This window comes from Diabrotica virgifera, chromosome 4 (genome assembly GCF_917563875.1).
Source record: "Diabrotica virgifera virgifera chromosome 4, PGI_DIABVI_V3a".
Classification (NCBI taxonomy): Eukaryota; Metazoa; Arthropoda; class Insecta; order Coleoptera; family Chrysomelidae; genus Diabrotica; species Diabrotica virgifera.
In genome coordinates this window covers 209,538,579-209,610,667 of record NC_065446.1, presented here as the reverse complement: position 1 = coordinate 209,610,667, position 72,089 = coordinate 209,538,579, and positions in this window count along the sequence as shown.

Here is a 72,089-nt window from a genome sequence, read left to right as displayed (position 1 = left end):
ATACTCAATGACTTCTAGATATACTTAGGGGCTTACAAACACAAACAATATTGAAATTTGGTTCCTATATGAGCTCACACGGGATAAGACATTTCTTGCTCCGACTACTAATGAAAGTGTTCACAGATAGCTGAACAACACTTCCTTCATCACGAGTATTACACTTGTGACATGTCAGATACAAAAAGACATACTTCATTCACGGGGGACTTCTACTACTTCACTGGGGGGGAGACTTCAACTACTTCACTTCACGGGCTCTTTTTAACTAACCTCTGGCATCCTTTTGACACCTACAAAGATAGATTAGTCAAAAAAACAAGGGGCAACACAGACAAGGGGGGTTCTTCTAGAATAAGTGGGGGGCCTCTCGACGGTTTCCCTCTTCACTTCTTCATGAATAAGTGGGGGGCCTCTCCACGGTTTCCCTCTTCACTTCTTCATGGGGCCACTTCTCAAGGGGTGACTTCTTGAATAAGTGGGGGGCCTCTCCACGGTTTCCCTCTTCACTTCTTCATGGGGTCACTCCTCAAGGGGATGACTTCTCAAGGGGATGACAAAACTTTCACAAACAATACGGGACTAAGCTCATACACGGACCATACCAACAGCATTACACATCTATTCAAACGACCAAATCAATAAATCACAAAAAACGGTTATTCTGTAAAAAACTGTTGATCTATAGGAATACATGCAAAAAATACAACATACTGTTATACTTCATAAGTGGATTCAATATTCAAAATATTTAACGTTACTTTTTACCAAAATTTTCAAAAAAATTTTACGTTACTTTTTTATTCAACTGTTTGTCTATATATTTCATCAATATTTTCAAAAGATTCAAATCAATGCTTTCATCATGGGTACAATATCAATACAATACAGTTAGTACGCTACAATAACATACAATTCTGTTCTACGATACATACAATACCAGTATACATATGGGGTTACAAGTTAAATACACTATGATGTATGAAATGGTGCATGCTCATACTATCAACAGCATGACCAAATCAACATCACAACAAAATGTGTACATACTTACACCTCTTTGGAAAAATTATTAACATTCTGCAACAAAAACTACAAAAATGGGCTCTTTCATGGGGACTAACAGACTGAAACAGTTTCGGGGGCACTAACAGACATGAAACAGTTTCTGGGGGCAAGACAAGAGGAATCTGGGCTAAACTACATGGGAAGACTGGGGCGATATTTACTCAGGTCAAACTTCAGGGTGTACGTTACAAATGTAACACTAAGTGGGGGGTGGCTAAAGACATTGGGGACTAGTAGATAGGCTAACTACTAGTTGAACATGTCTACAAGCTAGACTTGTAACAATGGGCATACAAAACATGACACGAGTCAAGCTTCCATGTTATCGGAAACACCTGCACCACAAACTGAGATCGGCTGCCCAAGGGGACGGGCACTGCCTAACAGTTGTAGTACAAATGAGACCGAAAGGAGGCTAAAAGGACATGGTAGTGGGAACATGCAAATGGGGTCTGAGGGAGGCCAAAAAAGACATGCCCCACGTTGTCGGGGCCATTTGAAGCATTCAACTGGACAAGACAACTACTGGATACTGAAGGAGGCAGAAAAATGAATCGGCCTCACACGTTGGGCGACATTTGAAGCGTTTTTCATGTCTGCTCATATGGGGACAAGGAAAGAACTAACTATAAAAATATTGGGGGGTAAGAATGGGGCTAAAGAAGAAGAAGCAGACACAAAAAGCCTCGTTGCGGGACGGCAGCTCATTTGTTGTGCGGGAGCTAGGTCGTAGATTCGTTAGGGAAGGGGAGGGGTGTTAAGATGACTAAACTACCATAACCAAATACTAAAGGGTACTTACTCTGACTAGAGGATCTTTCTACTATTTAAAAAAGGACGCCGTTCGAAACAAATCCTCTGGTTCATATTTGGGTACTTACTAAGACTTTTGGGCCATACTTTCGGGTACCAAATGGGGGGACAATCATCATTGATTCCTCTTTGGGGTTAGACTGGGCAACATCTTTTCTTTTACTGGCTTCTATGCCATATTCTTTCTTCTGTACTAAAACTTATACAGTTGCATTAGACATTTGGTTAATAATTTTCTCCAAAGGGTTATATAAGAGAAATAAAATAGGTACACTTTCACAAACATTTATTTAAAACCTCAAACTTATTGACTTTACTACAGGACAAAATGTCCACAAAGCTTTTACATTAATTCCGTACAAAAAATCTTCAATTTTACATTATTTTTCTTGAATACAACAAAATTTAACTTTGTTTAGCAGTGTATTTCAACGATTTCAAAACAAACACAAGATTTGACGTAGCTGTCAAATGTCAAAGTCACTGTCATTTTATTTTTATTACATGATATGCAAATTTATATTCAAACAAAACAATTTTAAACAACTATCATAGCAAAACAGGACTTTTAAATATTATATTACGGGATCTTTAGATATCAAACTAACAACAAACGTTATTACAAGAAACTTTTCCATTTTGAAAGCGACTATTATACTTTTAAACTCTTTACCAATAAACTTTAGTATATTATCCTCTTGAAATTTAGCAAAATTAGCAAATGTATCATACCTTTATTTACTGTCACACGGGGTACACAAACAAAAACAAAACGGGGTCATCGACCTGGGGCAGGGGAGGACATGGCTTCAATCTTCAATTTCAGGACAATGGGGACTTGGAGACTTCATTTCTGGGAACTGGAAACAAAACATCACGGAACAGGAACGACATTTCTTCGATGAAATCGGGGCTTGACCATCATACATAAGACAGGAAACAAGGGGCAACAATGCCGGTTTGTAAAACTGCGTGTTTGACTCTCAAGAGGCTTCGATTTTCCATTAAATCCATCACTATGTGGAAAAAATCCTCTCAGAGCACTCACCACACATTCAGATCTTCACAGCGACCATTCTACATTTTACCGGCGGGGAACAAAGGGACTACGCCCTACTTCGAGCGAGTACCAGCCGAGGAGATGCTATATGCTATCACCTTGGGACGTAAAGCTGGACTAATTTGCGCTTCGCTCTGAAGCTACTACAGGGGAAAAGTATGACGGAAGTACCGAGCGATTTTGATCCTTAGGGATGCTTAGTTGACAAGAACTCAACTTTCAGTTCAACATTTCTTCTAGAAAGTTCTTCTACGCATCAGAACTGTACTTTTGTCAGCACTTCTTACAAATTGTAACACATTTGAAATGTTGTGCAATACTTCATGGCTGTATACAGGGACGGCTTGGGATCTTATAATGATATTGAACTTCACAAAATAAATTTAACAAAATGGACATTCTTTTTGGGAATTGGGATATTAAATTAATGTTGGAGTTTTTTCAAACGCTACAATAGGATGCAATCAATTTTAAAATTTCAAAAAATTCATAGGCATAGTTGAGGCTTTTACAAAACACATCTATTTTTTATAGATCCGTAGTTTCAGTGTACATAACCTCAAAAAAATTTCTTTGGAAAAAAGCGTATAACTTTTTTTGGAGACGGGTGGAGGTCTAATTTTTCTTCTATTTTATGTATTTTATGAAAGACTATGTTTTTAATATTTTTTTCAGATTTTTCGATAAGATCTGCCACCTTCAAAAATCCAAAAAACTGTTTTTTTTTTGGGTTTTTAGGTATTTTTCCTAGTTTATAGACTTCAAAATAGATCAAATCAATGTTTTTTTATAGGCTATATATAAATTGAAATAACTGAGTCCTTAAAGCATTTAAAAATGGGAGAAACACGTTCAAACCCCAAAACTCCCATAAAAATCAGTTTTTTGGATTTTTGAAACTGGCAAACGTTACGAAAAAATCAAAAAAAAAATTAAAGATATAGTGTTTGATAAAATACACAAAATAGAAAAAAGTAAGATTTCCTACCATCTCCAAAATAATTTTTTAGGGGATCTACATTCAATTTACGGATCTATAAAAGATAGACATATTTTGTAAAAGTTTTAACTATACCTATCCATTTTTTCAAAATTTTAAAATTGATTGCATCCCACCTAAAAAGAAATAAAAACGAAAAATGTTCTTTAAAAGTTTTTGATGATGGGGAACGGAAAAGTGGGTGGTGGGTTCAAATTACGCTCAGTCTTACTTTCTAATCACTTAGAACTTAAAACAAATAAAAAAAAATTAATTCTAAGAGTGAAGGAGGGTATCTTTTACTTTATTTATCCCGTCCATAAGTGGAAAGATTGATGCACCACTGTTGACGCATATGCCACTAAAAATTGACGGCACAGTGTTCATACGTTTTCTTTTAGGTTCTACTATATAGTTTCTTATCGTGACTAAAATGGCTAGCAAATTTCACCTACTAGCATACAATGCCATACTCAAGCAAATTTGGACGCACGGAATACAGTTGTGGGGCACTGCTTCAAAATCCAATCTAGCAATCATGGAACGATTTCAAAACAAGGTGGTACGAGCAATAACTGATGCGCCGTGGTTTGTAAGCAACAAATACATCCTACAAGACCTTCAAGTGCCAACTGTGAGTGAAGTGATAGTGTCACAGTGATAAATATTTACAGCGACTAGAAAACCACCCAAATGTGTTAGCCCTAAATTTATTGGACAATAGTCAACAAATTAGACGCCTTAAGCAAAAATTTCCATTAGATTTACCATTCTTAACTTAAGAAACACTAATTGTAAACGTAATTGTAATACTCATGTAGAGTAAATATTTATTGAAATTGCGCGCCATTGTAAATTTCAACAAATGTGTTTATGGTCTGTTTTTCTTTTGACTGATTGCACAGTAAACAAACAAAAAAAATTTCACCTATACCGCCTCCTAGTCTATTATTAGCTTTGAGCTACTTTGAAATGGCTCCATATAAGCCATCTTAAACAGAGAGCATCAGATAATTGATATTTTAAAAACCCACTCATGTTTTGTAAAAAATGATATGCATTCATACAAATTCATTAATAACGTTATAGTCCAGAAAGCCACTGCGCATCCGCTAGGAAAAATATTCTAGTTTGGATTTTTTGCACAATCTTACTCAAAAAGGACCCCTTTTAATAAATTTGCATGTTGCCAGGACCAAAAGTTTGTCAAAAATTTTTTAAACGTTTTTTTTTGTTTTTTTTTTCTAAAATTATTTTTTTTGCATGGAACAAAATTTTTTTAGGTTGTTTGGATCATTCCAAACAGAAAAGGTCTTTAGTGACTTTTCTCTAAAAATGATAGTTTTTGACATATAAGCGATTAAAAATTGAAAAATTGCCAAATCGGCCATTTTTAACCCTCAAAAACTATGTAAAAAACTCAAAATTTGAATGTTGCCAAGGTAAGTAGATATTCTTTAAACATCGATTGATGAAATGCCGAAGAGTTTTTTGTAATACAATATTCAAAACTCCTTTGTTTATTAATTGCTAATCAAGCGTGCGCGACACTCTTTCCACCGTTGCATGTGTATACAGATATGGTGCAAATGAAAGAAATAAATTAGTTATTTCGTAAACCGGCGACTTTAAGGAAAAATCCCGAAACAGGTCGATTTTTATTTTTAAGTTATGATAATGTGGCATGTATGGTATACTAGTGACGTCATCCATCTGGGCGTGATGGCGTAATCGATGATTTGTTTAAATGAGAATAGGGGTCGTGTGCTAGCTCATTTGAAAGGTTCTTCAATTCTCTATTCAGTAATATAAACATTTACACAATTATTTATACAGGGTGTCCAATAATTTAATTTTTTGTCAATTTGTCAAATAATTTAATTTAATAAAAATTTTTTGGACCCCTTGTAGATTTCCTACCATCTCCAAAATAATTTTTTAGGGGATCTACATTCAATTTACGGATCTATAAAAGATAGACTGAATAGAGAATTACATATTACTGAATAGAGAATTAAAAAACCTTTCAAACGAGCTGTCACATGACCCCTATTCTCATTTAAAAAAATTATCGATTACGTCATGACGCCCAGATGGATGACGTCACTAGTATACCATATATGCCACAATATCATAATTTAAAAATAAAAATCGACCTTTTTCGGGATTTTTCTTTAAGTCGCCGGTTTACGAAATAACTTATTTATTTCTTTCATTTGCACCATACTGTATACACATGCAACGGTGGAAAATAGTGTCGCGCACGCCTGATTAGCAATTAAAAAACAAAGAAGTTTTGAGTATTGTATTGCAAAAAACTCTTCGGCATTTCATCAATCGATGTTTAAAGAATATCTACTTACCTTGGCAATATTCAAATTTTCAGTTGTTCACATAGTTTTTGAGGGTTAAACATGGCCGATTTGGCAATTTTTCAATTTTTAATCGCTTATTATGTCAAAAACTATCAACTTTAGAGAAAAGTCACTAAAGACCTTTTCTGTTTGGAATGATCCAAAAAACCTAAAAAAATTTGTTGCATGCAAAAAAATAATGTTAGGAAAACAACAAAAAAAAAGCGTTTAAAAACTTTTTGACCAACTTTTGGTCCTAGCAACATGCAAATTTGTTAAAAGGGGTCCTTTTTGAGTAAGATTGTGCAAAAAATCCGAATTAGAATATTTTTCCTATCGGATGCGCAGTGGCTTTCTGGACTATTTAGATAACTAATTAAATTGAATAGAAATAATATTAAAAGCGATGTTTCAAAATAATATCCGTCTATAAAATTAATTTTAATACATATACATAAATGTGTTATGATTTGATATAAATATTTCAAGTTAATTAAAAAATTGTTAAAATATAAATCAATTGATTAAATTAGAACATATACTATATTAATCTCGTATAATATAGTCCTGTCGCCAGGGGGGGGGTACAACGGCCTCCTGTATTCAGATGGACTTACCCAAGTTTTTATTATGTATTTTGGCCCGTAGAACACGAATTTTTTGGGTAACAGTTGATCCGGATGTCGATAAGATTGTTATAAACAAAGAAGTTGAGGAATTACATAACAGCGATTTCTCGCAAAACAAAACCTGTTTTTGTATTTTTTGGGCCATTCTTACCAAAAAATGTTCCTACAAGTTTTTTCGTAGGATGCATAGTTTTCGAGATAAACGCGGTTGAACTTTCAAAAAATCGAAAAATTGCAATTTTTGAACCCGAATAACTTTTGATTAAAAAACAAACTAGCAATTCTGCTTACCGCATTTGAAAGTTTAAGTCAAATTCTATCGGTTTCGAATATATACATTGCTAAAAATGTATGTGTTTATTGCTAAAAAAAGCTATAAACACATAGTGTTTCCCGTGCCTAATACATGCGTTTACATGCATGCTACGTAGAAATAGCCTCGCTTGCACTTGTACCTACTCTATCTACTCGTTCGATTTTAAATGAGAAATCATTGAAAACATCACTCCAGCACTAGGTGTTTATACTTTTGTTTAACAATAAAATAATAAATTTTTAGCAATGCAAATAACTAAAACCGATATACTTTGACTTGAACTTTCAAATGCGGTAAGCAGAATTGCTAGTTTATTTTTTAATCAAAAGTTATTCGGGTACAAAAATTGCAATTTTTTGATTTTTTGAAAGTTCCACCGCGTTTATCTCGAAAACTATGCATCCTACGAAAAAATTTGTAGGAACACTTTTTGGTTAGAATGGCCCAAAAAATACAAAAACATGTTTTGTTTTGCGAGAAATCGCTGTTATGTAATTCCTCAACTTCTTTGTTTATAACAATCTTATCGACATCCGGATCAACTGTTACCCAAAAAATTCGTGTTCTACGGGTCAAAATACATTAAAAAAAACTTGGGTAAGTCCATCTGAATACCCGTCGTACCCCCCCTGGCGACAGAACTAATAGAGTATTATACGTATTTTTGCATTTCGCAGCCAATAATGGAAAACGACTCATTGGTTAATATCAACACATTGTACAAGTCCTCTCCAGATCTCTTTATTTCTCGCTTCAGGTTTCGCTAACTCTATCCCATTCGTTCATGTTTTTTAGTTTTGGTTTTTCGTCAGCTATTGTCCAATCTTCTGTTTTTTTTTCGTCAGGGCGGTATTCAAGTGCCTTCTTGTCTAATTTTATTTCATCCTGTCTTAGTCCATTTCCTTAGTTCCTAGTCCATTTCCTTTCTTTTAATGATAACTGTTATCTTCTCTTGTTTTGTTCTTTTCGATATTTCTGAATTAAATTTTTTGTCAGACTAGTATATTACTAGAATTTTATTTAGTAGTCTGTCAACAAATCACCTTTTTGTATTCATCTTTCATTTATTTTTAGGTTCATGTTTTGGATGTTGCTCTTGAAAAGTTTTATTTAACGGGTATTTATTTTAAGGACCATTTTCCATGACATAGTCTCCAAAGATTAGGAAACGAGTCGAAGAAAAGACACTTCATGGCTAAACGATGCATTGTATAGATATATCGTCCGTCATTTTTCCGCATGTTTTTCCTAACATGATACTCAGAAAATAATCTAATTGGTTGATATATTACGTTGGTAGACCATACTATTGCAGAGTGTTTCATATGCTTTCCTGACAGTTCTTCCTGACGATTGGAAAACACTGAAGAAGAATGGTTGTACTTTCATATGTTTTCACATGATAATATGTTTTTTTATGATTCCTCTAGTAACTAGTACATCAGATAATATCTTCATTATCAACATTTTTGACTACTTATCGATGTTTTTCATTTTTCCTGGCGGTGGTTTTACTCTTGACCCATATTGATTATGTTCAAAATAAGAGAGCTAAAAGGAACTATAACGTTAACGAGTTTTTTTGTCTCATATGGTCAATGAACCTCTAAGTACTATGAAAAAACCGCTGAGTGCTACCATTTAAATGGGTGCATTTTTGAGAAAGGTGTGAATTGGTCCCTAAGCAAAGGGTGAATTAGGATAAGTTATATGCATTTTGGAATAAAAACGTCTACAGAAAAATTGGTCAAGGTAAAATTTATTATCGAAATATCATTTTTTAAAGTCAAAAATATTTTTTTACAATAATATATTAAAAAAGCAAAAAAAAACACGAAAGAAAGCAATTTTGTTTTCGCCCCATAACTTTTCCCTACAGGTATATACGTCATTGCTTCACAGAAAAAAAAATTCCATCCTTTCTCTTGAAAATGACGTTAAGTTGAAGTACCTAAGATTTATAGTTTTCGAAATATGATTTTTCAAAGTTCACCACTCGCGGCGATTTTGGGTCATTTTCCTTGTAATTTCGCATTGTTCTGTAACTTTTTCCTACACAACTTTCGGTATATTATATTGTATACAATGGTACATGTAATAGGAAGAGAATCAATTACATTTAAAATGGCCTGTAAAATTGTAGAAGGTTGTATGTCTATTTGCAAGATATGGTTTTTCATAATTTTATACTTTTTACGATTTTCGATTCTGTTTGCGATTATTTTTTAAATTTCTATAAACTTCTATAAATTTCTATAAACTTTATTTTTTCAACAAAATTATGAACGCATTCATAATGTTAAAGAAATGGTGGAGGTTCTAATAAAATCCTTTATCAATTGAATTACAAAAAATTTGACTCTATATCCTTTTATTGGTGTATAGAAGCCAGTGGTTTAAGAGTGGAGAAAATATTATTTTTATGTAATAATAATGTTTTATATCCTGTCTTAATTAATAAATAATGATTTTTACGTTAAAGCAATTATTTATTTCTCAGTGTGAAATATCGCTTTATTTTCAAGAAATCTAACTTAATTCCAAATATACAATTATTATATCTGTGAAATATATTTCTTAACATTAAACATACTAAATTAATAATATTAAGAGAACAATATCCCTTATTAAGAAATATTATTGCTCAGAAAGAATAGTTTTGGACTGTCAAGAAAATATATTCTTATGACTAATAACATTAATTTAATATTAATTTTAATTTCTTTCTGATAAATGGGTTTGAGTTTTTCAAGAAAGTCGTAGCTCATTCATGTTTATATTATATCTTATTCTATCTTATATTAATTATATCTTATATATAGATATATTTCTTAGGCAATATACCAAATCGATCTTTCTTAAATATAAATAAAGTTTCTTTATGTCAACAATTTTTTTCACTTGGTGTAGTAATCCAAAAGTCAAATATGGTGTACTACAAAATTATCGTCAATATAGACCACCGATTTATATTATTTAGTAGGAATTTGTTCCGAGCAAATGACGTGGTTATCATCGCCATATAATAATTTATTATTATTCAGTTTTAATCCATCACCCCACGATTGACATAAAGAATAATATTTTTGCGGTGATTTCTTAGTAAAGTATACGTTTTTTACTAAAAAGTACAATCTTATGAAACCAGTCATCATAATCCTTCGACAAACAACGAACTCGCTGTAGACAGAACCAGATTAGAAGTACAGAAGTGACATAATGGCTTAGTGGTTCCCAGAATCCTTCTTTGCGGTCGACCGCCGCACCGCAGCTACCGAAGCCAAACCGGTAGTCAGCTTCTCTCTACACCGACACCACCGGACAATACATGCCTTCATAGTTGCCACTTATTGTCTTCTGCTGCCCTTTCGCGACCCAATAAGGCTGATAAGCGGACCGGACGATGCGGTGGCTGCGGTTAGATTTATGGCGGAAAAACTTGGAATTGAATTAAAGATTACAGAAAAACGCTGTCGCTTGAATTATAATTTTGTCAAGTAGATAATGATACCTTTATTTTCTTTTTAATTTTTTTTATTTTACAGTCATGGACAAAAATATCGAGTGTTTTGAAATTATCATGTGAAGATATATTATGAAAAATTACAGAAAATATTATAATTCGAAATATACAGGGTGATCAACTTCTGTGACAAAGTCCAATATATCTGTTATTATAAAACACATGAAAAAAAGTTGTTAATAAAAGTTATAGACACTTTTAATGTACACATTTTAAAATCAGTAAGAAATATACAGGGTCCTCCATAACACGGTGCCAAACCGAAGTTAGGTTTTTTTTAAATGGAACACCCTGTATTTTATTGAAAATCTGGTTTCTCTAAATTTTTCTGAATAAAAAGATATAACACTTGTCTAGGGTTATACTGAGTGTTTCAAAGTTATGTACACTTTTATCGAAAAATCATACTGGTTTGATCGCCCTGTATGATTCTAACAGTATAATAAACTTATTTTTTTACTGCTGTTGACTGTCAATATTAAAGTAGTTTTAACAACTTACAAATTTTTTATCACTACACAAATTGTAAACAGGGTAAGTCAAAATTCAAAAAAAGTTTTTCTTTATATTTTTAAATGGAACACCCTGTATTTTATATTACCATCAAAAAGTTCTTTCATTATACTTGCATATCTTTTAAATATTCCCTATACCTAAAGTTATTAGTTTTCGAGGTATTTTAGTTATATTGTTGATAACTCATAGATACGTTTATTACAGTAAATGAATTACCCTTAATATTAGAAACCTCCAATGAGTTTGTTAATGATAATTAAAATTAGACTGCATTTAATTTTTTCTCAAGTTTATGGTAAATTCTATACAATAACGACAAATTTATATTTACTAACAAAATGATATTAATTTTCCGCGAAGAAATGGGAACTATAAATTGCTGCAAGTACTTGTTTAAGGTGACTTGGAAATAATTGGTACAAGAACTGTCAGATGTAATATTTTAATTATCTGTACATTTTTATTTTTGTTATTGATTATAATTGTTTGCTATATTGCTATAATTGTTACCTAACCATGAATTTTAGTCGTGAAGAAATGACAGACATGATATGGATTTTAGGAGAGTGTTTCAAAATCTCATTAGTTTCCACAAGAATTCATAAGGAACAAGGAACGGTGTCCATAGCGTCAACAACCAAATAAGAGAGCATTTGACAACTTATTAGACAGGTTTAATCGTACTGGTTCTATTTATGAAGCAAAGAAAAAAACAGAAAAATAAATAGAAACCCCCAGTCTTTATTAAAGATTTGGATTCCTTAAGTAAAAGTAAGCAACTTTTATTCGAGAATTTTTTTCGAATTGTGGATAGATGGCGCTATAATCGGAAAAAACAATTTATCGTGATACCATAGTAGTCAAGAAAGCCACTGCGCATCCGCTCGGGAAAATATTCTAATTCGGATTTTTTGCACAATCTTACTCAAAAAGAACTCCTTTTAACAAATTTGCATGTTGCCAATACCAAAAGGTGGTCAAAAAATTTTTTAAAAGTTTTTTTTGTTTTTTTTTCCTAAAATTATTTTTTTTGCATGGAAAAAAGTTTTTTTAGGTTTTTTGGATCATTCCAGACAGAAAAGGCCTTTAGTGACTTTTCTCTAAAAATGATAGTTTTTGACATAAGCGATTAAAAATTGAAAAATTGTGAAATCGGCCATTTTTAACCCTCAAGAACTATGTGAAAAACTGAAAATTTGAATGTTGCCAAGGTAAGTAGATATTCTTTAAACATCGATTGATGAAATCCCGAAGAGTTTTTTTCAATACAATATTCAAAACTCCTTTGTTTTTTAATTGGTAATCAAGCGTGCGCGACACTATTTTCCACCGACAGTATCGTGCAAATGAAAGGAATAAATTCGCTATTTCGTAAACCGGCGACTTTAAGGAAAAATACCGAAACAGGTCGATTTTTATTTTTAAGTTATGATATTGTGGCGTATATCGTATACTAGTGACGTCATCCGTCTGGGCGTGATGACGTAATCGATGATTTTTTTAAATAAGAATAGGGGTCGTGCGGTAGCTCATTTGAAAGGTTCTTACATTTTCTATTCAGTAATGTAAACATTTACATAATTATTTATACAGGGTGTCCTTGTACTTCTTTTGTTGTCAAATAATTTAAATTAATAAAAATTTTTTGGACAGCGTGTATAAATAATTATGTAAATGTTTATATTACTCAATAGAGAATTGAAAAACCTTTCAAATGAGCTAGCACACGACCCCTATTCTCATTTAAAAAAATCATCGATTACGTCATCACGTCCAGATGGATGACGTCACTAGTATACCATATATGCCACAATATCATAACTTAAAAATAAAAATCGACCTGTTTTGGGATTTTTCCTTTAATTCGCCAGTTTACGAAATAACGAATTTATTCCTTTCATTTGCACCATACTGTCGGTGGAAAATAGTGTCGCGCACGCTTGAGTAGCAATTAAAAAGCAAAGGAGTTTTGAATATTGTATTGCAAAAACTCTTCGGTATTTCATCAATCGATGTTTAAAGAATATCTACCTACCTTGACAACATTCAAATTTTCAGTTTTTCACATAGTTTTTGAGGGTTAAAAAATGGCCGATTTCGCAATTTTTCAATTTTTAATCGCTTATATGTCAAAAACTATAATTTTTAGAGAAAAGTCACAAAAGACCTTTTCTGTTTGGATTGATCCAAAAAAACTAAAAAAACTTTTTTCCATGCAAAAAAAATAATTTTAGGAAAAAAACAAAAGAAAAACGTTTAAAAAAATTTTGACCACCTTTTGGTCCTGGCAACATGCAAATTTGTTAAAAGGAGTCTTTTTTGAGTAAAAATGTGCAAAAAATCCGAATTAGAATATTTTACCTAGCGGATTCGCAGTGGCTTTCTGGACTATAGATAAATTATAGAATCGGTCTAATATATCGAGAAATACACTTACAAATGAAAAACCAAAAATTACGTGTTTAATATTTTTCAGAAACCTATCGAATGATATCAACCACCACCCCCACTCCACATCCTAGAGGAGGGGTGGGGGGTAACTCTAAAATCTTAGATAGCAAGCCTCATTGTTATTGCAAATTTGGATTTGCCATGAAAAATTAAGCAAAATTTATTTGAAACAGTTTTTTAGAATTGTTGATAGATGGCGCTATAATTGGAAAAAGACGATTTATTAGCGCCATCTATCAACAATTCTAAAAAATATTTCGCATAAATGTTGCTTAATTTTTCAGGACAAATCCAAAGCTGCAATAGAAAATGAGGGTTCCTATCTAAGATTTTAGAGTCCCCCCACCCACCTCTATGGTGTGGAGTGGGTTTTTGAATAATATTAAACACGTATTTTTTGATTTTTCATTTGGTAGTGTATTTCTCGATATATTAGAACTTACCTATAGTATCAGGATAATAGGTTTTTTCTGATTATAGCGACATCTATCCACAGTTCAAAAAAAATGTCTCGAATAAAAGTTGCTTACTTTTACGTAAGAAATCCAAATCTGAAATAAAAACTGAGGGTTTCCATTTAAGACTTCAAAGTTACCCCCCACCCCACCTCTAGAGGGTGGAGTGGGGGGGTGGTGTTGGGTGTCGTTCGATAGATTTTTGAAAATTATTGAACACGTATTTTTCAGTTATTCGATACGATGGTTATTTCGAGAAATATTCGACCGTTCCGCTACTTTTGGGACACCCTATACATAAGCGAGTCGAAGGTTGAGATATTAAACATGTTTTATTTCCTGTAATTTTACTTCGATCAAACTGAAATTTTTAGAGAGTATTCTGGAAGTTAGTACTTTTATTTAAAATAATAAAAACTATGGAAATCAATTTTAAGTTTAAAATTAAATTTATTTGACGTTTCGATTTCCACTTCGGAAATAGTTATAAAAATACAAAACATTGATACATAAATTAACTAATTAAATAGATGCTTAATTTTTTAATATTTTGTATTTTGATAACGATTTCCGAAATGGAAATCGAAACGTCAAATACATTTAATTTCAAACTTAAATTGTGGCTTATTTTCTAGTTGAATGTGGACTGCTACGGAATCAATTTGAACTGAAAAATGATTTCTTAGAAGTGGTAATGGAAAATATATCTTAAAAATCTTTGAAACGGTTTTCAATATCTGTCAGCAAATTACAAAGTTTTCTTCATCAGATTTAAACTTATTTTATGGTACATTATTTAATGATTTTAACGAGGGAAATAATTGAACGAATTCTTGCTTTTTTATATGATTAATGAATAGTTTGAATATTATCTTAAAAGTTTCATTTTACTTTCCAAACTTAAAAATTTAGCAAATTTGTCGCAGTTTTTGGTTTCTAAAATAAAGCAATTTCCTACCCTAATTCACAGCATGTTTAAGAACCTTTTCACACTTAACCATCAAATACGATTGTGGTATAAGACATCTGTTCCTATAACTCTTCCGAAAATGCTATGAATGCACGATGATTTAATCCTCTTGAACGAATAGAACTAATAATATTAGTTATACATAATTGAAATGACAGTGTCTTCTTCTGCTTCTTCCTTCTTGTATGTAGGCTTTAAAGCCTGTTTCTTCTTCAATATTATCCTCCTAAATTGTTTAGGTTATCGCACCACCTTTTTCTTGGTCTACCAATACTTCTTCGTCCATTTGGTGACTTATCTCGTGCTATTCGTACTATCCTATCCTCTGCCATTCTACTAATGTGTTCGTTCCACTACTGTTTCCGTTTTGTCACCCATCCATTTATGTCTTCTATATTGCATGATCTTCTTATGTTTTCGCTCCTCTCCCTATCCAACAGACTTTTCCCTGATATTCGTCGGAGTATTTTCATCTCTGTTGTTTCTAGTAATCGTCTCGTTTTAGATGTGTCAGGACTTGTCTCCGCCGTGTATGTTAATATAGGTCTAATTGCTGCTTTATAGATTCTTGCTTTTGTGTCTTGTCTTAAGTGTTTGTTCTTCCAGATTGTGTCATTAAGAGATCCCGCCGCTTTACTTGCTTTTAAGCTTTGTTGTCGTACTTCCTCTTCAACATCTCCGTAACTGGTTCTATCTATTCCCAGATATCTAAACCTTGCTTCCTGCTTTATTATTTTCCCATCAATTTCGATTTTACATCGTAGTGGGTATTTAGATGTTGTCATACATTTGGTTTTTCTGCTGATATCATATTGTATTTCTTGGCTGTTGTATTAAAGATGTGTGTTAATCTTTGTAGATCGTCTTCTGTCTCGGCGATTAATGCGGCGTCGTCTGCATAACACAATACTTTGATTTATTTATTCCCCATTCTGTAACCATGACCTTTACGTACTGCTTCTATTATTTTGTCCATTATTATATTAAAGAGCAGTGGGCTTAATGAGTCACCTTGTCTGACTCCACTTTGTACTGGTATAAACTGCGTTAGTTTTCCATTTATCTTTGCCTGTATTCGACTATGAAAGATGTTTTCGATGGTTTGTATAATATTGATTGGTATGTTTCTTCTATACAGTAAATGTAAGACGTCTTCGACTTGGATGCGATCGAAAGCCCTTGTCAGGTCTATAAAACATAGATATGCTGGTTTATTGTACTCAATGGCCTTTTCTGTGATTTGTCTCAGTACAAATACGGCGTCTACGCAGGATCTTCCGGATCTGAATCCTTGTTGTTCATCTGATAAAGTTGTTAGTTTATTGATTTTGTTGGTTAGGACTTTTGTGGTTAGCTTAAGTGCGGTGTTTAGTAGATTTATACCTCTATAATTATTGTTGGGGTCTTCTTTGTCTCCTATTTTGAACATTGGTATCATTATGCTGTTTCTCCATGCGTCTGGTATCTTGCAGTGCAATATTAGTTTTTGTACAAGTTTTGTCATCTCTAGGGTTATACTTTCTCCTCCGTATTTTAGAAGCTCGTTGGTTATTCCGTCTGGTTCTGGTGACTTCCTATTTTTGAGTGAATTTATGGCTACCCCTACTTCCTGAAAACTGATTTCAATTTCGTGTCTTAATTCAGGTAGGTTATTATTTTGATTATGATTACAAATGACAATGTCTACTTGCAAAACATTTTTGCACAATACCTACTGACGGATTATGCAGTCACAGGGACAAAATAATGAATCATATTCTAGAAATTGTTCATGAACAAAATCTTGCAAGTTTCCTCAACATTACAATATTTGCTCCTCTTAAATTTGGTGCTCCGTCAGTTGTTACACTTACTAGGTGGTTACGGCTTAGTTTAAAATTTTCCAAACAGTTCCTACTTCAAAAAGACTACTTCAAAAATATCGTTTTCATTTGTTGAAATTTCGTGGATTTAATTGAGAGAGTCGACAAAACTCTGTGCCGGAAACATAAAATAATTGTCGCGTTATTTTGAAAATTTGCGGAAAAATCACCCGCTGCGAAAGTGTTAATTAATAGCTGTGTTATCTATATTTAATTATTAATATTAGCAATAATTAAAAAAAATCTTAAAATGAAAATAATTAGCTTCCGCGGGCCGCACGTTGCCCACCCCTGAGCTACAACTTCACTCTCCTCTATTTTTCGTGGCCACCTTGTCGGTTATCGATCCTTCAATTCCCATTTTAAATTTTAGTTAGATAATAGTTTACCGATTATGTGCTTCATTAGTATCTGAATATTGATGAATTCTGTGTTTAAATAAGTATTACTATTTTCCCCTTGTTTACACGAACGCCATTGGTATTATGTACCGTCATGAACAATAACATAGATATTGCCGTTATTCCGGTTCTTTACTGAATAAACTCAAACACCGGTAATAGCCATATTTATGGTTATAAAAAGCAAACAATCGTTCGTAAAAAGGTCGGCGAAAAGCGAAAGAACGAATAGAGATCAACGGGTCTTGTGACTACGAATACAATTCGCAGAATTAATGGCAGCAATTAGATGAATTGATGTTGTTTCCAATAACGAAAAAATATTATTTGTGTATAGAAGCTCGGTGGAATAAATCAACCTTTTATGGGGTTAAAAATTTTAAACGTGGGATCTTGTCTGTCTGTTTACAAAATTGGGAATTCCATAAATGCAATATTGGTTAAAATCAATTTGGAAAAAGTTTATATGTTTATACTTGTATAAAGATGGAAATGTTATATACTTTATACTTGTTTATATAGATGGCGCATTTGGAAATACCTCGATGAAGTCTATACAAAGCGCTCTGCAAAGAGAACATGCAAGTGAATTATTGCAAGTGGATAGTGCCCTAAAGCAGACGATATGCAGACGATACAGTATTGCTGGCAGATAGTGCGCAGGGGCTCCAAAGGATGATGGATAATGTTGTAGAAGCATGTAACAAATAGAGCCTAAAACTAAATTGTAAGGAGACAAAAATAATAATCGTTAGTAAGAACACCAACATAAACGCCCAAATTACCGTAAACAATACAACCCTAGAAAGAATACAGAAAATATTTGGGATGCAACATTAGGGATACTTGGGACTATACCTACGAAATAAAAACTCGTATTGAAAAAGCCAGAAGCTCTTTTAACAGTCTTAGGAAGATTCTCTGCAACGTATCTTTAAGTATCAACATACGCATAAGAATTCTGAGAATCCTAAGATGTTAGGTCTTTAATGTCTTCCTCTACGGAGTAGAAAGCTGAAGTCTTACAGAAGATGCCATAAAATTATTAGAGGCGTTTGCAATGTGGTGCTGCCGACATACGTTGAGGGCCTTATATTACACCACACAACTAACATAACTATTCTCCAGAGGCTAAGAAACACCAAAAAAATAATTAACGCCGTAAAGAACAGAACACTGGCTTACTAAGCATTACTTACATTATGCGTAATAATAAATACCCACTTCTACAGTTAATTCTACAAGGCAAGATTGAGGGCAAGAGAGGCTCTGGACGTAGACGTATATCCTGGCTGGGCAATCTTAGGACGTGGACTGGTTTAACGTCAACTGATCTATTTCATGTATGTGTCCTAGTAAAGTTATCATGAAATCAATTAGTGAAACGAATAACATTACTGATCATGGGCTGCGGAACTCAAGATCCGGCAGGGAAAGGAATACAAAATTAAACCACAGGGCTTCCCAGGTTGCTAGCCAGCGAAATCCCTGTGAGCAAAACATCACCAGACATAAGATGAAAATGAAGAATCCGTATAAAATAGCTACATGGAATGTAACAACTTTATATGAAGCCGGTAAGCTGAGAAATCTACTCTCTGAAATGGACAGACTAAACATTACTATCATGGGGGTATGTGAAAAAAGATGGCCAAATACAGGGAATTTCATAGCACACGGATACGCCGTTTATTTTTCTGGAAATCAAGACCATATGCATCGAAACGGAGTAGCAATAATTATGAAACAGCATATTAGTAAATATGTGACTAACTTCATCCCAATGTCAGACAGAGTAATTTTAATACAGCTGAATGCTAAACCTGTAAATATAAATATCATCCAAGTTTATGCTCCCACTGCAGATGCAGATAAGCAGAAAATGGAAGAATTCTACCATCAAATAGAAGAAGTGCTAAAAACAACAAATAAACACGAAACAACAATAATTATGGGAGACTTTAACGCTAAAGTTGGACAAAAGATGACACAAAACATCACCGGAAAGTTCGGCTTGGGAGAGAGAAATCAAAGAGGTGAGCGTCTAATAGAATTCTGCCAAGAAAATGACTTCGTCATTACAAATACCTGGTTTCAACTTCCAGAAAGGCGTCTCTACACGTGAAAATCCCCTCAAGATGGACATCAAGGTAAAATAGTACGGAATCAAATAGACTACATCCTAATAAACCATCGATTTCGGAACAATATTAAAGATGTAAGAACTTACCCCGGCGCCGACATAAACTCAAACCATAATTTACTCTGCTCCAAAATACAAATTAAATTAAAGAAATTAAGAAAGCCAACTTAGACTAGTAAGATATATCTCGAACCCCTTAAAAACACCCAAACGCGCGAACACATAGCACAGCAGATAAATAGTAAAATGCACAGAATATCAAATATACCAAACGAAAACAGAACTATTAACGAATGTTGGTACGATATTCAAAACTCGATTTTAGAGGACGTAAGGGAATCTTTAAAAACACCTATAATGTTGGCAAAAAATGAATGGACGAACCCAGAAATTCTAGACTTGATGGAAGTTCGACGAAAATACAAAAATAGAAATATTATCAAATACCGTGAAATCAACAAACTCATAAAAAGAAAAATTAAACAGGCCAAAGAATCCTGGCTCGAGAATTCATGTAAAGAAATAGAAGACCTCCAAAAAAAGCATGACAGTTTCAACCTCCACAAGAAACTTAAATATACCTCCGAAATTAGAAAACAGAAAAATGCTCACGTACTTAAAACCGCAGACGGAAAAATTTGTAATCACGAACAACAGTGCAAAGAATGGGAGAGACACATCAATGACCTTTTTGACGATGCTTCTCGAGAAAATGCTCCAAATACTACCTGTGACAACCAATTAGACAGAGGTCCCAGTATACTGAAGTCAGAAGTCATAAAAGAAATACAACAAGCCAAAAACAATAAAGCACCTGGACCAGATCAAATCCCTGTTGAGCTACTTAAACTTTTGGATGAGAAAAACATTACCTACTTGACTACTTTCTTTAACAAAATTTACAACGAAGGAAAAATACAAGATGATTGGTTGGAGTCACTGTTTATAACATTACCAAAGAAAAGCAGGCCCACCAAATGCAGCGATTTTAGACTAATCAGTTTGATGAGTCACACACTTAAGATACTTTTACGTATTATACAAAACCGAGTATTCCTTCTGTGCGAAACTAGAATAGGTAATAAGCAATTTGGACTTAGAAATGGTCTAGGAACTAGAGAAGCACTATTTTGTATGCGCGTTCTATTACAAAAAAGTTGTGAATTCCGAAAGAACGTTTATGTTTGTTTCATCGACTTCGAGAAGGCATTCGACCGAGTACAACATGATACACTTTTCGATTGCCTGCAGGCAGCAGGACTTGACCACTACGATATAAGACTGCTGAAATACTTATAATACAATCAAGTAGCCTCTATCCAAATTGGAGACAGTCGTACTGAAAAACTGCCGATAAAACGTGGAGTAAGACAAGGTTGCGTTTTATCACCCACCCTTTTTAATCTGTACTCTGAACAAATCTTTAGGGAGGCTTTGGATGACAGACAAGAGGGAGTAAGGCTAGGCGGAGAAGTAATCAACAATATTAGATACGCTGACGATACAGCCATTCTTGCTGAAAATTTACAAGATCTTCAGACACTACTAAATCTAGTCAGTGAAGCAAGCTATCGGTGAGGCCTTAAAATCAACATTTCAAAAACAAAGTGGATGGCACTTGGAAAGATTAATATAGATCAAGGTCAGCTTTCTCTTGATGGAGAGGAGTTAGAACGGGTAAATCATTTCAAGTACCTTGGCAGCTGGTTAAATGTAAATTGTGACTCTGATGAAGAGATAATAACTAGGATCGAAATATCACGGAAGGCTTTTATGACCTGGAAACCAGTTTTATGTAATAGAAACCTGTCGATGAATATTCGAAAGGTGTTGAAATGTTATGTGAGGTCTATCCTATTGTATGGTTGTGAGACAAGTACGTTAAAAACCACAATGCTAAACAAAATAGAAGCATTCGAATTGTGGTGCTATCGACGAATCCTAAAGATATCGTGGGTTTCGCACACTTCCAATGAAGATGTTCTTCAAATGATGAATTTGGAACGTCTGCTCATAAGCATCATAAATATAATATAATAATATACAATAATATAATAATACAAGGAAAAGTGGAGGGAAAGAGATGGATTGGTCGAAAGAAACTTTCATGGCTGCGTAATATTAGACAATGGTGTGGCTGCACAGTAGAAGAATTATTTCGCGTAGCAGCCGATAGAGAGAGATTTCAGGAAATTGTAAACATGATGACGGCCAACGTCTGAATACAGACACGGCACCTAAAGAAGAAGAAGATCTATTTCAAGCTGATGTGATTCGAATAAGTTGGGTCAATATGGTCGCCAACATCTCTAAAAGATAGGCACCTATTGAAGAAATGCCCTCAAGGGGGTGAATTCGCAGACGATATTCTAATAGTGACTAGGAGAAAATTTCCCATCACTGTTGCGGATCAGATGCTATATGCCCTTGTAACGTTTACGTTTTCCCAGTGTAGATTTTGGTCTGGTCCCCCTTCATTTCACGCTTTTATCTTAACTGATTAGATCTTAGAGTCCCTATCGGCGTGTTTTTCTTAGAAACACATGTGTCGCTATCGATAGCTGCGTTCTCATGCAAAATGTTAGACTTTAATAGCTTTTTTGTGAAAGATACCGGCGTTGCATCTCATAACTCATTTTAAGTATTGGGGTTGCTAAGCTCTTTACGAGTGGTAAGAAATCTGTTTTTGAATATGTCTCACAGTTTCCCATAATTTTGATTGGTTAAAACCCCACCCCTATCAAACGACGCCAAAGGTCCATAAAAAGCACCAATTCTGAAAATTCAGCGTCATTCTGGCGAGTTGAGTTTTGATACAGTGCAGTCATGTGATTTCGAGTGGCCATTGGTTTGATGGACCCGAGACTCGACTTTTGTTGGTAAGTTAAAAAAAAACAATCTTTTACAAATGCATTAAATACAATTTGCGTTTTTCTATATTTTTTAAAGGGTCCATCCACCCATTATGTTGTCCATCTAAGTTAGCCTTGTTGTCAATATAATTCTTCATGTATGAGCCGTTCTTCTGAGCTAGTAAATAGTCTAGTCTGAAACATGGGCTTTCTCTACCTAAGTTCGCGAGTGAGTGATAAACAGTTACTTTATTTTCATTTTAACATGACATAAGGTCATTGCCTAATTTTTTTATAGATCGCTATGTAGTTTGGTGCATAAAGATATTTTCTTTATGTAAATATGTATTTTTTTGAGTATTATTAAGTATTAGATTTATGAGTTAAGCAAAGAGCTCTTTTCCTTTTATGTTTGTAAGTGAACGGTAATATTTTCAGATTTTATTTAGAATATCGACTTTTTATTTTTTTGAGCACCTAGCTATTTAGTTCATTTTCGTTTGAGTTAATAAGAGTTATATTCGTTCACTTACATTTTGTACTTTTTTGGGTTTTACTGTGTTGGTGAATAAACCAATTTATATACAGTAATAATTACATGTATTTGAAGTTTTATTTTTTTTGGTCAACAATTTTATAGTTATTTGTCGGTATATATTATGTAAATATTGAGTATTACGTTATCGAGAATACATTTTTTAAGTATTTTAATAAATGTTACGTTGAAACGTACGATGTTGCTTTTTATTTAATTTTATTTACAGCTCAAGACTAGGAACAATGTTGTTTTGTCGTAGCATTGTTGCTAATTTTTCTTTTGTATCATTAAGTGGCGTAGTAGAGTTACTAATTTCTTTGTTGCGTTACGTATCGTTAATTGTTCCTTTGTAAATTTAAAACGGTTAAAATTTAATGGCGCCCAATATTTTCGTTTGTATATTCAGTATTTTCGTTTTCTTAGAGTCCAAGTGTCAAACCAACAGTTAATGTTATCTATTTATCTTTTGTCTATCGTCGTTTCATACCATTATTTATTCATTTAACATCTATCATTGTAACAGAAGCCCAACCCAAAGAACCACGCCCACATCTCTTTGCCCACTGAGCAACGTGGCCTTTGTTTCGTCAATGTGAACGAATGGACCTTTCCATCTTCGGTCATTCCTTATTTCATCTAAGGATAATATCGTCCTGATCCTCCTGGTTCAGCCTTCATGACCCCTTGTCCATCCGATCGTTATACCCTTCATTACATAGAGCACTAGTGTCTGATAGGGAACCTCTTCGTGAACCATTCCAAAATTAAATTGGTAGCCTTTAAAGATAAAAGGAAGCTTACTGGTCTGAGAGTTGAAATTATTTGGAAAGGTACTGGAAAGATCCCCAATGAGGTCAAGTATTTAGGGGTAACCCGGGTTACCGAAATGATGAGTGAATATTGCCGTTTAAGAAACCACCTATACAAACTTGGTACCTAACGTCAATGAATCATGGTAGAGAAAGTTCAAAATGGAAGAAGATACTGCCATACACATACACATACTCATGTACTATTACTATGCTATTGCAATGTGCTCAGTGATGTAAGGCAGGAATTCACTGATCAACTGCTGTTTGAACTAGAAGAGATCCTAAAACTACCAATAAAAAAACTGTTAGCTTTCGTTGAGGCCACAGAACTTATTACAGTTTAAGGAAAAAACAAAGTATGGTACGAAGGTCTTACGACCAAATGCAGGAGAAATTATTTAGGAAATGTCTTGCCTGATTTAGGAAAAGAAGAAGAAGATGCAAACAATCGTTCGTAAAAAGGTCCGCGAAAAGCGAAAGAACTAATAGAGATCAACGGGTCTTTTGACTACGAATTCAATTCTCAGAATTAATGGCAGCAATTAGATGAATTGATGTTGTTTCCAATAACGAAAAAATATTATTTGTGTATAGAAGCTCGGTAGAATATATTATGATAAGGGAGCTCAAGCGGGGATTTTTGCAGTTACTCGAGCGCGTCAGATTATCACATGGGGAAAAACCTTGTACCCTGTAAATGTACCCCTACCATATATTGGACCTTAATACAGGAGAGTTCGTTAAGGGGGGTCCGAAAAAATAGAAAAACTCCAAATCGGCAGATTAAGATATGGTAAGTTAAGTAGATTACATGCAGAACAGTGTATATTTTAAAAATATGACGATTTGAGCGGGGGCGTAAGGAAATGGGTGAGTAACAAAGATTCACAAGAAAAAAAGCGAATATTTCGAGAAATAAACGTCAGATCGAAGAATTGAAAAATACGTCTTGTATATTTTTTAAAATTCTATCGAATGACACTAAACACGACCTTCCACGGAGAGAGCTGGGGGTAAATTTAAAATTTAAAAAACTGCAAAATACACGTATTCAATATTATTCAAAAATTTATCAAATGACACCGAACACTACCCCCCACGGAGGTTGGGAAATGGTTTACTTTAAAATATTAACTAGGAGCCCCATTTTTTATTGCAGATTTGGATTCCTTACGTACAAATAAATAAATTTTATTGGAAACTTTTTTTCTAATTATGGAGAGATGGCGTTATAATCGGAAAAAATGATTGTTGGAAATGGAAAATTAAATTGAAAAATGGAGAGTCCCACACTTTATGGAAAACTTATCTTAACTTTTTTTGGTTTTATAATCTAATCTTCACAACCTAATAGGTCACTATATCGCTAGAGTAACTGCACATTTAGCATACTTTCCTCCCCTAATATTACCGTTTCATGGGGTTAACATTTTTAAACGTGGGATTTTGTCTGCCTGTTTTCAAAATTGAGAATTCTATAAATTCAACATTGGTTGCAAAAAATTTGGAAAGAGTGTATCTATTTTAGATATAGAGGTGCATTTGATAATACCTCCATGAAGTCTATCCCATTCGCTGCCGATCGAAGAGGATGGAACTTGGCTAGGAGCCGTTTTGTTGAACGGCACGTAACTTAGGAAACCGTGTCACCAGCTGGCGCATGAACGGCACCTGACTGAAGTAACCACATCACTCGCTGGCGCGTGATCGGCACCGAATTAATCTAATAATACAAAGTGCACTGGTGAGGAAAGAAATTAATAAAACAATATGTAAGTGGATTATTCAGATGCTTCGAAACAGAATAATATCCACATATACGTAGGAAATTGCTATAAATCTCAGGGCAAATAAGGGGTGTCCTCAAGTGGGGATATGTCAACGTCATTATGGAACATAAACATTATTGTAATAGTCTTCTTCTTCTTGATGTGCCTATGTGTGACGAATGTTGGGGATCATCATGGAAATATTCACTTTATCTGCAGCAAAGCGGAAAAGCTGCACATATGTTGTGTTGAACCAAGTTCTGAGGTTCTTTAACTTGATGTTCTTCTTGTTCCTGGACCTCGCTTTCCAAATACCGTTCCTTGCAGGATGGCTTGTAGGAGGGCATATCTGGATTCATTTCGCATAATGTGTCCAAAGTATTCCAACTTTCAAGATTTGATGGTGGTTAGTATCCGGACTGGGACGATTCGCCGTCGCCGTTTCGCCGTCGCCATTTCGCCGTCGCCGTTTCGCCGTCGAGCCACTGCGCCGTCGGCCGTTTCACCGTGGAGCCAGTTCACCGCCGGCCGTTTCGCCATCGCCATCCCGGCATTGGTTAAGTTTACAAGAACGTGATAACATACTAATTTTTTTTATACTAAATATCGCAAGAACGTGACAACATACTAGCCTTTTTTTATACTAAATGCCAGGGTAAATACTTCAGTACAAATCAGTCAGTACAAATTAAGGACAATAAACAAGAGTATAATTAGAATACATCATTAAATAGATAAATATGACTATTATCATATTCCCGGAAATAAACAATATTTAGAAAAGGAATTTCAATTGCTTTTACTGTATCAAAAAAAAACTTCATTATGCAAAAGTGATAGTATATAATCGTTCGAAAACCATTCAAAACTTATATACAAGTAATGATCATCCCGAAATTATAAGTACGAATGCTAACAACGAAATGGCGACGGCGAAATGGCTCGACGGCGAAACGGCGACGGCGAAATGGCTCGACGGCGAAACGGCGACGGCGAAACGGCGACGGCGAAATGGCGACGGCGAAACGGCGACGGCGAAACGGCGACGGCGAAATGTCCTAGACCCGTTAGTATCTACCTCTCGGTTATTCCCCATTCTTCTAAGGACCTCCTCATTTTTGACCCGATCAGTCCATAAGAATTCTCCGATATAGCCACATCCCAATACTTTCAGTTTTCGTCACATATCTTCGTTCAAGGTCCATGATTCAACACCATAAAAAAGGACAGATAAGATATAGCATCTCAGCATTCCTACTTTTAAACCAAGAGAAAGTTTGTGGTTCTAGAAAAAGGCTCCCATACGGTTGAAGGTTGATCTAGCTTTTCCGATTCGCGCTCTTGTCTCTTGGTTGTTGGTCCATTCTTTATTTATTATGATGCCGAGGTAGTTGTAGTGCCTCACTCTTTCTACAGAGGTTTGACACAAAAATCTACACCCAAGAGGGTAGAAGATCTAAAGATTATATTGACACAAAAAGATGAATGTATGACATGTAATTTATTTAATTTTAAATACATTTTACTGCTGTCAGGAAACAGAAAAAAATTAATTTGAAAAATAAAAGTTGATTTTCGCTTAAACGAAATGTTCAAACTGCCAAAAGGCAGGTGGGTCGCAGCTTTAACATTGAATTTAAGCTCACAACAATATTTATTTTATGCCAAAAAATCGCAATTTAAAAATAAAAATCGACCTGTCTCGGGATTTTTTCCTAAAATCTTCGGTGTACGAAATAATCAATTTATACGTTACTTTATGGACGCACTGTATATGGTAGCCACATTGTGGTTAACTTAAAACATTATTTGCAGTAGCAAATAAGGAACTAAAATCCTCAAAAAATAAATTTAGTAATATTTTGTTACTTATATTTCCAGATTTTATTACTACGATTGTTCCAAAAATGGTGGTATGATAAAATACAAGGCAAGATGATTATTACAATACAAAAACGGCAAAGTATATAGGCCAAAAATATCTTGATAGCTATGATCCATGAAATTGTTAAAGGGCAGCTTATTACCTACATCTACTTACATGTCTCAGCATAAAATGAAAATGTCAATGAGAACTCACCTGTAACAAAAATATAATATTAAGAAAAGTATTTTTTCATAAAACATTACTTTTATTTTACTAAAATATTTGTACGATTATCATTGTGTCCTTGTAACTAGATATTTTATATTTTAATTTAGACATACATAGTGGTAGGGGAGCCCAAGCGAGGATTTTTGCAGTTACTCGAGCGCGTCAGATTATAAGATGGGGAGAAACCATGTACCTTGTAAATTTACCTCTACCATATATTGGCTCTTAATACAGGGGTGTTCGTTAAGAGGGGTCCGAAAAAAAAAATCTATCCTTAGAAAACCTCGAAATCGTCAGATTAAGATAAGGCAAGTTAAAAACATGCAAAACGGTGCATATTTCAAAAATCTGACGATTTGAACGGGGTGTAAGAAAATGGGCGAGTCACAAAGTTTCACAAAAAAAGTGAATATTTCGCGAAGTGAACATCAGATCGAAAAACTGAAAAATACACTTATTCAATATTTTTGAGAAATCTATCGAATGACAACAAACACGATCCCTCACGGAGTTGGGGTGGAGGGTTACTTTAAAATCTTAAATAGAAGCGCCCATTTTTTATATTAGATTTGGATTCCGTACGTAAAAATACGTAACTTTTATTCAACCCATTTTTTCGAATTATGGATAGATTGCGCTGTTAACGTAAAAAACGATTGTTGGAAATGAAAAGTTTAATTAAAAAATGGAAAGTCCCCCACTTTATGGAAAACTTAACTTTTATCTGGTTTTAGGACCTACTCTTCACAACCAAATAGGTTTCTATAACGCTCGAGTAACTGCAAATTTAGCATATTTTCCTCCCCTACTATAGGTGGTAAAATAAACAAAACGTGGCTCATAAATATTGATACGAAAATGTACAATGGCAGAGAGAATGGTACATTCTCAATACATCAACTACACAAGGTACACCATGCATTTTGTAGTTATCATTATTTTATTCTGTAAGAAATTTGGCAACTGCGTGACATTTTAGTGATTTTCTAAATTATGTTTGAATTTTTTAATCTGTTAACTTTTGCACGAATTGGTTTTCACGTAATTTGTAATGGGTAATCCTTTCGGGCAACAGATTCAGTAAAAAGCATGTGTATTTAAAATAAAAATATATTCTTTTTATCCCAATACAAAATAAAATAATTTATTATTATAATTGGGAAAGAAGGCACAATTTAACTTAAAAAATGATTTTATTGACGTTTCCACTTCCAACTCGGACGTCGTTATCAAAATACAAACTATTACTAAATAAACAAAAATGTTGTTGCTTAGTAAAAAAAATTCTTATAATTTATTTAATATAATATGACTCATACATATCGGCAATTCTGGCATATATTATATTTTTAAAGTAGAAGACTTTAAAATGATATTGCCAATATTTATGAGTTGCGTTCCTGGGACGACTTTATTGAAAGATTCGATTACATAAATCAACTTTAACTCAAGGATATCCGTCACAAAAAAATTCATAGCATGTGATTTGTTATTAAAAAACCACTACATGCCATGGTGACAGTAAAATTCTCGTGTTAGTGATTCCATAATAATCACGAGGAAAACAAGGAAAACACCTCATGATACTATCCCGATATTGTAAATATTTAGTCTTACATTCAGTGGACTCTCAAAACTAACACCAAACTCTGATCTTAGATGTATAATAATTTAAATTATAACTAATATTAATAATACATAGTATTGTGGATCAATCTATCAATCAAAGATATAATAAAATTTTTAATTTTTTTAATATAACGCGGGCACATAAATTTGACCCACTCTGTACATTGATTTGTAACTATTTATTATAAGTAGTTTTTAAGAAGTGATTTATCGTTAGTAAGCTTTTTCCCTGAAAAATAGAACACATTAGGAAAGAAAGTGATATGAATAGACTAGACCATGATTGTTCAGGGTATTTGGAGATTATAACGGTGTTTTGTTATGCACGATTCCAAAAGCCACATTAATTAGTTCTTAGGAAATTAAGGTAAAGAAAGTTTGGAATTTTACATATGTTTGTTTAATGATAGGAATATTTAGATAATTTCCGGAAGGTCCTAAGTTTGGGTAGGAATATTTTTGAGAGAATGACTGTTTGTTTTCAAATAAAAAAAAAGAAGGTGGGGAGATAAATGTTTCTGATTGGCTAGGCACTTTGGAATGGGAAAAGTTTTGTTTTTAATGTTGAGATAGTTTTGGAAGGACGAACTCATTATGTTATTGGCATCGCTGAAGAGCACTCAACGTTTTCGTGGATAGCTAGATAGCCAGTACCAGTGGGTGTTTTAATAGTGGAGAATAGAGCTGAAAAGTGGAACGAGAGACAGATCAAATTGAGACGAAATACCTCTTTGATTCTGTATTATTGTGAGAAGGAGAGGAGAGAATTTTTTGGAGTTTGTGTTGTTGGAGAATTGGTGCTGGTATGCTGATAGATTTGAAGCTTGAGAACGGAGAGGGCTTTGATGGGTAGCCTAACATAGTCAACGAGGGATAGCTTTTTTAGGTCAAGAGAAGACAGCAGAGTGTGTGAAGCAAAAGGTCAGTCAGTTTATGTGAAAAATATTTTTATATTCGGAAATTAAAATTTTGAGTAAAAGCACATTAATTAAGATTCCAATATTTCAAAAAGTAAATAGGAAGAATAGGTAATTTGCGAATACCTAAATTTGTTTGTTTAGCTTGTTTTATCAAAGTCATCGGGAACAAACCGAAAAATTGTTTTTTTAACTAGAATAAATTTAAGTGGTAAAAATTTCATTCGGACAGCTGTGTCCACAGGTTTTAAATTTGATCGATTTCTAGAGTATTGATTTTGATAATAAAATTCTGTATGCTTATACTATATTTCTATTTAATTCCTTTTCCTAATTTTATTCCCGATTAGAACCAACTAAGAGATACTGAAACCACGAGAGAAGATAAGTATAACATAAGATAATTTAGATATTTTTTTGTATTATAAAAAGGCACCCTGAGATTTTTTATTAATTTTTTTTGTATGATTTGCGACAATTGGATAAGTGATTAAATAATTAATTGAAGTAATCAAATAAAGATTAAGTGATATTAAAGTAAAACAAATTAGATCATAACCATAGATATAAATTAATACTAAAATATAAATTATGTAATATCCTCCATATGTTATTATTGACTTACTAATCTTGGTATTTTCTTTCTATTAACTTCTCCTTTTAGTATGGGTAAAAACAAAGACGACCTACAGTATATAGCAAGAAAACTGAAGGAGGAATATGAACAGTGGGGCTTGGAAATTAATGTGGAAAAAACTAAATACCTACCCATAGGAGCTGAGTTATCCGATATCGAACTAAACGATAATGAACAAATCACATCCTGTAGTGAATACACGTACCTGGGAGTAATCTTCGATAGAACGGGAAAGACTATGAGGAAATAAATAAAAGGGTAACACAAGCTAGAAGAACAATTGGATGCCTAAATGGAATACTTTGGAGCTCCGAAATAGAAATACAGCAAAAATACAACATCTATGAAACACTTATTAAAAGCAGCCTATTTTACGAAGCAGAAACTTGGAGAATAACCGAGAACAACAGGAAAAAATTAGAAGCTGTAGAAATGGATGTGTTTAGAAGATCGTTAGGTATATCCCGTAGGGAAAGAATTCGAAATGAGGAAGTAAGACGACGAATTGGAATTGATAATTACTTAACAATAGACATTGAGAGGAAACAGTTGATTTGGTATGGTCATGTTCAAAGAATGGAAGACACAAGACTGCCCAAAAAGATCTTGAAGTGGGTACCACCAAACCGCAAAAAACGAGGAAGACCCAAAAAGACATGGAAAGAAGGGGTAACCAAAGCAATGAGTACAAGGGATCTTAGAGATGGCCAATGGAAGGATAGAAGGACATGGAAGTTAGGCATCGGACAACGTCGAAAGACGTTCTAAAACCGATACAAACATACAACCACATCCTACTGTATTCTACCGAGGAATTTGCGACACAATGGTTTCATTTAGCATAATTAGAGCCGCTTCTTTGATTTTTCTCTTTTTACTATCTCTCAGGACTATACTTGGATCTTTCCACTGACCTCTATGTTCATTGTCTCATGCATGTTGACATATTTGAGATGTATCAAATTCTTTATTTTTAATATAAGTCTAATGTTCACTTATTCTAACGTTTATTGGTCTTGATGTTTCACCTAAATAAAATTGTTCGCATTTATAAAGTATTTTATAAATACAATTGTTTGTTCGTTCTTGTTCATTTTTAGGTTTAGTTTTATACAAAATAGATCTCAATGTCTTTGTTGTCTTGAATGTTGTTGAAATGTTTAAATTATTTTCTATTGTTTTTCTATTTTCTAAAACAATAGGAAATAAATTCAACATTTCAACAACATTCAAAACAACAAACACATTGAGATCTATTTTATCTAAAACTAAACCTAACAATGAACAAGAAAGAAATTTTCGTGGCTTCTAAAATTTGCAATTCGTTGGATGGTGTTTAGAAGCCACGAATGGTGTAACCAGAAGATTAGTTCTAATAAAGATTTATTTTCAATGGTCTTGATGTTTCACCTAAATAAAATTGTTCGCATTCACAAGGTATTTTATAAATATAATTTTTTGTTCTTTCTTGTTCATTGTTAGGTTTAGTTTTAGACAAAATAGATCTCAATGCGTTTGTTGTCTTGGGTGTTGCTGGAATGTTGAATTTATTTCCTATTGTTTTAAAAAGACTATCTGAGAAATTTAAAACAAGAAAAACAAGAGGAATTAAATTCAACATTTCAACAACATTATATTATATTCCTCGAAAATTAAAGTGTGTTATACCACCAATATTCGACAATTTTGTATATCGTCGATGTTACCCTAGAAGCCATTTGCATTGAACTCAAAATGTAGTCCGCTCTTTTAATTTACCACCAGCAACTGCATCAGAAAGGGAAGGAACATAAAGTCCGAAAACGTAGCGTGTTGGTATTAATGCAGCGATCGTGCCTGTTCATATCATCGCGGGATCAAGGTTTACAAATCGTTTTGTCGTCGCCGACAACTACACAGTCGCTAAAAACATAATTATGTAACATTTGTTTCGCCGTGATCAACATGAAACCACGTTTCGGCTTCGCTGAAAAATGGAGAAATATTGAAATTAGCGGAATACTCGCTTTGTTTCAGTGTCCGCACGAGAAAAAGGATATTCAAATTAAAAATACGAAATAAAAATGAAGAGAGAAAGTATTTAGAGTTTTATAAATACATAGGTACAATAAAATATTGATTTATAAGTTCCACGATAAATTGTTTTAATATATTATAGATACAGATTCGTAGTATAACCTTTAACTACCCACGCATCAAGTTATAACATAAGTACAGTGGCGTACTTTATACACCACAAGATAGTACACTTAAAAACAGCGGTTTTTTTTTATTTTTTTTGTAAAAATACACTTGGTTGTTTGTTATAAACCTTATTCGGCATCAGCGAATGCTTGGAGTTCCTTCTCTGTAAGTCAATTGGGATTTCTAACTAGAGTCTGATCCCTTGAAAAATAAAATTACTAATAAAAAAATGTTTAAATGTGATTTTTTACACGAGAAAAAGTATTCCTTATACAGAAAAATATATTTTGTGCTATAATGGCTAAGAAAACAATTAAAATATGTACTTATATTACAACAATCGTGGCTTAATTTTGTGGGTATCATTGAGTTCACTCCCGTCTTGAGCAGGTAGTTATTTTATTAGTCGAGTTCACTCCCGACACTATTCGAATTCACTCCCGAGCGATTTTACAATAACCGAGTGATTTAAGGATATTATTGTTCTGAAATTTAAACATTGTTGCCAAATAGCACTTTTATCGTAAAGCAATTCGAGAAGTTTTCCAGACACTAAATTTAAAGGATACCTGTTTCACTTGAGTCAAAGTTGGTATAGAAAAATTCAACATTTGGAAGTGTCCCACAAATATCAGTGCAGAAACATATATAACTAAATATATAACTTACCTATTTGGTTTACCATTTCTCAAAGCAGAGGGCGTTGGGGATTGCTTTGCCATAGATCTTGTTACAATTCAACCAGAAGATGAAAGAGTGGTTAAGCTTAGTGACTATTTCTTTGAAACCTATATTGAAGAAACATCAACATTTCCTCCTCACATATGGGCTGAAAATTTTTCGTCTCTACAGAGGACAACAAATGTATGTGAGTCTTTTCATTCTCGCTATAATGCTTCATTATACAACACATCCAAATTTTAACCAGTTTATTTATGTTCTTCAAGATTTTCAATTAGATACTTATATCAAACTTCAAAGTATAGATACCGTTGTGAAAGTGTACGATGGAAAAATGATATTGAGAAAAACGTTAGAGGCTGTATGACACTATGCATTTTCTTGTATCGTTTCTGATATCGTTTCTGATGTGTCAAAAAAATGCATAGTGTCATACACAGATGCAAGAAACGATATCAGAAACGATACAAGAATTTGCGTAGACACAGATTCTTGTACAAGAACTCTGCCAATTTCTTCGCAAAGAGCAAAATCGTAAAACCTGCTGGTAAAACATCTAAATGTCATAATATGGCGGCTGAAATGAAAATGGGATCATAATTATAATATGTCTTGATGAATTTATTTGTGTTTTTGTAGGTATTATTTTATAAATATTTTATTGATACTTCATATACCGTTTTGTATGGACTACTGTTCTAATAACCATATATTTAGCTCCTAGTAAAGTTAAAACTATAACACTGTGCTATAACTTTGGATTTCATGTTGCATAATTTTTTAATAGACGAAAATACAATAGTTCCTAATTTGGATCAAACTGAAGATAATTCTAATGCAAATATTTTAGCACAAATATCAAAACAAAATAAAAACACAAATAATCAACCTCAAATAGTCAACGTAAAATTCTGGTTAACATTAAAATGTTAAATTTATAAGTTTTTCAAAGTTTATAAATTTTATAAAATCCTAAAAATCAGCTGTAGACGCAGTACTACCATACCAATGTAACGTGACACAGGGTGACAAACAAAATTTCGACCAATCACATGCCGAATTTCATACAATTTTCGATACAAGAACTTGCATAGTGTCATACAGGGCACAAATGTACGTACAAGAAATGATACAAGAAAATGTATACAAGAAACGATATCAGAAACGATATTAGAAATGATACAAGAAAATGCATAGTGTCATACAGCCTTAAGATAATAATTTGAAATAACTACAAAATAACGGCCTCACCAATTTTGAATTTATAAATAATATATCAAATATGTTGTAAAAAAAAGTAAGCAGGGGCGTAATGCCATTTTAGGGGGAAGTTTAATTTAAATTTGAATTTATCATAAATTTATCAAAAATATGCATAAAAATAAAAATAATAAGATTTAATAAAGAAAAATATTTCTTTGGCAACAACCGCGTTTTTGCATTTTAAAACAGAGTAACATTTTATAAACAAATTCAATATTTTAAAAAATATTAAATATTTTTGGACCAATATTTTTTTATTATTACTGATAAAAAAGCGCAATTTCTCCTGTAAAATAAGATATTTTATAGTGCTTATTTAAAACGCTAAAAATAATTTTTTTAAAATTTGTTTTTAAAATTTTATGCATGATTATTTAAATAAATAGGGGGTCAAATTTAATTTAGTAAGTCTTATGTGAAAATATTTACCCTTTAACTTTGCAGAAAACAATCCTATAGACCTTTATGAGTAATTGAATGACCTCAGCAGTTAAAAAAGTATTTTGTTTTGCAAAAATGGCCACTTTTTAATTATTTAAACAATGATCCCCTTGTATGATTTGGATACTTTCTTAAAAATATCTTTTGTACCCACCTAAACTTTGATCTAAAATTTGCTTCAACCTGTACGAATTTACACTTTGATTTACATGTAGTGGAATTTTATTTTACTAGACTATTAGAAATTAAAATCAACTTTGTAAAAACTGAGTGTGTATATTATATTACTTAAATATGTAATATTGTACCACCGCTAATAACCTTTTATGGTTGATGCGGGTTATTTCTAATAAAAAAAAATTGGGTTGGGAAGCAATAAAGTTGGTCTTAAAATGAATAAAGACAAGACAAAAATAATGGTGATAAAAATAGTGAGCACTATTCAGCTGAGTTACCACTTGCAATATATTTATAACTTTTTTATTTTCCATTTTACCATAAAAATAAATAGGAATAAAATTGTAGATAATTTTATTTGCTACAAATAATTTCGTATAAAATTTCCAGTAGGGTTACTAGTTTATGAGATGCACTGCCAAAACCCTTTGCACCTCTTTGTCTGTGACAAGGGTGGTGACCCCACAAAAAATAGCATTCCGTCCTCTGAAAAATGCATGCTAGGCCTAAAAATGTATCGTTTCAATGGACTAACTGACCTTGAAACTATTTCAGTCAAAGAATAATACTGATACGTTAAACTACCCCAGATAATTGAAATAATATTGGAAAATAATATTTCAACCAACTACGATAGTCATCGTCTACCCTAGACTAGCTTAATCTTCCAAGTTGTGATTTCATCTTTACACCAGGGAAATAAGGCAAAAATATACCATGTTCGGGACACTTGAGTAGACAGGTTGCAAATGGGTTTTTTGGGTACTATATACCTAATACATTATAAATACAAAAATACCCGTCACAGTTTGGACGAGAAATTTAGTTATTAACAAATAAGAGTCAAAAATGAGAGTTTTTTCGTTTAAATCGCTACAGGTAGAAATAGGGTAATTAAATGTCTTATTTATAATAGTTTCCTTTTAGTAGATGAGCCAAGGTTTAAAATAGCGTTTTTTGAATTTTGGTCCAATTATTTGTTGCTTCGGATATTGAAAAATAAAACTAAAATTTCGAAAATAAAAAAATTGCTATAACTTTTGTCAAAATGAATATAGGACTTTCATGTTGCACGAAAAGTTGAGTCAAGCAGTCCACACAATCCACAAAAAAATTTAAGACGATGCGTCAATTAGTTTAAATTTCATTCAATTTGTTTATCCCAAAGAGCTTTTTTTTCGCAATATTGTTGTTCAGAAAATAATAATGATACAGCAATTCTGTGAAAACAACATGAAAGAAGATTAGTCATTTTTTCAAAGCTTTTAAAAAAATCATTAAAAAGTCATTTTTGTCACTCAGAAAACATTATACTAAAATAGAGTCATTTTTGGCTTATAAACAATTTGAATAACTTTGTTAATATTGACTATGCTAAAACTGCAATGGAATTTGAAAAACTGGTATTTTTATACGAATTTTCAAAAATAACTTTTCGCCTAGGTTAATTACGGTCAAAGTTAGTCACTTTTTTATTTAATTGACGGCTACTTTGTTTATAACAATTAAGCAACATAACTAGAGCCATTTTGAAGTTGAAGATGTATAGGTTATGTATAAGAGTTTGAGTAAACTTTGAATCTCAACAGGGTGGTTATTAAAGCTTTAAAAATGGCGTCCGAACATAATTAATTCGTGGTCGGTGGAGGGGAATTTCTAAAATACGTGCACTCAAAAAATGAAACTGATTCTGTAAACATATGCTGCGATTAATATCGCTGGAACTTGTTGATTGATTTGGATCATATTTTTTTTAATTTGTGTGTACTCGTAGTCTTATAAAGTACGTTATGTACACACAACTCCACCTAACGTTATAAAATGTAGCCCCCCTAAATGAACTCCCCTTATGACTCAGGGATATAAAAAATAGATTAAGACCGATTCTAAGATCTACCGAATATACATATATAATTTCATAAAAATCGGTCAAGCGGTCTCGGAGGAGTATGGAAACTAACACTGTGACAGGAGAATTTTATAGATGTAAATATATAGATGGCTCTTAACAAATAGGGGTTGGTGATAGAAGAGTGAAAATTAAGGGTTGTACGTATTTTTTAATTCTACATCATATAAAATTAAAGTAGATAATTTTGTCCAAAAAAAAATATAAAAAAATGTCAGGGGGCAACTTCCTTATATCTTATGGGTATAGAAAATATATTAAAACCTCTTCAACGTCCTACAGGATAAACGTGTAAAATTTTATAAAAAACGGCCAAGCCGTTTCGGAGTATTATGGTAAGTAACACTGTTACAGGAGAATTTGATATACATATATAGAAGTAACTGCGAATTAAATAATAAAAGTGGCTAACCTAGGAAAGTGGCCTAATTAACCTAGGAAAAGGTTTTTTCTGAAAATTCGTATAAAAATACCAGCTTTTGAAACCCTAAAGTAGATTTACTCTATAGTCAATATTAACAAAGTTATTTAATTTGTTTAGAAGCCAAAAATGTCTCTATTTTAATAAACCTTTTTGGGAGTGATAAAAACGACTTTTTAATGATTTTTTCAACACTTTAAAAATATAACTATTATTCTTACATATGGTTTCCACAGAAATGTTATGTCATTATTATTTTCTGAACAATAACATTGCAAAAAAAAGCTTTTTGCGATAAACAAATTGAATAAAATTTAAACTAATTGACGAATCGTCTTAAAAATTTTTGTGAATTATTCGGAATGTTTAACTCAACTTTTAGTGCAATATGAAAGTCTTAAGGCCATTTTCGTAAAAGTTATAGCACATTTTTTATTTTTGAAATTTAGTCTTATTTTGCACTTTCCGAAACAAAAAAGGATCGGACCAAAATTAAAAAAGTGCCATTTTAAACCTTGGCTCATCTATAAAAAGAAGAATATTATAAATAGGATATTTAATTACACTATTTTTACCTGTAGCGATTTAAACGAAAAAACTGCCATTTTTGACCCGTATTTGTTAATAACTTCTCGTCCGAACTGTGACGGGCATTTTTGTATTTATAATGTATTAGGTATATAGTATCCAAAAAATCCATTTGCAACCTGGCTGCTGAAGTATCCCGACAAAAACGTTATTTCTCTGGACTACTTGTCTTAATCAAAAATATGAACATTGAAAATTCAGAATGGAGCAAATAAAACATTAATTTAAATAATTATGTTTATTTTTCATAAAAGACATAATTAATGTATTAAAAGCTAATATACAAGACGTTGTCGAAACTTAACAGATCAGAGATTATACTTATTCGATGGCACTTGGTATCTGTCTGCGGGTTCTTCGTGTCTTGCTGGTTATTTCTACACGGGCTCTGGAGCTTGTAGATGTTCTGGCCACCAGACCTAAAGGTGTTGGTCGTTTGTTAGGTGTCTAATGTTACTGCAGCATCGCCGGCGACATTGGGGGCTCCAGTTTCAAGGAGTCATCCCACGAGGTGAAGGGTTGTTCTATACTTTTGTTATTTGCCCAGAAAACTAGAATACATAAAACTATATAAAATACCAAGAAAAAATAAAAGATACCTCTGCCATTCTATTCAATAAATAATCCATAAATGTTGCAGAAAGGCAAGGTTAAACAAAATAATAGTAATAATAATTAATAATAGTAGTCAAATAGTGGTGGATTATTACATGCATAGGAAAATAATAGATAATATAAATAATTTTACATAAAAAAGATTACGGATATAGGCTTAGAAAAATGTGTTTAAATACTTATAGTCTAGTATTGATGGTGGTATTATAGGTTTTTTGGGTCGCTGAATCCAATGGAAGTGGTGTGGAAGCCCCAAATGTGGTACCTTTAAATTGTTATTAACAAATCGCGGCTAGCTAAAAGTCCCCACGTGACCCCCTATGTTGCGACTAGGCTATTACCCCAAATAAGATTTTCTGTTTGAAAATGTGGCTACGAGGCCAGACATTGCCTTAAGTAGAATTTAAAATTTAAAAAAATATTATTTCTTTTTGACAAGAGGAAGGGTTTCGCTTGAAATTGACAGACTTCGAGAGTGGGGGCTTAAAACTTGAAACGAGAAACGACAGTGCGATATCACTATCATGAACCACAGATCGATTGCATAGGAATCTTCTATGCTGAGATAGAACACTAATGTTGAGATATGCCTATAGATAACGAAAAAGGGCGCCAACCAAGTTTTAACGGGGAAAACAGGTTAAACAAATAGAAGAAGATTGTTATTAATAAATTAATAAAGAAGATAGAATAAAATAATTATATAAAAATAAAATAGCTAAGATGTGACTTTTATAACGTTACAATACTAGGTACCGAAGAAGACTTCCCTGTATTGAAAAAGAAAAATAATATTTTACCACTTTTTTATCGTTTTTTTTAGCAATAGAAGTTTATAGTTTAGTACAGTTTATGTTTATTATATATTTTTAAAACCACCTGTCAAAGTTTTTACTCGCCCTTTAAGCGCTATTTTCTACCAGTAGGTATATTAAATATCGTCATCATAGTTTGTCGTAATTTAGTTTCAATATATCATCAAATGAGTTTCTCATAAACCCGTTTAATTAAGCGAAACTCATATAAAAATACCTTTTCGCTCAACTGCGTCCTACATTGCTTGGATATTAATTTCGTGAGACGCGCTAATTAGCCAAAAAGACTACCGTCGGAATTATTGTTCTCGCATGATTAAATCGCTGTCCATTTTTCATAAAGGGCCTTTAATAATATTCTCTGTCACTACAAAACACTTTAACAGAACTGTCATACGTACGTACCTGCCTAACGTGTGTTTCGGTCCAACAGACAATTAACAGGAAACATGGTTACATTACACTCCACTAAATGTCTGTTCTCGTGTCCGATTGTTCGTTCGATAGGACTATATAAGGGCCATAGGTGGAGGTGTTGAAGCAGAGGGGGACTAAAATCTTCAAAATTCAATACGGATATACGACATAATACAGCGTTGTATCAAAAAATACTGTTTGATAGAGGATTTCTAAATAAGGTCTAACTTAATTTATTTTTTGATTACTAGTCCAGTCGTCCAGATTATTATTAAATCGTATTCACAACATTTCTTGAACTTCAAAAGTCTTGGACTGTAAATGTGTTGCAAGATTTTTATTTCAAAGGTGATTAATAATCTTTGCTCACTTCTAGAGAACTAGAACTGGATCCCGCGTACCAAAAAAAGTTGATTAATAGCAACCTGAAATTTTTTTAATAACTTAACGGTGTCTAGTCGGACAAACTTTGATGTATGGGAACACTGGGACAGGGAAAGTTTTAATTGTGGGACAGGTTAAAAATTTGGAACGTCAGACTACGAAAACGTTCCATGTATTTTGTCGGACAGAACATCCAATTGATTTGTTACCACTTCATTAAACTCTTATGCAAAAATCAGACTGGTGTTTATCACCAACTGGGCATTTTAATGAGTGGAACACGAAGAACATTGCAAATGACAGGAATCATGTTTGTTAGTAGTAACAGTCTGATTTTTGCATGAGAGTTTAATGAAAGGGTAACAAATCAATTGTATGTTCTGTCCGACAAAATACATGGGAAGTTTTCGTAATATGACGTTCCAAATTTTTAAACTGTTCCACAATTAAAACTTTCCCTGTTCCAGTTTCTAGGCACCGTTAAGCTATTAACACATTTTTAGCTTGCTATTAATCAACTTTTTTGGTACGCGGGATCCAGGCCAAATGTCCAGGTGTCTAAACCATATTTGAGTACCAGTCTTTAAGGATTTGTATATTTGGTTTTGTTTTGTATGTTGCTACGTTATCTGATCATAGATACCTTATTAAGCCATGGTAGAATTTTTGGCAATTAGCATTAGCATCTTCGTTTTCTCTGAAAACGTTGTTATCAGACGTAACTACGGACTCTAAGCATGTAGAGCTTTTTACGCCCTCAACTTTGTATTCTCCTATTACTACATTTTGCAGCAGACTTATTTCTGCGCTTTTACTTGAATGCATAAAATGTATTTTGTTTTGGCCTGATTGATTTTAAGGCCAATACTTTGTGCAGCTAGATCTATTTGATTGATTGCCTATATATTTTTCCTTCTTAACATTGCGATGATTTTAACATCGTCTGCCAATACTGGCTTTGCACACTTTGAATAATTACTATTCCTCAATTTAGATTTATATTTCTTAAGATTAGATAAATCTTAATTCTAGATAAATCTTAATCTTAATTCTTAGATAAATCTTAATAAGATTTACATTTCTTATTATGTCTCTCTCTCTCTCTCTCTCTCTCTCTCTCTCTCTCTCTCTCTCTCTTCTCTCTCTCTTCCTCTCTCTGACGTAGTCCCCATTTCACATATATGGTCATATGCAGAAAATAAATAATAGGTATAAATCTATGATAAGATGATGTGTATCAATGTTATAGTCACGTTTTTTTTTTCGAGGATCTGTGGTAGAACAAATATCTGATCTCTTGTTGACTTCTGTATGCAGAAGCAACATTGGTATTGACTAACTATTTTTTCGTCGAGTCTTTTATACAACACCTTGGACAATATTTGATATGCTACGTTCAACTGTGTATTTCACGTTAGTTTCTACATTCCTATTGGTTTCGTTTTTATGTAATATTACAATAATACCCATAATTAATCCACTCTGCTGGTAACTGTTTGCTCAACGATATCTTTGTTACCAGCTCATGTATTGTTTTTATTTATACCTCTCCTCCACGGTTGGTCTCCGTTCTATCTCCCCGAAGTTTTTCCTTAAAATATTTTGTCCATCTTCTTAGGTTCTGGCTATTTTGTCAATATCTATATATTGCTATACCATCCCCATATCTATACGCCCGTTACGATAGGAGTTATCCATTTGAATCCTTTTCTGGTTTTATTCAGTTTCTGGTAAAACTTTTTTGTCTCTGTTGGCATACTTTTTTCTTGTGCGTCCTTTCTCTCTTCTATCTTGGGCGGATTATGTTTTTTTTCTTTACGCAGTTATTCATATTCTTCCTCTTATTCTTGAATTCTATGTCCCTCTATCATTAGTAAATATGCTCTGTTTTTTATTTCTGTTATAGTCTATTTTGCTTACCATCCGTGCCTAGTAACTCTTCAGCTACTTCTTTTATTATATTTATGCACTGTTCCCACTCCTCATTTGGGTTTTCATGGTTAAGTCTGTTTTCTGGTTTAATTTGTATATTCTCTTTTAAATTTTATGTTTGTTCGTATCTTTGAATCTCACTACATCGCACCGTTCATATTTAGAACCTCTTTCCATCTTTATGTTTGAAATGCTGACCCTTACCTTACCCTACTTTTCGACCAGGTAGTGATCAGAATCCGCATTTGCTCCTCTCCTGACGTGGTCACTTAGTATATTCGATTGATGTCTTGAGTCTACAATAACAATAACTATCATATTTACAGTAAGTCCATCTAGTGATTTCCAGGTGCATTTGTGTATGTTTTAATGTTTTCGATCTAATATGTGCTGGAAATCACCATGTTATGTGATCTTGTAAGGTTTATTAACCTGAGGTGTTTTTTTTCGATTATCTTTGTAACCGTTAACTAGAAACAATGAAAGATAGATGCAATTATTCCCTCAACTGAGTAATTTCTTTTGGCACGTATCTTCAACTTGTATGACGATTATGTTTATTTTATTTACAATTATAGTTAGTTTGGAGTTTTAACGAGAGATATTTATTTTCTCGCTTAACCTTTACCACTAACATGCGGTATGCCATATCGTGCTGAAAATATATTTTGTTGTAAAACGTGTTTTTTAATTGAACCTGCTCCAAACTGCTTAAATTTTAGTATGGTTTAGTCTTTGAGCTACGTTGACGTAAAGTTTTCTTGCAGTATTACTTACCACATGTCAATGTTTACGTTGCTATAGTTAAAATCAGTCCAGTTTATTCTTTCGCTATTAGTATGGCAGCAGGATCATCTAGTTGTTCTACTTACAGGTGCTTTTAACATTATTTTACTTTTTTTGTAGTTATAAATACTCAAGTTTTTTTGTAAATCAGTTTTTACATAGTAGACAAGGCGAAAACGTCGAGTTCGTAAGAAAAAAATATTTCCATGAGATTTTTTTGCATAATCGCATTCATGAGACATCCCAGAATAAGGTTCAAGAAGTCGCCCACGTCAAAAGTGGTCCAAATTTTTTTTAACAATTTTTTTTAATCAAATTGCAGCAATCAATATTTTTGGTCCGTACAAATTTTTGTTAGGTTTTTTGGACCATTCTGGACAAAAAAGGTCTGTAGTAATTTTTCTCTAAAGTTAATCGTTTTCGAGTTATAAAAAATTTAAAATTGAAAAAACGAAAAATGGCGATTTTCAAGGCTTAATAAATTGGTTTAAAGTTATTATTAAGAAAGTCAGAAGGTGACTAAATCAAAGTTTAAAGCCCCGCTACAAGATCCTGAAGAAATTTTTGTCATTATTTTATTACTAAGCTGTTATTTTTAAGTAAAAATAATGAGCGCCAGCACGTATTAGGCGGCCGTCTATGGTGAGTGCGAGAGAGATACATTCCGGCAGTCCAATGGGGCATCTTACTCGCACTCACATTTACAGCCGCGTCAATACGATCTTACGGCTTATTGTTAATAATTAAAAATAACAGCTTAGTAATAAATGAATGACAAAAATTTCTTCAGGATCATGTAGGGGGGCTTTAAACTTTGATTTAGTCACTTTCTGACTTTTATAATAATAATTTTTAAACGAGTTATTAAGTCTTAAAAAGGGCCATTTTCGCGTTTATCAAATTTTAAATTGCTTTTAACTCGGAAACCATCAACTCTAGAGAAAAATTACAAGAGACCTTTTTTGTCCAGAATGGTCTAAAAAATCTAAAAAAATTGTCCGCAGCAAAAATAATAATTTTTTCAATTTGATTAAAAAAATTGTTAAAAAATTTTGGACCACTTTTCACGTGGGCGACTTCTTGAACCTTATTCTGGGGTGTATTACAAATGTGATTATGCAAACAAATCTCATTGGAATATTTTTTCCAACGAACCCGCCGTTTTCGCCTTGTCTACAGAGGATTTTGTAAGAACCTTTTGTAAGTTTATTTTATTTGGAGCAGTATTTTATTCTACAGCAATGTAAATAATCATTCAGTAGTTAATGTGAAAGACAAATACAGTGATATAAGACATAGTCATATTGAAAACAAAGAAGAATAGGCAACTGTATTACATACCGCAGGTCAGAATCTACCTCCTTTACGTCACGCCATTCGTTAAGGGTTAACTGTGTCAAAAGCCGTCTTTAGTTTCTTCTTTTTCTTCTACGGCACTACAGCCCAAATTGAGCCTTGACCTCCTTTATTTTTTGCCACCACCCTTGCTTGTCTGTGGTTGCTCTTCTCCATACACGGATTCCTAAAAGGGCTTGTGCGTCGCTGTTTACTGTGTCTTCCCAGCGCTTTCTTGGCTTTCCAACCGGTCTCTTTCCCTGAATTCTAGCATTCAGTGCTCTTTCTGGTAGCCTATCCTCTCCCATTCTTATCACATGTCCAGCCCATTGCAATCTTTGTATTCTAATGAAGTCTGACAGGGGTATTTGCTTATAAAGTTGATAAAGCTCGTTCTTGTATCGGCTTCTTAAGATTCCGTTTTCCCTCATAGGTATTCGTAGTACTTTCCTTTCGAATGTGTCGAGTTTGTTTAGGGATGTTTTTTCAGGATCCATGCTTCGCTGCCATAGCATGCTATTGGTCGATTTAAGGTTTTATTAATTATTATTATTTATATTAATTAGATTCTCATCTTTGGATTTAGGTGGACATTTTTAGACCAACGATATAGGAGAGGGCAAAATAAGCTCTGTTTGCGTTATTCTCTTTCGTATTTCTCCATCTTCTGATCCATCGGCATATAGTTCTACTCCCAGGTATGTAAACTTTCCAACCGTTTCAATGTCATCTGCATGTATACCTACTGTTTTGTGGGACTATATTTCTTCTCGTCTGTACCATTATTTTTGTTTTTTCTGTGTTAATTTCCAGACATAGCCTTTTTGTTTGCGTTTTTAAATCTGCGTATATTTTCTGTGCTCCTATTGATGTTCTACTCATAATATTAATATCATCGGCATAAGCGGCCAGTTAAACCGTTCGGTTGGTCAGTAGGTTTCCTCGTCCAGTTTGCATTTGCCTAACCGCATACTCCAGTGCCAGGTTAAACAAAGTTGGGGCCAGCTCATCTCCCTGCTTTAGTCACCTGCAAAATTTTGAGAAAGTCTGTCTGGTAGTTTTGTATTCGTACACATGCCTGAGTTTCATCCATTTTGGTTTTAATCAGTCTAATTAGCTTGTGTGGTATTGCCAATTCAGCCAATATATTGTAGAGTTTGTTCCTTTTGACTGAGTCGTATGCCTGTTTGAAGTCTACACACACGTTGTGAACATCAATGTCGTGTTTCCATGATTTGCTCAAGATATGTTTGACTGGAAATATTTGATCCAGTTTCGATCTTCTCCGTCGGAAGCCCGTCTGATACTCTCCAATAATATTTTCTGCTAGTGGTTGGAGCCGTTGGTTTATAATACATACACGTGAGGACTTTATATGCTGTATATATTAGTGAAATTCCACGGTAGTTTTTGCACTGGAGTTTGTCTCCTTTTTTATAGATCGGGCATACTACACTTGTCTTCCAGTCGTCGGGTATTTTCTCTTTTTGCCATATGTCTTTAATGAGCGCGTGAATGTGGCATGCTAGGTGGTCGCCATCTACCTTATACAATTCTGTTGGTATTTCGTCAATTCCCGGGATTTATTGTTTTTCTGGGCCTTAATAGCTTCGAGAACTTCCTCTATGGTTGGAGTTTCTACTCCATTCTCTTCTATGTAGTTCGTACCCATTTCATCTTCCATGTCTACTTGTGTCCCAAGTAGGGTCTGAAAATAATGCTTCCAGGATTCTGTGACTTACTGTTGGTCACTGATTATCATTTGCCCACTTTCATCTTTATATAGAGTTGTTTGAGGTTTATACCCACTTTTTATCTTTTTAGGTATTCGTAAGCCCCTCTAATTTCGTTGTTTTTGAAATTTTCTTCCATTTTTTATATTTGTCCATTTTCATAGGCTCTCTTTTTATTTCTACATATCTTGTCTGCTTTCGGTTTTGCGACTTCAAATGATGTTCGTCTTTTCCGTGTTCTTCTTGTTATATACATTTTGTGTGCTTCATTTCTTTCCTATATTGCTTGTCTGCACTCGTCATCAAACCATGCTCATCTTCTCTCCTTTTTCTTGTTTCCCAGGGTGGACGCTGCTGCTGTCAGTACTGCTGTTTTGATATTATTCCATTTGTCCTCTATAGAGTGCAGTTCTAGCGTCGTTAACTCATTGACGACTTCTTCTTCGAACTTTTCTTTACATTCCTGAATCTTCAGTTTTTCCAGGTACAGTTTGTTTGTTTGTTTAGATTCTTAAATACTGATAATATAAGTGCACATTCTAGAAAATGTGTCTTAATTATTTTTGATGCTGAAGTCCTACACTGATAAAGTGGGTCGTAACAGGAGAAAACAGAACAGGGGTTTCTCTACGGGGGCTATTTCTGGTGACGGAGCCGGTGTTTTGTAGCGCGTGCAAGCCGATAATTACCGCTCGGTATCAGCGCCAGCGGTTAAAATTAGGACGGGCACAACGTAATATGCCAGCGTCGTTGTTAAGAATTTAGACAGAATATTCTTGTTTGAAAATTACAACATTAATTCCGGTTTTTAGTCTTCTAAAAAGGGGAGCTTATGTATAGACGCCGCTTTTAATAAAGAAACTAGATCACTTTAATTATCAATAAATTTGAAATATTTTGTACCTATGTAGGTACTGCTATGTCAATATTGACTCGTTTAAAATTGAACCATGGTCGCTTTCCATCTCACTTATATAAAATCGGAATATTTAACTCTCCTGTCTGTAGTTGTGACAATGTATCAATAGGGCTTTTCATTCACAATCATTTGTTTCGAGCTTATGTCATTTGTCGTTGGTTTGTATCACTGGTATAAATATACCAATGACGTATGACGTAGATATATTAATATTAGACGACACATGACAGAAGCTCGAAACAAAAGACAATGGATGAAAAGCCCTATTGGTGATCTAAATCATATATTTCTAGAATGTTCTCTGAACTCTCAATCCTCTTCAATTCTGTATCAAGAACTAATTCAGCATGAGTTTTCATTGCCGCTAAATATTACAGCTCTCCTGTCTTCCTCAGATAAGTCGATACTTGATTCCATCATTAATTTTATCAGAAATTCAAAAATAGTGGTATGGTTTAAAGAAATAGACAGGGATTCTAATAAGCAAAACCCAACAACGAGCAAGGCAACTGATATTAGACAATCAAAGAATTGAACACGTGGATTCGTACACTTACTTAGGAATAACAGTTAAATCGAGTTGGGATCAAGCGAAGGAGATAATATGTGTAAGAATAGAGAAAGTAAGAGCGTCGTTCACTAGCATGAAGCAAATTTTGTGTTCCTGGTTTTGTTATATGGAATGGAGGCTTGGATAATGAGGCAACAATAACGAAGAAAGTAGAAACCGTCGAAATGTGGGTTTACCGACGTATATTACGTATACCGTGGATTGATCTCGTGACCAACTAGGAGGTACTACGCGGTATAGGTAATGAGAGAGAGGTAAGAATAACTTTAAAGTAAAGAAAGTTGGAATACCTACTCGGGTCAAGTTTTGAGGCTCAGTAAATATAGAGTACTTCACATAATTATTTAAGGGACAGCAGAAGAGGCACAGGGAGTAGGAGACACTCATTGCTCCAAAACTTACCCCACGGTAGTGGTTCTAATTGTCATCTGCTGAACTATGTATACCGAATTGAAACTGCAAGGCAAGCATTTATAAAAATTAATACACTGCTTACAAACAAATACCTTCAGTTGCCTCTCAGATTGAGGGCTCTAAGATGCTACATATTTTCTATATTGCTATAAGGAATAGAAGCTTTGACATTAACGAGACAACACATAAGAAAAATAGAAGCGTTCGAAATGTGATGTTATAGAAGAATATTGAAAATTCAGTGGGTTCAAAGGATTACCAATGTTGAAGTTCTGCGACTTTTAAATAAAGAGTTAGAAATGATGAATAGTATAAAAACTAGAAAACTGGAATATTTGGGTCACTTTACCAAAGGAGAAAAATATGAGTTGCTTAGAATTATTATGCAAGGAAGGATCCAAGGAAGAAGAAGCATAGGAAGAAGACGCATCTTCTGGCTGAGGAACCTTAGAGAATGGTTTAGCTGTAGTTCATTACAATTGTTCAGAGCATTAGCCAACAAAGTGACCATAACCATTATGATATCCAACCTCCGATAGGAGAGGGAACTTTAACAAGAAGAAGAAATGGACAAGGCACCTGAAGAAAAAGATATGATGACAGTAGAAAGGACAAATTGTCTGATCATAATCAAACAAGGGAACAGGGAAGGGTGCGTTGGAAAATTTATAAAACGGATAAGGGAAGAACTGGCAGAAACAATTAAGGCCTGTGAGGAAGGGTAGACAGACTTTATTGAAAACAGATTTAAATCATGTTTACAGCAAAACCAGAGGAAGTTTGTAAAGAGGATGGTAAAAGAAGAACATAAACTGGCCGTAAAAATAATCGAAACCATAAAACAGTTACGGAAGGATATAGACCATGTAAGAGTTCTACTGGAAAGCAATCTAGAGAAGATTAAAATGAGGAAAGCCCTAGATTTTGCAGGCAGAAAGGAAAATATTACGTGGGAGCTCCTAGTAAATGGGAGCTTTTAGTAAGGAGCAAGGAAACAGGGGCGACAGGGGAAACTGAAAAGAACCTACTTATTAGAACTGGGTGGATAACCTATTCCGAGGTCATCAAAAATATGAATAATAGGGTAGAAGTGGGTAAATACTCAAGGTGGACCAACTCAAGAAAAATAACGGGGTGGGGGATATACTCGTTAAACTGAAAGGGACAGCCGAGATGCTTAAGCAGTAATTTAGAGACTGGAGAAAAAAATAGACTTGGTAAATCGAATAAAATAGTTATAAAGCAAGAACACCTGGGTGTTCTGAATGGGTGATTTCTGGGGAATGAATTAATCTATTGAGGTGGAGGTTGAAAATCTGTTCTCATTTTTCACACACATTGTTTAGATTATATGATAAACTACAGTTTTTTATATCGCAAATTAATGATTTTAATATGATCATGTTTGTTGATTCCATACATACACCAAAATTTTAGAATTAATTTACTCTTATTAATAGATAATTGAAGAGAGGATCACGTGCCAGTACATCATTAAAATTTGCAATGTCCTGATGACAAATTGGATCGCATCGTATTTCCGTCAGAATTGTAGTTAATAATTAAAAGGCTGCGAAATGCAAAATGTGGAATATCCACATTTGTAGATACAGGATCAACTCCGCATCAAAGGACTGATCAGTTTCAGTTTTCCTGGAATAACTGATAATTCTTTTTGTGTATCTGGATTTGATAAATGTTGGTATTTAAAAATATGGTAAAGTTTTATTAAATAATATACCATGGTACTGGAATATGTCTGAAATAATTTAATGCACATAAATATACACTAACCGGCACAAAATTCCGCCACCCAAAATTTTTGATTAAGTTTGACAATTTATAACTTTATTATTTGTACACCGATTTTCAAGATTATTGCATTAGTTTGGAGGTACATGTATTGATGTTGTTTGTTGTTATTCCGGTAACAAATTTTTTTTGCTTAGATGACATTAAACGGAGTTGAATGGAAGCATTGTATTTTCTCATAACTTTAAAAAATTCTGTGGAAAAATTGGAGAGCCAATTTTGTTACATACTCCTTTTGTATTATTCTGGAGGTATCCCTGAGATTTTTTTTTAATTATCCGAATGTCTTTTTTCTAGTAAAAGCTATAAATAAAATTGCATTTATTTGGAAAATAATGTATAAAATAGCATCGCTTTGAAAATTTATTAATTAACAATATCAAACGCACTAAAATTACCAAAACAAAACAAAATTAACCACAAAACAAAACAATTCAATAGCGGGTGTGTCCACCTCACGCATCAACGACTGCTCGCAATCTGTTTGGCATCGAATAAAGATGTGCTATCCTTGCCTGGAGAACAGACCGATATCGATATTCCTCTACCAGGGCCATAACTGTACCAAATTTTCTGGAGGCCTAGGATGACGGCGAACAGCTATTTTTAATTCATCCCCTAAATGCTCAACAGAATTGAGATCTGGGCTGCAAGCATGCCATTCTAATCAATTTAAAGCATGCCATTCTAATCAATTTAACCTCTATTTAAGATATTTAAGTTTATGAGTCAATCGGTGTTTTTATTAACAAAAAATTGTACAACTCTTACATAAAAAGAGATTTTCAGATAATTCAAAAAACCATCTTAGTGATAGCTCCAGGATAATACAAAAGGAGTATGAAACAAAATCAGCTCTCAAATATTTCCACAGAATTTTTTAAAATTAGCAGAAAATACAACGCTTCCATTCACCCCCGTATAATGCCACCTAAGCCAAAAAATTTTGTTACTGGAATGATAACAAACAACACCAATACATGTACCTACAAAACAAGAATCTTGAAAATCGGATTACAAATAATAATAAAATTATAAATCGTCAAACTTATTCAAAAATTTTGGGTGGCGGAATTTTGTGCCGGTGAGTGTATGTTTTTATGTTGAATTTCTTTTTTAATTATACAAAAACTAGACACACTATGCTTTTTTAGACATATATTCAAAAGTAATGCGTCGCCCAAAATTGTCACTATTATTTATTAACTATTTGCAGAAACTGTATAACCATTATAAAATAATTTAATATAACAAACTAATTCACAGTTGTAATATCGTGTATTTCCACATGTATCGACGCAAGCCTAGATTAGAGATTTAATATTACTAACAAGTCGATTAATCATTTCCTGTTGCAGATTTTCCCATTATTCTATACAGGTAACTATCTATAAGTTTATGATGGGTTCTAGGACGATTCCTTCGAGAATGAACAGCTCCGGAGAGCACACCCAATACATGTTCAATGGGGTTCATGTCTGGAGATTCCATAGGCCACTCCAAACGGCGAATACTTTCTGTATCAAAGTTGTCATTAACCGCTTGAATTCTATGTGAGAAGGAGGCAGGCATTATCATTGATAAATATAATATTCATCCACAGTCCTCATCAGAAGTTCACATGAGGGTCTAAAATCCATGTGATGTACCTTGTCCTTTTAGAATACCGTCAATAACCAAAAATTCCGTGCGTCCAGCTACGGATATCCGCATTTGTAGATACAAGATTAACTTCGCATCAAAGGACTGATCAGTTTTAGTTTTCCTGGAATAAATGATAATTCTTTCTGTGTATCTGGATTTGATAAATGTTGGTGTTTAAAAATATAGCAAAGTTTTAATAAATAATATACCATGGTACTGGAATATGTCTGAAATAATTAAATGCACGTAAATATATATTGTTTCTATGTCGAAAGAAAATTTAAAAAATGATACAAAAACCAGATACATTCTGCTTTCATACACATAGATTCAAAATTTATACATCGCCCAAAATTGTCGCTCTATAGAACTATTTTCAGAAACTATATAACAATTATTAACTGTATAATCCCCAAAACAATAAAATTAAATATCTCAGCATCCAACAAAATGCTGACAGAAAATGACCTAAATAATCAGCTAAAGAAATCAACAAGCGAAAACAATACAGACATATGGAACACAAAAGATCTTACCTTAAATATAATGGAAAAATATACAACAATACTGCACAGGCATAAAACAACAATGGACGACTGATGCAATCCTGGAATTGATGGAGCAGAGAAGAAAACTGAAAACGGTAACAAGACAGAATACAAAAAAGACAGAAACTATTTAAACAAAAATAAAGGTGGCTTAAAAAATCGATGGAGGATAAATGCAAGGAATTAGAACAGTTGAATGAAAAATATGACACATTTAATATGTTTAAAAAAGTTATTAAAAGACATTATCATTTTTGCCTGGTGCGTATACTATAACGAATATCACCACTTCATTTTTATTGCAGCTCATTGATACTAGTCCTGTCGCCAGGGGGGGTACAACGGCCTCGTTAATTCAGATGGACTTACCCAAGTTTTTTTTATGTATTTTGACCCGTAGAACCCGAATTTTTTGGGTAACAGTTGATCCGGATGTCGATAAGATTGTTATAGACCAAGAACTTGAGGAATCAAATAACAGCGATTTTTGGCAAAACAAAACAATATTTTGTATTTTTTGGGTCATTTTAAGCAAAAAATATTTCTACAAGTTTTTTAGTAGGATGCACAGTTTTCGAGATAAACGCGGTTGAACTTTCAAAAAATCGAAAAACTGCAATTTTTAAACCCGAATAACTTTTGATTAAAAAATAAAATAGCAATTCTGCTTAGCGCCTTTGAAAGTTCAAGTCAAATTATGTCGGTTTTGATTATTTGCATTGCTAAAAATTTATTGTGTTATTGTTAAACAAAGCTACAAACAACTAGTGCGTGAGTGATGTTTCTATGATTTCTCATTTAAAATCGAACGAGTAGGTAGAATAGGTACTAGTGCAATCAAGACTATTTCTACGTTACATGCGTTAAAACGCATGTAAAAGCACGGGAAACCCTACGTGTTTATAGCTTTGTTAAACAATAAAAAAATAAATTTTTACCAACGCAAATAATCAAAACCGATATAATTTGACTTAAACTTTCAAATGCGGTAAGCAGACTTGCTATTTTATTTTTTAATCAAAAGTTATTCGGGTTCAAAAATTGCAATTTTTCGATTTTTTTAAAGTTCAACCGCGTTTATCTCGAAAACTGTGCATCCTACGAAAAAACTTGTAGAAATATTTTTTACTTAAAATGGCCCAAAAAATACAAAATATTGTTTTGTTTTGCCAAAAATCGCTGTTATTTGATTCCTCAAGTTCTTGGTCTATAACAATCTTATCGACATCCGGATCAACTGTTACCCAAAAAATTCGTGTTCTACGGGTCAAAATACATAAAAAAAACTTGAGTAAGTCCATCTGAATTAACGAGGCCGTTGTACCCCCCCTGGCGACAGGACTATACCTTCAGCAATCTTTCATTATTAAACTCCCAATTTCTTATCATTTTTATATTGTTTTTGGGTATCAAACAAGCTACTCCTGCACAAGTACATTCCGTTTCCTTTACTTCTCCAAAAATTAGCATATTACTATCTCCTATTATTATTTGAGTACCGGTGCCTTTCTTCTTTGTCTCTGTGAATTTTAGCACCTATAAATACGTAATTTTCGAAAGAATGTCATGTCTCACAAGCCGGGTTCGTTTCTATTGCTTGCGTGCATGTTTATTATACCTGTGTGAATGATATGACTCCTATTCTACTTAAGGTTTCATTTTCTATCGAAGGTTGGATATCAACACGGCAATTCTTATTTCACTTACAGCAGCTCTAAATAGTTGGTTTGAGCTCAGACTAAAGCAAGAAACCCATTATGAACGGCCGGCACGGCACAGCCCGGCACAGCCCGGCCCGGTACAGGACAGTCCAAATTCATTTGTATAGTTTTAAATGTAACATAACCCATTATGAGCGGCCGGCTCGGCCCGGCACAGGCCAGCACGCAAACGGAACGGCCAAAATTCTCCGAGGAGAATAAAATCCGTTGAAGTCGAACGGCCTGAACGGCCAGTCGGCGCCAGTGCGTCATAATTGTAATAATTGTTGGTAATAAGCAGATATATTGTTGATTCTTTAATTGAAAGCGCGTTGTTTCTTTTGAAATAAAATAATATGGAAGAACTTTTCATTGAGAGTGTCAGAGAATACCCATTTTTGTATGATGCATCGGACTCAAGTTATCATGATAGTAAGAAAAAGGACAATACATGGGTACAAATATCCGAAAATTTTGATCAATGGACAGGTACGTACATTATCTTTTAACCATGAATTCGTTTTTTTAACATGATGCATATTCATTAAAATTGTGTAGTTTATGCCTTTTAAAAACTTTTATTTTACGATAGTTTTTAAAATATATATGATCATTTTTCCGGTGCCGTGCCGTGCCGGCCGTTACAAATGGGTTTTTGGACGTGCCTGCCTGTGCTGTGCCGTGCCGGGCTGTGCCGTGCCGGGCGTTCATAATGGGTTTCTTGCCTAAAGCAAGAAACCCATTATGAACGGCCTGCACGCCACAGCCCGGCCCGGCACAGGACAGTCCAAATTCATTTGTATAGTTTTAAATGCAACGTAACCCATTATGAGCGGCCGGCTCGGCCCGGCACAGGCCAGCACGCAAACGGAACGGCCAAAATTCTCCGAGGAGAATAAAATCCGTTGAAAGCAAGACACCCATTATGAACGCCCGGCACGGCACAGCCCGGCACGGCACAGCACAGCCCGGCACCTCCAAAAACCCATTTGTAACGGCCGGCACGGCACGGTACCGGAAAAATGATCATATATTTTAAAAACTGTCGTAAAATAAAAGTTTTTAAAAGACATAAACTACACAATTTTAAAGAATATGCATCATGTTAAAAAAACGAATTCATGGTTAAAAGATAATGTACGTACCTGTCCATTGATCAAAATTTTCGGATATTTGTACCCATGTATTGTCCTTTTTCTTAATATCATGATAACTTGAGTCCGATGCATCATACAAAAATGGGTATTCTCTGCCACTCTCAATGAAAAGTTTGTCCATATTATTTTATTTCAAAAGAAACAACGCGCTTTCAATTAAAAAATCAACAATATATCTGCTTATTACCAATTATGACGCACTGGCGCCGACTGGCCGTTGAGGTCGTTCGACTTCAACGGATTTTATTCTCCTCGGAGAATTTTGGCCGTTCCGTTTGCGTGCTGGCCTGTGCCGGGCCGAGCCGGCCGCTCATAATGGGTTACGTTGCATTTAAAACTATACAAATGAATTTGGACTGTCCTGTGCCGGGCCGGGCTGTGCCGTGCCGGCCGTTCATAATGGGTTTCTTGCTGAAGTCGAACGGCCTGAACGGCCAGTCGGCGCCAGTGCGTCATAATTGTTGGTAAAAAGCAGATATATTGTTGATTTTTTAATTGAAAGCGCTTTGTTTCTTTTAAAATAAAATAATATGGAAGAACTTTTCATTGAGAGTGTCAGAGAATACCATTTTTGTATGATGCATGGGACTCAAGTTATCATGATAGTAAGAAAAAGGACAATACATGGGTACAAATATCCGAAAATTTTGATCAATGGACAGGTACGTACATTATCTTTTAACCATGAATTCGTTTTTTTAACATGATGCATATTCATTAAAATTGTGTAGTTTATATCTTTTAATAGTTATTTATGATATAAGTGTTAAAAGTACACGCTTAAAGCACGCATGTGAAAGTTTGCAGAATGAGCGACAGCGAGTCCTGCAATTCACATGAGTGCTTTAAAAATGTACTTTTTAACACGCATATCATACAATATTTTTTCTACAAACGTAATTACAGGACAATATCTACCAAAACTTTTACTTGAACGTGACTGACATTCCATTTTTATATTTTTTGACATTACATCAAAATTGTCTATACGGTCAATACGAACTGCAGTGCCTTAAAAATATTTTAAAGCACTAGTGCCTTAAAGTAGCATTTTTAACGCACGTATGGAGTGCTAAAAATTGCATTTTTAACACGGTTGTAGAAAAAAACTTTTATTTTACGATAGTTTTTAAAATATATGATCATTTTTCCGGTGCCGTGCCGTGCCGGCCGTTACAAATGGGTTTTTGGACGTGCCGGCCTGTGCTGTGCCGTGCCGGGCTGTGCCGTGCCGGGCGTTCATAATGTGTTTCTTGCTTAACTATTCCCTTACATTTCGTAACCAAAAGGTTCATTTTCTTCCTACATCTCTTTTACCTTTTATTTGGCCCTCCATAATTAAACCCAGACGACTATAACAAGGACCTCTTACCATATGACCAAAATATTCAAGTTATTTACAATAATATGACTGTTGTTAGAGGTGAAATTTTTTTCTAATTGTCTGCAAACTAAGCCGTATTTTGTAAACTAAATCGATAGAATCGTCCTTGACCATGTTAAGCAACTTCCCAATGCCGATTCTGTCTATCGAGAGAAATATATACAATCAGAAACTTTATTACGAACGTATTGAAGTTGATCCCACATGAATTTACAAATTATTCTACCACAGCTGACAACAGCATATTATTTGAATATGCCAAGTGCCACGGGCTACGAGTGCGTTTCGTCATCAAAGAGTAAACAACTTTACGAATCAGCATTTTAATATGATTGCAATATACGGCGAATATTTTTGAAAATATATATCAGGAAAAAAACGTACAAATTTTAGTAATATCAAAATAAAATAATAAAGATTACGGAAATCGATATCCAAAAATACGGTTCACTTAACAAATACAAAACTGGAAAAAAATTAATTTTTATAGGATTTTATGAAAACATTCATTTACGGGTCATTCTTAATAAACTGGCAGATTTTACAACTAAGTTTTAAAATAACTAAGATTCAATAAATATGTTTTCTTTGTAACTTAGTTGAGATATACACAAGAAGTGCTAGAGGTCAAGCTAAATATACAGCATTTTTTCCATGAACAAATCAAACAAGTTATTTGTATAGTCCGCGAACATGATGTCACCACGAACTTGACTAAGTATTTTTATTTCTAATGCCTATGCACGTAGGGTGCGTAAAATAGGATGTGCAATATTTAATGTTACATTAAGTTAGCAATAAACTAAGTTAAACCTTTCCTTTTTTATTTTGTTTTAATAAAATATAATCATACTTGTAAAATAAATCACGCCCGTGGATATTCTGATACGTCCGTGGAAAACAAGAGTCCACGGACGTGACGGAAAACACGTTACTAACAATCTACATATCACATTTTTTAGGTTAGAAAATGTTTTGACTGTAGAATATAATCAGATTTGTATATTTTAGTTACAGTGTGGTCCTGTTTTAAAATAAAATATATTGTTACTTGTAAGATAAATTACGTACATGGATATTCTGCCACGTCCGTGGAAAACAAGAATCCAAGGACGTGACGTATATGGACGTGACGAAAAAATCGTGACTAGCAATCTACACATCACATTTTTGAAATTAGAAAATGTTTTGACTGTGAAATATAATCTGCTTTGTATATTTTAGTTACAGTGTGGTCCTAAAATCTAAAAATTTTTTATAATAATAAAAAGTAGTTGTGATCTATTTTCTTCCTTTTTAATAAGAACAACCCTTACGTGTCTTTTTTTTTCAATACACACCTGATAAAATGTCGTTATCTTCTTTGGTATTTTATATTTTTCAGTTATAACATATACTTGTCTTAGTTTTTTTAATCCTTTTCTAAACATCTTGTCTTTATTTACCTCCCCCTGATTTCATTTTCGTCATTCTCTTCTTAGCCGTTATTTGGACGTACTTTTGGCATCTAGTTCTTTTCGTATTGACAAAGGTTGTGATTTTTTCATCCTTATATTATTTTCCACTCTTTTTCCTGCTTCGCAATTTTTATAAACTTTTCCAAAATCAAATTAAACAACGTTGTCGACAACGTGTCTCCTTATCTTAATACTTTTCTCGCGTGCTTTTAATATCCTTTCAGAGCAGAGTTTGGAAAATAGTATATGACAACAATATATGCTTTTCAAGTACAAACCTTGAAGATAGATGTATCAAAGTAGTATATAGTAAGTAGTAGCATGTAACGTTACAAACGTCACATCTTTGATATTTTATTTTTAAATAATTATTTTACCTTATTTCCTTTAATATTTCATTAATCATTATCTTCTTCTACTTGGTTTACCCATTTTCCCCTTTAATAAAAATCGGTTGGCTCCCTCTTTTATTATCCTCTTTTATTATCGTCTTTGATTATCATTTTATTACCCTTTTTTATTATCTTCTATTTACTATATCTCTTTTCATTTAAATCAACATACTGAACGTACCCTGTATACATTCTTACTCCGTAAGTATCTGTCTCAATTCGGAAAATGCCCGCCACCTATGTCGCACTGTCATGAAAGTGTCACTTCATACTTCATCCCTACCAGAAGACACAAACTGGAAGGGAAAAATTAATCCTTAAAAAGGCATGTAACTCCAAAATTAAATCATTTTGATCCATCAAATCATTCCTCTTGGGGTAAGAATAATATTATATTGTAATTATATTTCTCTGTCTAACAGTTTTTCTAATGTTTTTTATCTAACCTTCAAATGTTCAACCATGTGTTTGACTTCTATATTTCTTTTCATCTATTAATATGCACGTTTAGTAATCAAAACTTTAACTATTCTCCTCATCTTAATTCTATGTAATTTAACCTTGCCAATTACTATTCCTGAATACTATTTGGCAAAGGTACAATTTGGTTTTCTTCTTGATTGTTGATATGTGTTTTACTGTTACAGTTTTTGGGAATAAAATCTACTTTCTCCTTTCGGGAGTATGAAGCCCATCGCCGGCGATGCACCAGATGGCTGACAACCTGAGACCATGACATATAGACTGCACAACCACCACCTCTAGCTGCAGGGGCCTTGGGCCGAAGATCCGTCCAGGCCTACGAGGAGTCTACAACAGCAGTACCATTCGACATCAAGAAGATACCATCAGCTACCAAAAGCCATAAGTATAATCCAGAATTGTTAGTTTTTGGCAAGAATTTGAATACATTTGTTAATGCAATTTACTAAGTCATTTTATTTATTATATCTTTATGAACAATAAACATGACTAGTTAAAAACTATGTTTTGTTTGCTTCCATTCCAATTTTCAGAGTTCATATCTAAGGTTAGGACAAGACGAACACACACCTGAGTGACTGAGCTAAGCTGAGGGTGTAACGATGGCTATCTTAGTTGATTGGGGTAATATTTTCGAATATTGTTTCAATTAGCTGGGGTAGTCCATCGCTTATTCGTTTCAAGTATATAAAGACTTTAAAGAAGATCAAATCCTTCAAGACGTGGATCCTTTGGCGGCTGCTGCGTATGTCGTGGAACCTCACAAAGGACGACTTATTGAGAAGAAGGGGCGTAGAAAGACAATTGTTAAATATGGTATATCATCGTAAAATATCTTATCTTGGACATGTGTTGAGGGACCCCGATACTCGATAGCAAAACTAATATCAGAAGGAACAATTGAGGGAAAACGTCGACCTGGCAGACAACAATATTCCTAGTTAAACAAGATAAAGCATCGGTGTGGAATACCAAATGCCACAACTCTATTAAGACAGGACAAAGAGGGTGTTTTGTTCATTTTACGTCCATAGAAAAGAACTGACTATTTGACCACCGACGTGCAACGTGCATTTTCGCAGTTAGCTATTTTCTTATAGACTTTTGTTGCATGTTGTTACGTGTCAAGGATGTATGCAGTATATCCCACCAAGTTAATATTTTTCTCCTTCGAAACACTCGGACGTTATATGAGCCGTGTGGGATCTGGTATTATTGTTCTGATGAAAAAGATGTAAAGATTTCTGTTGTTTTTGTGTAGTTAATCAATCAGTTCTGGCAATAAAATAGTTTTATCTTATTTAGCATTGACAGCTCTGCCCATTTCTAACGAAATCGTGGCAACCTGTCTCCTGTCTTCCTTTAAAAAATGTGAAAAACATCGTTAATTGTTACTTTAAATTGTTCATTTTTAAGGTATGAAAAGTTGTGCATATATTGATTTTCTTACCTATCTGATATACTAACAATTGTTGGTTGGAACTGCTGAACGTATCGTAATAAAATACATATCTATCACTAACTTAAAACAGTTTCAATATGCTGGGAAATAACATAAAATTTAATACAACGCAGTGTATGTAAGGCATATTGTATTGTATGTTTGATGTGCTTAAACAACAATATCGTCAGCACTTGTAGGATAACAAATCCTAAAAAGAAAATGTACACAATTCAAAAAGAGGATTTTGTACGAAAGATCTTGCATTGTCTGAAAAATACATACAGGTATTAGGTAAAGTTTATATAGAAATAAAATAGAAGGAAGCGTTCTTATAAATTCACCGAGAGTATATATAACTAAAGTTCTCGTGGAATAAATTCTCATTTTATTCGTTTTTAAAGTAAAGTAAGTTCTATAATAAACATTTTTTCCATATAGTAACGAGAATTGAACTGTTACGTTTCAGTTTATTTGCACTTTTAATTTACAAATTGTACAATTATTATTACATTATATAAATTACAAAAAGGACACTGGTCTTTGAGATCTATGCAATAAAATTCGAGATAATTTGGGTAATCTGTCGAAAACTGTTCGAAGTATGCGAAGTATTGACAGCGCGTGAAAAACAAAAGTTAGATGAAACATTCCCGACATTGATAAGAGAAGCAAAGAAAACTAATAATCAATTAGAATAAAACAAAATACTTAATTAGTATAAGAGACGTTGTAAAGAGATACTCACAAATAATAATAGGAAAAGTAACCAAGAAAAACTTTGAAACAAAGAATAATTAAAGGAAAAATTATGAGAAGAATACAGCCTCAACAGAGACGGAACAAGGGGAATATAGCAGACTAATGAAGCATGTAATAACATATTTAACTATCTTCCCGAAGAAGAGGATAGAATAAAATGTACTAAAGCACAAATACTGAGATCGTTTGAGCCCGTACAAAGAAGCGAAGAAGGCGCACTATTTAGGAAGATAACAAACTGGAAACCTGTAGTAAGCAGACAAACAGGAAAGCTGAAAAGAGATGGAAAGACGACAGTAGAGGTATTATATGAAATGGAGATTGCCAGCTGGAGATAAGATATTCAGGACTGGAGAAAACAAGAAAATAGTCGACAAAGCAAAACATAATATTGCGGAATAATCCACTGCGTTAAATGGATTAAAAGAGTACTATTCACGTACTAAATGGATCACGTACTATAGTCTATAGAGTGACCTAGACTCCAGTAGAGTTATCAGTCCATATAAAATTTTTTGATGCTATTTAAAAACCCATTTACTAAAAACAAGTAAGGAAACACAGTTTTAGATTTTACGCGGGCCACCACCATCGGCTGACATATGTTTCTTCTTTTTAGAGTCATCAGAGCCACCTCTGGTGTATCCCTAAGCGAACTAATTCTGGCTGTCCCACTAAGCAAAATAATAAAATATGATATGCGTACGGACGCGTTAGCGACATCAATTTAGAGACAGGGAAAATTTTCTATAGATCGGAATACAGAATCCTTGGACACCATCTACTGCCTAAGCTGTTTACAAATTTATAAAGCTTGCAAGCCGATAAATGGCCGATAAAACACACAGGCGGACAAAGGAAGAATCTACAATATACATTCATCACCTGCCCGCTTATCTAGATAAAATTCCAACATAATTCTGCATCCTTAGTACTCAAATATGAGTAAAATGAAATTAGGAAATACAGCTCTAGATTTAATAAGATTCGGGAGCCACCACCATCAGCTGACACATGTTCCTTCTTTTTATAGTTTTCAGAGCCTCCTGTGGAGTATCCGACCTATAGAAAATTTTCTATTCTCTATAGCATGGGTAACCAATCTGAGGGTCCGTTTCGAAAACATATGACACTTCCGGGGTCCGGATTTAATGCTACCTGTGTCTGTTTGTTCTAATTCGATTTCTTTGCGGATTCTTGTTAAAAATTATCCCTTATAAACAAATCAGAAGGGTCCCTAGCAAAATTTTTGGGCCGAAATTATTTAACAATTTTTGTAACAAAACCAAAACATCACGTTTTTGGCCCACGAAAATATGTTTTTAGCATTTTTGGGTCATCTTAAACAAAAAAGATCTTTTCATTTTTCTCAAAAATTGATAAATTTCGAGTTTTAACCGATTTAAAATCTGAAAAATCCGAAAATTAGGATTTTCGAAGCTTGAACACTCATGTGTAAATTATTATTTTTGCGGTTGGCAAGTGCCTAAAATGAAGTTTAAACATTCAATTTCGAGATTCTGATGATATATGAGTAATCGGGGCTTATTTTAATTTATACCGTTGTTTTTATTGGCTTATTTAATTAGCACATTGAAAATAATTAAATTAATAAATAAATAAATAATTAAGAAAACTATGTTAATAATAACTTATAAAATTTTAATAAATGTCTGTTGGTATTTGTTGGGAATTTTTCGCATATGTATAAAAGCCACAGAGACGCACCACAAAGTGCGACGCGCAGCGGCTTTAAAGTCAAATGGAGGGGCATAATTAACAATTAAAAAACAACGGTCTATATTGAAATAAGCCCCGACTACGCATAAGAATCTTGAAATTAAATGTATAAACTTTAACTTAGGTACAACCTGAAATCTAATAATTTACATAATGAGTTTTCAAGCCTCAAAAATGCATATTTTCGCATTTTTCAGATTTTAAATCGCTTAGAATTCGAAAACTTTTGAGAAAAATGACAAGAAACCTTTTTTGTTTAAAAACACCTAAAAAACTAGAAATACATTTTTTGGTCCAAAGAGATAATTTTGAATTTGTTTAAAAAAATTGTTCTTCTCTTCTAATTCTCATTAGGGAGTTGAGATATTCATCTGTTAGCTGAGATCTGTACCGATTTTTAATAAAGTTCATTCTTGGTAAAGCGGCTTCGCACACATATCGCACACATAAGTTGAGCCAAACATAGTACGCAATTTCATGGCCAAATATTTTCAAAATTGCTACACCTTTTATTCTGACTTTAATGTCGGTCCCCACAAAACTAGCCCACGGTCCGGATGCGGACCATGGTCCGCTAATTGGTGACCCCTGCTCTATAGAACAGGATTCTCCCATTGTCCGCTATTTATTGGCCTCCAGGCACGTAGCCAAGGGAGGGGTCCATGGGGTCCGGACCCCTCCCAAAACTGCATCGGGTTGTGTACCAAGGCAGTAAGTTTATCTCCAAGTTATTATTAATATTTTTGAAGAAGTGAACGTAATTATTATTATTTTTTACTAGGATTATTTCTGTTTTTATTCAGTGTACGGATCAACTTATATCCAATTTAAAAATTAGATTTAGCAAAAACGAAAGTATTGTATCAGAATTTCAAATTCTTTTAACTGAATTAACTCTACAGGAAAAACAAAATTGTTAGAAAATTTGGATGCCTATTACTCCCACGACACTTCCCTTACTGCAATAAAAGCTGAATATATGTTATGGTGTAACTATAATACAATATCATCTTTGGAACCAAATACCGAAGTTCTCTACGTACTAGAACATTGTAATAAAGATTTTTTCTAAACATTTACAAATCCCTTACAATTTTGGCAACTATACCTGTCACAACGGCCAGTGTATAACCTTCGTTCTCAACAATGAAGCGAGTAAGAAATTTACCCAGAAACAAGATGGGAAACGAAAGACTCAGTCTCTTGGTTCTTTGTTCCGTTCATTGGAACATCGAAAGCCAGACATATAATAGATGTCAAATCATCATCACAGATGTCATAGAGCTAATAGCATAGTTGAAGTGAAATTGGGCTGGCCATGTAACCTGAATGGAGAACGGTGGTGGATCCAAAAAATTACAGTGTGGTATTACAGAAGAGGTGTAGAGGCCTGGACAGGTGTAGAGGTGTAGAGGCCTGGACTCTCAAACAGAACAACATAAAAAATATTGAAAGTTCCGAGATGTGGTGCTACCGTCGAATGCTGAAGATAAGTTGGGTTGAAAGAATCACAAATCTTGAAGTAATACGAAGGATAGGAAGAGACCCAGAAATTTTATTAACGATAAAACGAAGAAAACTCGAGTATTTGGGTCACCTGATGAGAGGTCATAAATACGCATTACTTCAAAATATAATGCAAGGAAAAATAGAAGGAAAACGGAATCCAGGCCGTAGAAGAATGTCGTGGATACGGAATTTGAGAGAGTGGTTTGGCTGCACCACTAATGAACTTTTTAGGTCAGCTGTAAACAAAGTCAGGGTATCCTTGATAATTTCCAATCTCCGATAGGAGTGGCACAAGAAGAAGAAGATTACAGAAGAAGGTAATTACAGAAGTGGTAATTACAGAAGAAGTAGAGGTAGACTACCTACTAAATGGACACACAACGTTAAAAGGGTTGCTGGGAATTGGTTGCTGAAAGCCCAAGACCGACAGAACTGGAAGAAATTAGGAGAGGCCTATTTTCAACTTTGAATGCATAGGGCTGGATGATGATGATATATCTAATAACCAAAAATTATTGGGTCTGCAGCTGAATAGAAGACCAGGTGTACTCTTTTCTACGGAATCCTATATTTCGTTAGTAGTCACTAACATCATCAGGGACGCTAAAATGATATTAAAGATACAATGGTGAAATCAGCTATTAAAAACAACTTAGTTTACTAGGGTGAGATTGTCGTCATATAGATGCTACATCTTAGTAAAGTAATAAACACTTATTATTGCAATGTTTAAAATATTAAGATGGTCTTTTTAAATCTTGCATATGGATATAAAATTTATTCTGAATATTTTTTCAATAGCTTACCGTCTAATCTAACAAAAAATTTGAGTTGTGTTTGGACCCCCCTCAAGAACATTTCCTGGCTACGTACCTGTTGGCCTCTATGCTTTATAAATTTGTAAAAAGCTAAAGCAATAGACAGTCACCAAGGGTTCTGTATTCCGACCTATAGAGAATTTTCTCTTTCTCTGAAAATAAGTAATTTATTTGACCAACAAAATTTGCAGAGTGCTAAAATTATATACAGGGTAGCGAAAAATTATGGAAACAAAGTAATTTCTCGGAAACTGCTAAGACGATTTTTATAGATTTTGGTGGGCAAGGATCTTCTAATGCGGCCGATACTATAGTCGTAATTACATTGTTGTCAAATCTTCCGTTTTTCTGGAAATCTAATGAACTTTCTTATTTCAAATAGAAAACCCTGTATATTTTTTGCGTTTTGAAGTCCTTAAGAAATGCTGATTTATTCTTCATGTTATATTCTCTATAACTAAAAGCCATAATTTTGGAGTTGTGGCTACATTTATTAAAAAAACACTGAAACAAATAATTATAAAAATCAATGTTTTTGGCGCGGCACGATATTATTTTAGATTCTTTGGATCATTGGGAACAAAAAAGGTCTTTTGTAATTTTGCACTAAAATTAATCGTTTCTGAGTTATAAACAATTTAAAACTGAAAACAATCCAAAAATGACGATTTTCAAGGTTCAAAAACAGAAGAAAAAAATTTTTATTTTGAAATTATGAAGTACGTACCCTAATTCAAGGTCAAACTTTCTTCTATCAGCTCTTCATAAGAATTTTTTGCACGTTTTATTCTAAAACATTGTCGTTTTTAAGTGCTAATGAAGCTCGTATGAAAGGACTTGCGATCAGGCTGCATAAACAACTAAAAAACAAGGTTTTAATATGAAATAAGACCAAAATAAGACCAAAAGACCAAATTACTTATCGGTAACTGATAAAATGAGGTTTGAACTTGAATATAGGTAATACGTCGTGGTTTCAAAGATAGTATTTTTTTACTTGTGTTTTTAAACCTTAAAAATCGTAATTTTTCGATTTTTTTCAGTTTTAAATTGTTTATAACTCGGAAACGATTAACTTTACAGAAAAATTACAAGAGATCTTTTTGTTGTTACCTAATGATCCAAAGAATATAAAATAATGTCTACCCGGGCCGAAAAAATTGACTTTTTAGGCGAGTACAATTAGAACGAAAACGTGCATTGTTTCGGAAAAATTCAAATAAGCTTATATTTTTCTAAAACTTCTTTTGTTAGTTTATATACTTGTTAAAGTAAAAAGTTCTACTCTCAGATTTCGCCGCTAATTGTTTATTGATTGTTTAAACTATAACAATTTTTTTGTATAAATAATTTTAAAAATACCGTTAAATTCATCATTTTACTTTTATCAAATATGTTTTTATTTTGTTTTTGATTATGCTGAATCCGAATATGGCAGTGCAATTTGAAAATTCTTATACAGAAGCTCTTATACAGTGTGTCTGCGTAGCTAGGAACCACATGGAAAACGTTTTTATTATCAATTTTACAAAAAAAGTTATTCTTTATAAAATGCTCTGGATAGTCAAAAACCTAAAACTGCACCATCAGATATCAAATTTTATCAATTTTATACGAGTTATGCCAAAAATATGAATTTTGTTAAAGAGTAAAGTACCTTTATATTCCAGAATATCAAAAAATGATATTATGAAAAGTTGTTTGAAATTAAAAACTATGTTTAAATATACAATTACATCATTCTAATTGAAAAAAAAAATTAAATTTTTTCTCAAATTACGGATGTTCATCATCATTTTATTACAATTATGATAACTATTTTATTATCACTTTTACGAAAAAAGCTATTCTTCATAAAATACTCTCCCTGGTCTAAAATCTAAGATACAACCATCATATTATCTTAATTTTATACGAGGTAAGTAAAAAATATGAATTTTTCTTAAGAGTTAAGTGCCTTTATTATTCACAATATTTTAATTACAAGGATGTTATTGAACACTAAAACAAATTTTTTAATTCCAAACAACTTTTCTTAATAACACTTTTCGATATTGTGAAATGTAAAGGTACTTTACTCTTGAGTGAACTTAATATTTTTGACATACCTCGTATAAAATTGATTAAATTTGATATTTGATGATTTCATCCTAGATTATATAAGATGCGAAGTATTTTATAAGGAATAAATTTTTTTCGTAAAACTGATAATAAAAAAGTTATCAATAGATTCCCAGTTACGCAGACATACTGTATAAGAGCTAAAAAAATTTCTTTTACTGAACATTTATTATTGTTGAAGCTTATTATTAAATGTATTTTAGGTAAGTTTTACAGAAAAAAATTTTGATCACTTTGTATAAACATTTTTTAACTGGTAATTTTCGGTTTTTTTATTACATTTTTGTTATCTTTCTTAATTTTCTCAAAAAGAAGTAGTTTATTTAATTTATAAAGTAAAATAATTTAGTGCATTTTAAAGACTACATCCTAAACTTAAAAAAAGTACTTATAAAACTATAATAGATCTGTTCAAACTTGAGTAATACCGTCTTAAGTGGTGGTAATTCTATAAAACTACGAAGATTTCAAATATTACATTTTTTGAGACGTCATATCATTTGAATTAAATTTTTGAGATTATTTTGAATGAAATATGATTAAGTAAGATGATTGAAAGATAAGTTGTGCAAAATTGAAAGTTTTATAAGAAAAATTGTATTAGTTACACATTTTTAAATCATTTTTATACAAAATTCATGTAAATTCACTTTCCGCCCACACCGTGCTTATCACCATACATTTTATTTCTTTCTATTATAACCATAAGATAGCTTAATTAGTCTTCTTTCATGTTTAATTTGTAAAATTTCATGTGATCCATTAGTTAAAGAATTACATTAAAATAACTCAACCATGCACTTCGCCGTACGCTAGTTTACAGTGCGCCAATGTTTGTGAGAAGGGTGACTTTAGCGTTATAAATAAAAAATTATAGAAGATACAGATTAAATTTTAGAAAATTCTTTATATAAGTTTTTTTTTGTAACATTTTCTAAATTTTTCAATGGTCTAGTCAGTTTTTTTCTAAAATTTATATTTTCGGAGTTATTTAAAAAAACATCAAACTTCGTAGTTGATTTGTTTAATAAAAAATGAAGCACCCACTTCTCGAGTAGAACTTTTTAATATGTTGTTTATTAAACATTCCTTAACAAAATTACAAAAAGTTCTATCTTGTTTGATTTTTTCCGGAGTGAAAATCTATATGCACTCCCCTATTTATAATTTTTTTATTTCTTTTTTTAAAAAATTGTAGCAATAACTCCGAAATTATGGCATTTGGGTATTAGGGTATATAACAAGAAAAATAATCAGTATTTCTTAGGGACTTCAAAACGCAAAAAATATAGAGGATGTTTCATTTGAAATAAGAAAGTTCATTAGATTTCCAGAAAAACTGAAGTTTTGACAATGTAATTACAACTATAATATCGTCTGAATTATCGCCCTTACTCACCAAAATCTATAAAAATCGTTTTAGCTGTTTCCGAGAAATTACCGTGTTTGCATACTTTTTCGCTACCCTATATTATATCGACGCTTGAAAGGTAAAATAATGTATAATACGCCCCTTTTTGTAAAATAGACTTTACATACCATTAGGTTCAGTGAATTTTTCTATGTATGTAAAAAGGGGATTTAGGCTGTTTGAACTACCAGTTTGGCGTATTAAACATTTTATTTTTGGAACGGTTTTGAAAGCAGCTATGTCTTATGCGCCAAATTTTATTACAAAAATATGTTATATTTCGTATAATACACCTACCAAGTTTGCTTCTAGCAAGTAAGTCAATTTTACCTTCAGGTATTAGAGCCTTAAAGCCGTGTTAGCCATTCCATATGGCAGAATATTTTTGCATAGTGGTACATTTTTGTTTACATCAGTTACGGGTACAGGTGGCGTGTTATACATTTTATCTGTTTAAAATAATATCACGAGTGCTATATTATCCACTTCGAAAACGTTCTTTCAAAAGATAAAACTGTTTTTTAATTAGCTGGTAGCATTCCTAAACCTTATGCACCTCACCCCATGCTTCATAAAGATTTTACGTCATGGGATGATACAGTATGTCCCTGTAAGTTGTATCCATATGGAAAACTTTTTTATTATTAATTTTACGAAAAAAAGTTATTCTTTATAAAAAGCTCTGCATGGTCCAAAACCTAAGATTTGACCATCAAATATTAAATTTTTTGAATAGTATACGAGGTATGTCAAAAAGTTTGAATACCACTCAAGAGTAAAGTAACTTTATTTTTCGTAATATTGGAAATTGATATTATGAAAAGTTGTTTGGGATTAAAAACTATATTCTAATATGCAATTACATCCTTCAAATTGAAAAAATTTTGTTTTTTGAAAAATTATGGATAACTATCATTATTTTTTCAGTTATTTCAATTCTGATAACTCTTTTATTATTAATTTTACGAAAAAAAGTGATTCTTAATAAAAAGTTCTGGATGGTCTAAAACTTACAATACAACCCTCTTATATCAAATTTTATCAATTTTATACGAGGTACGTCAAAATAGATAAATTTAGATCAAAAGTAAAGTACCTTTATAGTTCAGAATATGTCAATTAGAAGGATGTAATTACATACTGAAACATAGTTTTTAATTCTAAATAACTTTTCATTATAACAATTTTCGATATTGTGAAAAATAAACGTATTTTACTCTTGAGCGAAATTCATATTTTTTGACATACCTCGTATAAAATTGATCAAATTTGACATAATATGGTTGTATTTTAGATTTTAGACCATGAAGACGTTTTTATTAAGAATCACTTTTTTTCGTAAATTAATAATAAAAGAGTTATCTGAATTAAAATAACTGAAAATAATGTTGTTATCCATAATTTTTCAAAACAAAAATCAATTAGAAGGATGTAATTGCATACTAGAATACAGTTTTTAATTTCAAACAACTTTTCATAATAGCAATTTTCAATATTGTGAAAAATAAAGCTATTTTACTCTTGAGTGAAATTCAAACTTTTTGACATACCTCGTATAATATTCAAAAAAATTGATATTTGATGGTTAAATCTTAGGTTTTGGACCATGCAGAGCTTTTTATAAAGAATAACTTTTTTTCGTAAAATTAATAATAAAAAAGTTTTCCATATGGATACAACTTACAGGGACATACTGTATATCAGACAAATAGTTTAAAGGAAATCTTGCAGAAAAGATAAGTAAAATTATAGTCGCTACATTCAAGAAATCTGATCAAACTAAGATGTATGCAAAGTTTTCGATGGCTTCAGATGCTCAACAGGAGATCATACAAATCAGCGGTAAAGTAAAGAATCCGTCAAATTGCCACTTATATCCAACCCCTTTGACAATTTCCAAAGAAACATAACCCGATCTGAATAAATCGTGCCATTCGAATGTCATACCCTTACAATATCATTATGAATATTCAAATCTACCTAGAGGTAATAGTGTAAATTATATCCTGCCAGAAACTGACAAAGAAAATGGAGTTCAACTTTGATATTGCTGATGTGTTTTTTAATGTTTTTGCCATGAACCTCACTTGTTTTTTGGTAGAAATAAAGTATTTTCCAGTAACTTGAACTATTTCTTTTTGTTTTTTGATGTAAATTAAATGTCTATAATATCTAATAATGATACAATAAATATAATAAAATAATATTAGAATTTAGAACCGAGAATGACTTATATTCCTGTAATTTTCACAAAAGATACTTCCAATAGCATGCATCTGAAAGATAAATACATTATAAACAATTTCACCTTCTCATAAAATTGCCCATATTTGGTAAATTAACCGTTTTCAGTTATCTGGTTATATAGTGCATTATGCTAATATTACATTTCTCCTGTTTGCATTCAAGAATCACTTTGTATAATGCGCCATTAATTTTAAAACTAGATAATATTTCTTTTAGAAATTTATACCATGAAAGCATTCTACTATATGTCATTTATATTCCTAAGATTTTTCAAAGTAGTAACCTTACAACCAAAATTATGAATTTTTTTCGAAAATTTCAAACTTTAAACGGTTCTCCTGTAAAATTCATAATCGGCGTATTAGCTGTTTTACCTTTCAAGCGTCGAATGTACAATGTATATCCATGTCTAATATAAGTTCCAAATTGTATGCAAATCACAGTCCAATCCTCTTTCCACATTATTTGAATACTATAATTATCCTTAACGGTTACCTCCATTCTGTTGTCGCCTCATACGGTGCGAAATGGCATCCGTTTCTATGACCGACCGAAGCGTCCCAACTCCGGTTACTCCGAGATTGTGGAGGTTCCTGCTCTCCTCCACCGGATGGGTAGATGGCATGCCCTTAGCCAGTCGGTAGATTAATCAACTAACCACAAATCTGCACCCACCCCCACAAAAGCAATTCCCTGCAGAAATGAGATTTGCAGAAACATTGTCCTCTGTGCGGTGCCAAAACTCTGGTTCAGTAGCGGTTCAACAAGGCGAAAAAATTACGTTTTGTTAGAATTACGTAACACTTTTTTGGCGTAAATAAGAAAGGACTTCTGACATTCCTGCGGTAAGATATACACGATTTAACATCGGCGTAAATAATACGAATGCTCAAAACGTTTAAATCATGAATATTATAATTTTAATATTCTTGAGGCACTTATTTCTTAAATATTGTATTTTTTTCATCCTTAATGCTAAAAGTGAGTCCATCAAGACCTAAATACACTAAGCATCAAAACTAACGCACCACCTTAAAAATGGGACATATTTGATGTCTCGTATTTCCTAAACCTCTTGTCAGATTTAAG